This window comes from Lathyrus oleraceus, chromosome 6 (genome assembly GCF_024323335.1).
Source record: "Lathyrus oleraceus cultivar Zhongwan6 chromosome 6, CAAS_Psat_ZW6_1.0, whole genome shotgun sequence".
Taxonomy (NCBI): domain Eukaryota; kingdom Viridiplantae; phylum Streptophyta; class Magnoliopsida; order Fabales; family Fabaceae; genus Lathyrus; species Lathyrus oleraceus.
The window spans coordinates 310,987,231-311,059,319 of NC_066584.1; the positions used below are offsets into that span (position 1 = coordinate 310,987,231).

At 35.2% G+C, this 72,089-nt stretch overlaps 3 protein-coding genes and 1 long non-coding RNA gene across 8 annotated transcripts; 2 read left to right on the forward strand and 2 right to left on the reverse strand.

The window, feature by feature from the left end:
• The first annotated feature begins 1,286 nt into the window (after positions 1-1,286).
• Positions 1,287-5,430, forward strand: LOC127092851 (AT-hook motif nuclear-localized protein 14). The gene is made up of 6 exons (XM_051031743.1): positions 1,287-1,708; positions 1,846-1,898; positions 2,952-3,086; positions 3,569-3,721; positions 4,622-4,910; positions 5,029-5,430. Exons 1-6 carry the CDS (start codon positions 1,378-1,380, stop codon positions 5,079-5,081), a joined length of 1,014 nt encoding a protein of 337 aa, XP_050887700.1. The 5' UTR covers positions 1,287-1,377; the 3' UTR covers positions 5,082-5,430.
• A 5,471-nt stretch (positions 5,431-10,901) lies between these two features.
• On the reverse strand, positions 10,902-13,713 carry LOC127093387 (uncharacterized). Of its 3 annotated transcripts, none has more exons than XR_007792531.1 (5): positions 13,395-13,713; positions 12,797-12,889; positions 11,794-11,907; positions 11,636-11,703; positions 10,902-11,186 (listed from the first exon to the last, which is right to left on the reverse strand). It is a non-coding gene; the product is annotated as an uncharacterized LOC127093387 (long non-coding RNA). The 3 variants fall into 3 exon arrangements; XR_007792532.1 differs by having other exon boundaries at positions 13,136-13,713; XR_007792530.1 differs by lacking the exon at positions 13,395-13,713 and having other exon boundaries at positions 12,797-13,124.
• A 400-nt stretch (positions 13,714-14,113) lies between these two features.
• Positions 14,114-26,228, forward strand: LOC127092239 (uncharacterized). Of its 3 annotated transcripts, XM_051031086.1 has the most exons (19): positions 14,467-14,536; positions 14,708-14,787; positions 14,967-15,607; positions 15,708-16,577; positions 16,691-16,795; positions 16,884-17,061; positions 17,327-17,421; positions 18,587-18,747; positions 18,926-19,077; positions 19,869-19,987; positions 21,043-21,206; positions 21,459-21,533; positions 21,884-21,955; positions 22,871-23,008; positions 25,086-25,241; positions 25,405-25,457; positions 25,544-25,722; positions 25,831-25,915; positions 26,004-26,228. In XM_051031086.1, the coding sequence occupies exons 7-18, from the start codon at positions 17,327-17,329 to the stop codon at positions 25,889-25,891; spliced, it is 1,425 nt and encodes a 474-aa protein (XP_050887043.1). In that variant the 5' UTR covers positions 14,467-14,536; positions 14,708-14,787; positions 14,967-15,607; positions 15,708-16,577; positions 16,691-16,795; positions 16,884-17,061; the 3' UTR covers positions 25,892-25,915; positions 26,004-26,228. The 3 variants fall into 3 exon arrangements, with proteins under 3 accessions (XP_050887042.1, XP_050887043.1, XP_050887044.1); XM_051031087.1 differs by lacking the exon at positions 16,884-17,061 and having other exon boundaries at positions 14,967-16,577; XM_051031085.1 differs by lacking the exons at positions 14,967-15,607; positions 15,708-16,577; positions 16,691-16,795; positions 16,884-17,061 and adding an exon at positions 14,114-14,367 and having other exon boundaries at positions 14,457-14,536.
• Positions 26,229-46,847: 20,619 nt separating this feature from the next.
• LOC127095382 (uncharacterized) lies at positions 46,848-48,512 on the reverse strand. The gene is made up of 2 exons (XM_051034083.1): positions 48,503-48,512; positions 46,848-47,455 (listed from the first exon to the last, which is right to left on the reverse strand). Exons 1-2 carry the CDS (start codon positions 48,510-48,512, stop codon positions 46,848-46,850), a joined length of 618 nt encoding a protein of 205 aa, XP_050890040.1.
• Between the last annotated feature and the right edge of the window lie 23,577 nt (positions 48,513-72,089).

The following is a 72,089-nucleotide window of genomic DNA, read 5'->3' on the forward strand; positions in this document are numbered from 1 at the left end:
TTTATCGTGAAAACAATTCAAACCCCCATTTCTTGTTTTTCTCCTCCTTCAAGAAGAACTTATAATGCTCATTGGTTAAATTTTGGTGGAGCAAGATCTTGTTGTGAAGGATTGGAAGGAGATGATATTAGGAGTGAATCATTATTTATTTGAGGAGAACGAGGAGGTGAAACATTAGCAACTGCAACAACAGCTTACCGTTGAACGTCAAATCAAGTTGCTTTGGATGACAACACTGTGGTTGATGAATTGAAGAATTTGATGTTTGGAGAAGATCGCGAAGCTTTAAGAAAGAAGACCAAGAAATGAAGATCTAAACCATCTAAGTGTAGAGATTTGGATCTTTGGATCAGAGAAAATCTGAATCATGGAAATATTCGAGAATCAAATTTTGATTATCACATACAGAGTCACTATTTCGTTGAGGGAACCAAAGTTATTTGGCGAGCATTACAATAATGGTTAATTGTATTGGACTTGAATTTTCGATATGGTGGAGTGAGGGCCGATTTGCAAGATTTTTCACTATGATGCCAAAGTTAAAGAGAAAATAAAAAATGATGTGTGAGTCAAGATATATTGGATACCTGATAATATCATGCTTTTCACATTATATATTAAGGATCGACTACAAGAATGTGATATGTATATAAGGATCAACTACGAAAATCTGATATATTACACATACAACAACCGTGTGATTGATCTGGATGGTAAATGATATATTTAAGAATAAATTTATCTACTTTGAATGAAAAGAAGAGTACACCTTTTTTTTCTCCCTATTTGTTTCTCTCATTCCTTCCTCCGAATTATGAATAATATCTTTAAAATGACAAAATATAAAGTTAACTCATGTCATCATTGAGAGAGACCTCATTCATGTGTTGACATGATTCAAAATAAAAATATTTTCGTCGATGATTTAACCTTTTCTCAAAAAAGTTTCTCTCTCTTATTCACCTCTCAAGGAGCATATTTGCTAAATTTTTCTTTACAAATTTTGAACAATAGTACACTTTATAATATCAAATTGACGTAAATATGTTTTAGTTTGTTTTGTATTTCCTTCTTATATAAAAATAAATAAATCACTTTTTACAACACGAAAACTTATAAATAAAAATCTAATAGAAGCAGTTTTCAATTTCTTCTAATGGAATTTATCGAATAAAAAAAAGGTTAGTTGCCGTAAACCTAATTCGGACAACATCCAATTAAAAACACTGTCAATTACTAACACAGCACAACACTTAAATATATATATTATATAAAATAAAATAGCCATCCTATATTTTCCGACCTAAAAAATTATTACTATTTCCTCTTAAAGAATCATTAACCCTTGAGCTTCTTCTCCTTTACCCTCCGTACTAAATGGAACCCAACAACGTCAACAGCTCCAACCTACTCACCTCACTCTTCGAGCACCAAACCGTTAGCCCCGTCACCGTCAACGCTTCTCCAGTTAACGGTGCGTTAGTAACTACCACCGATGGGTCCCACAGTAACCTTCATTCCGTTACGGATAATAAGAAGAAGCGAGGTAGGCCCAGGAAGTACGAGTCTCCACAAGAAGGACTCGCCGCTAGGAAAGCTGCAGCTGCAGCAGCGGCTGCCTCCGCCGCCGCTGCTTCTCCTGCTGCTGCGACGTCGTTTTCCTCTTTGAATCTCAACAAGCAGAAAAAGTTTCACTCCCCTTCTCTAGGTTTCTATCTTAACCTATTTTTTTATTTTTTATTTTCGAACGCTTTATTTAGTGATTATTAACTTAAACTAATTGCATGCATGATGATGATGATGATGAAACCTTGGATGTGAATTTGCTGATTTTTGTGGATGCAGGTAATTTGAGAGAGAACTTCAATCTTCACATTGTTACTGTTCGTGCTGGTGAGGTAAGCATTGTTCTTGATCTGTTGATTTAGTTTATTGATTTTGATGTTAGGATTTGCTTGCTCAATCTTATTAATTTTTTTTTTGAAATAATTACTGCCAATTAGTTTTATAATAACATTCAATAGGGAATCTATATTATATTTTTTCATTTCATACCATTAATTTTATAATGCGCTCCTTCTAGGTTTAAATATAAGAAAAAGAATATACAGGTAGTTGGAGGGCCAAGTACATGTACTTTTTTTCTTTCTTTTATTTAAAGTCGAGGGAGTAGTTTCACTTTTAGAAGTGGTTTGATGGGGTGAAATAGTGGAGTTTCATTGGATTTTAGTCTAAAACTAATTTAGACTGACGGTACAATCTAAAATGTGACCCATGTCTTAGAGATTCCACAAAGTTTTATGTTGGCTGTTGACTGCCTAACACTACCCTCTCTTTTTATCTGGACTTGGGACCGACTATATATAGTAAGGCTGACATAGGCAGGAATGTTATGTATGTATAGAAAAAGAGTGCTAATGAATGAGGTTGCATTAGAATCTTAATTAAGTTTAATGTGTTTCCATACTAATTATGATAAAGGTTCAGGTGAAACACAACACAAGGGTGAGCCTCATAGCTTTAACTAGCACCTATTTTAGGAGATATGAACATATCTTCATGTTGTTTTAATGGAAATTGGATTATCTCCTAGGGTTTGTTTCTTACCTCAAATTGTTGCAACTTATTTTTCTGAAAGTTTTCATTAATCAATCATATCAAACCATAATCATAATTTAAGTTTTTATTTTTGCTGTTCCCTGTTTAACTTCAACTTCAACGACCTGAATGAGTAATGTGATATGAACTCACTGAGTCACTGAATAATATGTCTTGATTTATCTTTGGCATCTCACCGTTTTGATTTCCACTTTTTTAGATAGCTTAAATTTTCTTTTTGTCTGGTATTTGTATATGTTTAGTCTTCCATTTGCTTAATGTTTAATTTTTTCAGCTTCCTTCCCTTTTACCTACCTGTTACTTCCCTAATTGTTTGCGCACATTTTCCATAGGATATTGGCCAAAATATTATGTCGCTCATGCAAAAACATAGTAGGTGTGAGATGTGCATTTTGTCTGCATCTGGTTCCATCTCTAGTGCTACTCTTCGTCAGCCGGCAACCGCTGGAGGCAATATTACATATGAGGTAAACAAATACTTTTTTTCTCCATGGTTGTTATCTTTAATTTTGATCTTTAAACTTCTAGCAACCTTGTAAAGGAAATTAGACTCAGCTGCAGTCTTGTGTAGAAATATGATCTAAGAGTATCAGAATAAACTAGACTCACTATCTTATCGTCTGTCTTTTTAAAAATAAAATAAAATATTGTTTATTTAAGATTTTTCTCATAAAGATCACATGATTAAAGCTGAAAATTTGAAGTCACCTCCACTATTAGTGAAGGAACAAAGGTTCTGTAATCACTCCTCCCCCCAACTTCTAAATCAATCCATCCCTTATTTACTTGTTTCTCAAACAAAGTTGTAAGGAAACAATAGATTAAACATACAAGTTATAATGATTTTTTTTAAAGAAATGCTAGCAATACAAGTTATTATCTACATAACTCTTTTTTTATGCTTGTATTATTCTTGTCAATGTTTAACTATTTTTGGTTTTGTCATTAGGGTCGCTTTGATATTATTTCCCTTACTGGATCATATGTCCGTAATGAAAATGATGGTCGTTCTGGTGGTCTCAGTGTATGCTTAGCTCATTCTGATGGGCAACTTGTAGGTGGAAGCATTGCCGGACCCCTCAAAGCCGCTAGTCAAGTTCAGGTAATTTCTAACAACAACGACCAAGCCTTCTTCCGCTTAGTGGGGTCTGCTACATGGATCATGATTTCTAACAATTTATAAATTCTGGTTGAGCGTTAACTTGTGGGAAATATGACACGTGTCTCGTGATCAATTTCTTTATATATATAGTTGAAACTTATTTTTGATGTGATAACTTTCATGTATAAAAAACTGATTTAGTATACAGAATTTCACTATATTAAAATTAGAGAAAACTATAGTCTACAATTCAATTTCAAAATTAAATGTGGCTAAACCTAATAAGAGACAAAGGCAATATCAGTTAATATTTAGAGTATTTTGATTTCAGTAGAATCAATCCTATTAATGTTGTTGGTGTTTACATTAAAATTCATGCATGGGGTGGAAAATCCTGATGTACTTAAATTTCTCACCTGAATCATACTAGGCAGTAGACATTGAGGAGTGCAGATGCATTGTTATGACTTACTGACATTCCAACTATGTTGGCACACACCGGTCATGATAAGAATATTTTTATTATATTGAATCTCTAAATTTCTATCTTCAATATACCTCCAAATTTAATCTTTATACCTAGAAAATTTAACTTAGACACAAAAATGTGTTGAGTGCAAGAGATTTAAATCTCCTACACATGTCTCTTTTTCAATCTTAGGATAGAAATATTAATTTATTCAAAATCTAAGTGAGATTAAGTCCCAATAAATAAAACCCAAAAATATCTATTATTTGCCATGCATCAATTTATTTAAATAAATTGTCAAGTTTCACTATTCTTTTTTTGATATATTTATTTTTCACTATTCTTTTTTTGATATATTTATTTTTCACTTATATAAAACACAGCGCGGTACAACTTACAATATGAAATCACTCTGGATTTAATTCACACAGGTCATCGCCGGCACATTTTCTATTGAACCTAAGGACACTGGTGCTGGTATAAAAGGCAATACTTCTACCAGCAAGTTACCATCACCAGTTGGTGAATCCACACCGAGTTTAGGTTTCCGCCCAGCACTTAACCCTTCAAATGGGAATACAAACCCAGGAAACAAAGAGCATCAAGCTATTGGGGGAGGTCATTTCATGTCTCAGCAATATGGAGTAAACGTGGTTCCTTTCCATCCCTTGGATTGGGGAAGCCGTCCAGATTCTAGGAATACTGGTTTTGAACTGATAGGTATGAACTTCAGTGGTTTTTTAACCCTCAAACCAAATATTTCTTTTTTTATGGTCGGTTCAAAAGAGAGGTCAACAAAGGTCAACAAGATACTAAGAATGATGTTTTCTGTATGCAGGAAGAACAAGTCACGAAGCTCACCAGTCTCCAGAGAATGGGGCCTATTCCTGATTAAGATAGCTTTTGGGCTGTGAGAAGATTAATCCTTGGTAGATAGGTTTATGATATCTCTTTGTAATACTAGTAGTTTTTGTCTCAATATGCCCCTAATAGTAGAAATACTTGATCATCCTAAAAAATCAGCTTTAAGAGTCCTCTGTCCTATGACTTTTTTTTGAGGCAATATGTCCTATTACTTTTTTGCGCCAAGCATGTGTGAAATTGGGAATGCTTTTCTTTTCACTAAAAATTGGCATCTTTTATTATGTAGTTGTTCACCTCCAAGCTGCAAAATTGAGAAAGCATCCATTAACTGTGAGAATGAAAGTATCCATATCTATTTTGTTTCTTGTTGTACTAACTGATAGGGGACAAAACTGTGCCCTCGTGTTTTTGTTTTGTTTTAATTAATTCTAATACAGTTTTAGCCTATAGTTAATTTAGTAATGTATGACTTTTCAGCTTCTTGAATTTCGTTGAGAAAGATGGAAGTAACGAATTGTTATATTCATATATTGTATATTGGTCGATTCAAATAAATTATAGCTGAAAGGGTGAATCTGAATTAACCCTGTCCAAAAATAGTTGTTATATTCGTATAATGGGATTTGAGAAATTCCTCTAATTTGAGTTTATATTCTGACACAATATGATTTAAAAGTTCATTTACAAACTCTAAGGTGGAAGAAAAATACATCTCTGAATTGTTCTCATATATACATGCAAGTATAGTAGCAAAATCAAGATGTCTTAATAATATCATCCATATGCTATGGTTGGGTTTTTAAATTGGTAGAGCCAGGAAAATTCATGAACATCTTACTCTTTTATATGATAGTGCTTGCATTAAAAATATTTCATACATGGTTGGCCCAAAATAGTAATAGGAGGACAGGATAGTTGAACCAAAGACAATTAAATAAAAATTAGACGAATTTTATTCAAATCCATTAAACAATTAAATAAAAATTAGACGAAAATTTTATTCAAATCCATTAAACCAGGTTAATTGAAGCAAAGTCAGATAAATAAAAGTTAGAGGAGTCTTTCTCAAATCCATTAAACCATGTTAGTCTAACTAAAGATGGTAGATATAGTCAATTCGTTAGCAAATGTATAAAGGTTAATCGAACAAAAGCCAGATAAATAAAAGTTAGAGGAGTCTTTCTCAAATCCATTAAACCATGTTAGTTTAACTAAAGATAGCAATATAAAAATTAGTCTAACTAAAGATAGCCATATAAAAATGGACGATGAACAATCGAATTGGATATAGTCAATTCGTTAGCAAATGTATAAAGGTTAGTCGAACCAAAGCCAGATAAATAAAAGTTAGAGGAGTCTTTCTCAAATCCATTAAACCATGTTAGTTTAACTAAAGATAGCCATATAAAAACTAGTCTAACTAAAGATAACCATATAAAAATGGAAACCATATAAAAATGGACGACAAACAATCAAATTGGATATAATCAATTCGTTAGCAAATGTATAAAGGTTAGTCGAACCAAAGCTAGATAAATAAAAGTTAGAGGAGTCTTTCTCAAATCCTTCCGGACAGGTTAGTTGAACCAAAGACAATTAAATAAAAATTAGACGAATTTTATTCAAATCCATTAAACCAGGTTAGTCTAACTAAAAGTAGCTAAATAAAAATTAGACAAGTCTTTCTAAAGTGCATCAAAATAGATTAGTCTAACTAAAGATAGTCAAATAAAAGTTAGACGAGTTTTTTTCAAATCCATCAAAACTTACGAAGGTCACATGAATGTCATAATTACAAAAATACTTAATTAAAAAAACTCAACAATATGACCTTCGAATCCACGCTTTTAGCTCTACTAACTTAAGTTTACTGAATTTCATGTTTTGGGGCTGAGGTCGTCCTCCAGCTTTAGCTTTTAGGTGTTGTGTTAATCTTTCATGTACTCTAGAAAATCATTCCCAGTTGAAAAAGAGATTGCTAATTCTAATAGGTGACACTTGCTTAAACAAGTCACATTCTTTCATTCATTATGGTACCACTCGTGAGTTTGAAGACATATTCCTTGATGTGAACCATTTCATGTTGTTTGTCAATTAGTTCATACTGTAGTTGAGACCTGTCTCATTTTCTCAATTTAGTTATAGAAGATTATCATAAATATTCAGGTTATAAGTTTATGGACCCTGAAAAAAGAAGAAAAGTTGCAACAACCTAGAGATGGGGATGAAGGGAAATACAACGTAAGGTTATACTTTTTTCGTCAAAGTTCTCATGCCGTAATTGTATCTATTTCCATAAAAAATATAGTATCGGAATCTTATACCATCTTAAATGTTGCCTCTTTTATATTTGAGTGAATTGTGACAAGACCATAGTATATATAACTCTCTCGGTGATGACATATTTAAACAATAGTTTGAAGAACATAGGTCATCTAGATTATGAGTATCATTAAAATTCTTGCATCAACTTTGATAATTGAACATACCATCTTTTGAATGAGATAGTGATTTTGTCATGTGAATCATATTAATATAAATTAATATGAGTAACTTTGTTTTAAAGCAAAAATACATTTTTTTAAATTTGGATCCTCTCCTTCATTTCTCTTTTATTCCTTATCCTAACTCTATATCTCTCTCTTAATTTCACTCACACTCATTATTAAAAAAGAAAAATATAATCAAGAGAGAAAATAAGATTAAGAGAGGGGAGAAGAGAAAAATAAAAGAGAAGATCTAAAATTATCAAATGTATTAATACAAATATCATTTTTTAAAGATACTAGTAACAAACTCGTGCGTTCGTACGGGTTCCCGTCAGAATTCATAATACGCTTTGTCAACTTTGAATTTATATTTTCAAATCATTAATATTTAGAGAATTACAAATAGAAGCTAATATAATCCAAAAATTGTCGAACGCCTCATTGCAAAATTAAAGGCCATTGTCGATTCTCAACCTATTGACCTTCCTACCGGTCTGATTTTCGACCAGAGTCTTCCAACTTTTGAACTTCACCCTGTAAGATTTTCCAAGTACACATGGTTCACAAAACTTCAGCTTTTCGACCTTGTCTCCACCAAGAAGATTTTGTTTCCCCAATTCGACAGGACCCCTTTCACTGACATGGCCCAATCTCATGTTACAAATTTTTGTCTTCGACAAAGGTTTCATGGATGCAACATTTGCAGAACCACTAACAACTTCAACCTCAAGGGTATATAAGTCTTGTTTCTTCACGCCTCTTAAGACTTCCTTCGAACCCTTCACGACTTTTAGAATACTTTTCTCTCATTGTAAAACATATTCTTTCTTGTCGAATTCACCAAGAGAAATCAAATTTTTCTTCAAATCGAGTACATACCCGACTTCAGTCAACAACCTTATTAACTCACCATGGAGCTTGAATCTCACATAACTAACACCTGCAATCTTGCAAGCTTTATTATTTCCAAGCAATACATATCCACCATCTTGATCACATAGTTTCTCGAACAAGTCTTTGTTTGTAGTCATGTGCCAATTGCAACCTAAATCCATAATCCACTCTTTACTTGAGTCGCCGCTTGAAACCACAAGAACATCAGATGAGTCAAAATCATCTTGAACAATGGTTGCATTGCCATTATCCTTACCTCCATAATCTTTCAGACGTTCATGGTATACTTTCCTTGTATGACTCTCCTTCTTATAGTGATAACATCTAATACCAGATGCATCACCATTATAAGACTTCTATTGACTTTTACCATTCTTCTTGTCGATCTTGCCATCTTTCTTTGTGAATTTCTCCTTAACCGACAAAACTTCACCAATCAAAGATGGCATGTGCTTCTTTTGTTTGTTCAATTCCTTAGAGTACAATGATGATTGAACTTCTTCAAAGGTCAGAGACTCTCTTCCATACAAGAGATTTTCTTTGAAGTGAGCATGTGTTATGGGAAAAGCACACAACAGTAATATCACTTGATCTTCATCCTCGATTTTTACATCAATATTTTCAAGATTAAAAATCAGCTTGTTGAACATATCTAACTTCTCAGCCATAACTTTGTCTTCACTCATCTTGAATGAATACATATCTTGATTCAAGTAGAGGCGATTGACCAATGATTAGGTCATGTACAAACTTTTGAGTTTCTCCCAAAGACCCAACGTCGTCATCTCCTTCGAAACCTGTCGAAGAACCTTATCACCAAGGCTTAATAAGATGGCGTTGTGGTCTTTCTCTACCATAATCATTTTTTCTTTATCCTTTAACGTAACATCCATGGTTGTGCCTCCCTTCAACGCTTTTAAACAAACATGCTGAACTAGTATGGCTTTTATCTTCAAAAGCCACCGACCGAAATCGTTCACTCTAGTGAACTTTTCAATCTCATACTTTATTTATGGCATCTACTCCATACTCACCGCACCAATTTGTTATGAAAAACGATGTCAGAATTACAAAGTATAATTGGTGTTTTGATCGGTAAGAATCCCGAAAGGATAGAAAAGAAGAAAACAGTAAGAATACAATGAAATTAGTTATAAACTGTTATTCTTTACTTTCTCTTTGAAACAATATTACAAGTATTACAGAATAACAAATAACCTCTCTCACCCTAATTAGGATTTGTATTATACAATGATGAGAGACTAGTATGCTATTTATAAGAAAACTAACACACTAAACTAATGGACTTTTTACACACATGCTCATCACACAAGCTAACTTAGAGAATAAGCTAACTTAAACAATTGAGCATAACAAACTGACCCAATTCGACATGCTAACAATCCTAGCATATTTTGACTACAACATGTGAACAGACTTTGACGACATGCTAAGGTCCTATCAAATTGTCGAACTTAGAAGCTATCCTTCGACTATACTGAAATTCGATCCAATATCTCACAAAATGAATAGAGGAACACACATTACTTGTTAATGTAATGTTTGAGAGATTTTGTAAATTTAATTTTTATGATACTGGCATAATAAATAAAGAAATGAACAACTTATTGAATAAAATGATTGTATAATTCATTTGTAATGGTTTATTCACCTGATAAAGTTCCTTACTTGACTTCTTATTGGATTCACTTGCTTTGTCATCATCAGGTTCAATCAGCGTTCCTTTGTTTTTTACCTGCACAGGCAATTCATTATATTAACAAATTACTAAAATAACAAAAATGATATTTTTGAAAATCAAAATATTGTTTTTGTCAATTTAGATGGAAGACAATTTTGTCAAGAAAAAATAAGTGCTCACGACTTCTGTAGAGTTTTTGGAATTCTTCTTGCTACTACTTGCAGCACTTGACTTGGTTTGTATTTTTGAAACTTTCACACAAGATGAACCTGAAGTTTGTTAGTAGAAAAGAAGTGATTGCGGCCTTTAGAAGACTTTGAGGTATTATGATGTCGACCTTTTTCAGAACCGCTCTCTTCCAAATTAGAATTTGTCTCTAGTTCAACTCTGAATCTAATTATGTGATTAAAGACAATGAATTTGAAAACATGGTAAAATAATAAAGTTAAAACTCTCCTATAACATACTGTTGAACACACATATAACAACCCTAATAAATAGACTAACACGTGTCAATTAATCATATGTTTAACCAATCTAGGTCATCAAAAGGATGCATAAATCACTAAAAAATGAATTACAACAGAAGTTGTATAAAGCAAATGCTGAAATCATTCCAAAATGAATTACAAGATAGAATTGTTAAGCTTGTAAACAAAAACAAAAAAAACTTTCCCAAATTCATTCATCTTTTGAACTAATATTTAGGAAAAGAAATTAATTGAATTTCACCATAAAGGTACATTTATAAGTAGCCATATTAATATTTTAAGAAATTTTTTTAATAATACTTTAGATATAATTTATGTACCAAATTCTATGCGGCTAGTCATAATTTGTTTAACAACTTTATTATCCACATCCATATGAACTCATTGAAAGTTTCACACTTGCTTAATGACATCAAACAAAAAGTCATCCTCGAATTGATACTTTGTCAATTGATGCTGAAATTAATCTAGTAATATGGCTAAATGCTTATTTCTCATCAATTGGAATTTCCATAAGCTCCCATAACTCTACCAATAACTTAGTAAGCTCTTGTACCTACAAGAAAATAAAACTATATTCATTATCTATGAACCATTCATCCACCATCTTGTTATATCTACTTTGATTTTCCTTTTATGTAACAATGAAATCAACCAATTCAACAACAATAAATATGCAATCGAGCATAGATAAAATCAATCTTACTTAAATAAAAAAGTTTTACAAAAGAAAATTTTGTTCAAAGAAGTGGTTACCCAGAAATCGGTATTTAAAAACAGTAAGAGTAAGGATAATAGTGAACTCAAGATCATATATAACCAGACTTAAAAATTAAAATGGAGAGATAAAAACCATTGACATGTAAATAACTTTTGCAAGAGAGCTTAATCAACTTAAAGATAAAAATCAAACATATTCAGAAGCTTTTAATAAATAAACTCACATTCCTAGGAAAACCCAGGATTAACTTAAACAAATGCAAACAAATAAGTAGAGTTTTGAACCTGATAGAGGTATATAATTGATTCAACATGTCTTCCTTAGCTTTTTCAACTTGGCCAAGAATAATTTCCTGTCAACCAAACAACTAATAAAGGCATTAAAATCAACATTGTCAAAAAGAAAATTTTTAAACATAGAATATGTCAAAACCGAAGCTTACCTTTGGTACATTAGCAACTAAACTATTTAATACTTCTTCAACATACCCACATACTTCTTGGGACATCCATCAGAGTTCTTCCCCATGATGAACAGGTATTCGAGACATCGTATCCTGAGATAGTACATGAAAATAAAATAACCACAAGTCAATAATCACAAATTCAAGTTTACCTCTCAGTTAGAGCCCAAAGTTAAGAACCCCTAATTGATCCAAGTGCCTTCTCATTTTCTTAAACAAACCTTTTATCTTAAGAAGCTTTCAGCAACAGCCGTAACAACGGTTGAAATTCAATCAAAATAACATAACTCAACACTCTTAAAACATCACCACACCAAAACAACAATAGAACAATAAAAGAAATTTGAATGCACAACACATACTAAGTCATCAACATTGTTTCATAGGGTGATATCAATGCTAACTTTGACAACATATGATTTCCCCATCTTAACAACATACCTGACATTATTTCTTAAGGTGATATTAATGCCAACTTAGAATTGATTGAGATCATACGATGCCGGCACATTAGAATTAAATTGAAATGCACAAAAATAAAAACACTATATCAAAATATTTGTGTGCATTTTCTTCTGAATTAGTGAATGACAAAAAACAATTGTACCTCAACAATGGAACTATGCTCATCTGTAAAATTGCATTCATAGTGAAAGAGAGAGTTTAACGAATCAAATTCTAGCTACTAATATAGCTTAAGCATGGAAGAATAAGTTTACTTACGTCAAAGTCCTCTTATGCATAAACCACACATGCAACATAATCAATTAACTTATAATGAATATGCTAAACTCTTGCTAACTGTAGTTGAATGAAATGAACCAATTAAATGATGACTTAGGGTATCTTAATTCAATCTTTTGCCGAAAATAATGAAGTATTGTCCAATAAAAAATGTTTTATCTCTTTGTAAGGTACAACCTTTGTAATCTCAATCATTTCTATCAAATGAAAAGGAGATTTACCAGTTGAATTAACTTACACGAAGCGATGAACTGCAGAGAAAGTACTGTTGCTTCAGCCGTAGGAGTATCCCACCTTTTGTGGCATCACCAGGATACAAAATCGAGCAAATCTATAAAACAATTTTTTTATTATGAAACAACTTCACTGAACTTTATGTTTAACTCTTCTCTATAGTGAGAGATGATAATCAATGTTGAGGAGGAAACAAAGTTCAATATGATTTAATCTAAATTCATATAAAGACAAATACATGCTTATCTCTTAAAGTATTTCATTCTATAATTATAATAATAGCATGATCTTTGACAATATCGGGGTTATTCTTGAAAAATATTCAATATTCTCTAATACCAACCTGTTTTGCTCGTGAGTGAAGAATCGAAGCAGATTCAAGTTGCCCAGCTTTCATAAAAAAATCATGTATCAAAGCATCGTAAAACTAATTTTCACAAAATAATCTAGTAGATTTACACTTACATTACATCAGGGTTAACCTTGACGTGACAAAATAATCTGATCAGGTACAAATAATGGTGGATTTGTATTATGAAATCGAGTGTGGAATGATGAAATGTTAACGACAGCAGAACAAATCTGCAAGGAGTATAAATCACCTTTTTGGGACGGCAATGTGGAACTTCTTTCCGTGCTGAACAGAACCGGACAGAAGATGCAACAACGGTGGAGTTGGGGACGAAGGTGGCGAAATGAATAACATAATGAAATAGGAGCTCCAACGGAGATGGAGTTGGGGACGAAAGTGGTGAAATGAAGAACATAACGAAACAGAATCTGCAACAGCGATGGCGTTGGCTCCGCCGGTGGCAATGAGGCCGGATGTGGGGTAATAAAGAGGGAAAGTTTTTAACATTTGAAGTATATTTTAAGATCTCAGCAGAATATCTTTTGAGTACTCTATGCATGAAGCAATGAACAATGAATTTCACATTGAAAGTTGGAAATAAACTTTTTAAGTTTTGCATGAAAATTGAAAAAATTACTTTAGTATGTTTAGACAAAAATCATGTGATTAAAAAAAACAAACTTGAATTAAGAAGGGTTTAGTGATAATCTTTTATTAGATACTAATAGATTTAAAATATTATTTTAATTAATAATATATATAATATTTATTTATGGGTCATGCTAGACACCAATTAAAAATTCTAAAGTTAATTAAATACAAATAATATTCTTTTAAAAAATTAAATATTTATATTTTTAGTGCATTGAATACACAACTATTTAAAAAAAACGTATTTTTTTAATCTTTTAAATAATGCTTAAGTTATTATTTTATTTCTCCCTTTATTTAATTCAAAAATAAAATAATTAGTTGGTATCATCCTTGAGGCTATATCAAAAACTCTTATTCGGCGTCAGAAGGGAAGGACCGGAGCTTGTATTTACTCAACAGCACTTCAATGGGTTTGGATCCTGCCCAGCCCTCCCCTTTTTCTAATCCCACCTCTGTAAAAAACTGAATCACCGTGAACTCGCCGGAATCTCTACTGAATCACCGTTCATCGACTTCTCAATTAATAGCCTGACAATACTGTTTCACAGCAATCAAAACATCTACATTAGGTTTTTACTCTGTTACCATTATTCATTTCAATCTTTCTCAGTTTCCCTATATCCTATCAATTCAAATACCTGACATCAACCGTTTTCAGTTTTGCAGTTTCTCATTCACTTCCAATGTCGATGGATAAAGACCCAACCAATTTGTCTCGCACATTCAAGTACCTTTTAGGTTCGCTTTTTATTTTCAACACACCATTGCACATTATCATCATTTTTAATTTCTTTACATGTTAGACACAGAAACATACAATTTCTGAAATTATCTAATTTCACTAATTTCTTAGCAAATCAGTTATTCTAATTTCACAATTTGTTTTTTTTGGGGATAACATGAATCCAGCTACTCAATTCTTGTCGAGAGGAATTCCATTTATATTCAACACATGGATTGTGAGGCATCTCACTGAAGAGGACTACGCGGTAATATTTTGTTCTTCCAATTTTGATTTTCGTTACCATCTTTTGACTGTATGATTGTAAACTTACTCCTTAAAATGTAATTTAGTTCATGTTAAGAGTCCCAAACGTTCCCTTTCTTTGTCTATATATATGGAAAACTCCTTTTGAACCTTTTGTCCACTTGACCCTGTGCGAGAAAGAATTGAGAGTGCTGCTGATTGCACGCTTGCCTAGTTGATGATCCTCGGGGGTCTTTGGAAAGCCAGAACCGGCCCACTTTATCGTTGCAAATTCATCATTGGTTTTAGCGCTCAGCCAGGTTATCTTCACTTGGAATGGATTCTTTGAGATCACACTGTGGATAAAGGCATAGTAGCGTGGCATGCTATCTTCATCATCATATGCAGCCCACACTTGGTTCTCACCAAAAGTGTCCTCAATTCAGTCCCCATCAAAGTCATGGAAATCTGGGTCTGGAACTCGCTGAGATAGAGAGAGGGACCTCTGAGTCAGCAGAGATAGAGTTGTTGTTGGTTTCAGAATCAACAATTTCGTTTGGACCAGGCTTTTCTTTTTTCTTCACTTTGACTTCTGCACCAGTATTCTTTAATATAGAAGACGCATACCGTTCATCAAGCTTTTTACGAATCTCCTTCCACTCATCAAGCCTTCTACAACTCTCCTTTCACTTATCAAGTTTCTTACAAATCTCCTTCCGAGCCTTTTCCATCAAGATGTTCCTCATTTTCTGCTGAGACATGTCCCTAGTACCATTTCGTCTGGAGTTTCCGGCAGCACTAACCTTTCCTGCATCAAAACTATTCTTCAGAGACCCAGACACGTCAGTAGAGTTTATTCCTTTTTGATGCCATTTCAGCTTCCATGCCTCTTTTATCACTATCAACTTTATGTTCACCTGTGCACTTTTTTTTTCCAAGAAGGCTGAAAATCTGAACCTGCAACAGTTCTTTCAAACAACATGAGTTTTCCCAAAATGTGTCTCCTCACTCATCAGAGGTGTCGAATCTTCATGCCTTCTCTTCAAATTCACAGATGGCCTGTTAAAAAGACCAAGAGCTCCAGAAGCAGTAGAAACTGATGTCGTTTCACTGGAAATGCCACTCGGCATAGAGAAAGGACCTGACCCAAGCAATGAGTTGACGGCAGACATCAGTGTCCTACTTGAAACATGGTCGTTTCTTACCAATCCGGTTGAGTTGAAGTTATGCTATTTCAACAAAGAAGCTCTTGAAGTGGGTGAAGCATTTGCGATTAAAGGCGGGGTTGGTGTCTCAGAAGCAAAAAATGTCTTGTTGCAGCCGGCGCGAACAATATTGCAGTTTCTATAAACAGCAAAGTACTCGTAATGTGTCCAGCAGAAACTGCACACAGTCCATAATGAATGTGGTTTATCAAGAGGGGCTTTTGGAGTAGGATTGGTGTGAGCAGCACTCATTTGATCTATGTCTTTCCCGGTAGCAGAATTAAACAAACCATTATAACGAGCAGGTACAGGAGGTGTTGGAGTAGGATTGGCATGAGTGCCACTTGTGAGATCTCTGCTCTTTCGGTTAGCAGCATTAAACAAACCACCCCGAGTAGCAGGTTCAGAAGGTTTCCCACCAAAGTTAGTAGTATCAAACAAACTATTCTGAGGTATACCACCAGTAATCCTTTTGAAGGACTCCCACAAGCGGCACTTTTGATCAAAGGCGGCTCTCTTAGCTTTATCAGATAATACAGTCCAAGCCTGAGAAACCAGCTTAAATGCGCCATCTGCACCCACTGCCTTGTTTTTCTCCAGATGCAGAGTAAGAGCCATCTGCCTGTAACATTTCTGAATTGTTTCATCATCATCATCTAAGGGCTTTGCACCAAGGACCTTGTACCAATTAACTTCTGCACCAATTCTTTTTTTCATCAGCTATATAAACATCATGGTTGCCAGCAGTTCACGGATGCCGTCAATATCGAGATTCAGGGCCCAAGGCCTTCATTGCAAGTAGTTTTGCAACACCAAAATTATCCTGTAAGAACCTCTTCTCTGCCATCCTTTTAGCCCTTAAGGAAGAATCTTTGGAACATTCCATTACTAACTACTTTGTTTCTCTGGCTAGTCACTCTTTTTGATTCCCTTCTTTAGAAGCATGACACCGAAGCAACATTAACTGGGAGTGAATAAATATTCACACCAAGAATCCAACAACTCAGTGTATGCAGAAAGATGCTTCCCTTAATCGCACCAAGCCTAAGAAACCCTTAACATGGAGGAATAAAAGATAATGAGAAATTGAAGTGAGCTTCTCACTTTAGACGAGTCATATTCCTTAAAATAAATTGTTTTCCACTTACTTTTCCAGTTGTGATGATTATTTCCATTTACTTGGATTTGATATAGCATCAGCAATCTGTATACGTTTTTGTCGTCTGCTTTAATTATATACTTCTTTATTTGGATGTCATTTTTGGTGTGTGTATGTGCTTTGTTATCGTTCTGTGCTGCATTGTAAACTTAATTGATTAAAAATGATTTACCATGATGTTACCTTTTGTCATGCAGATGTATGCAGTGCAGTTTCATCTATTTGTCACATGTGTTTTATTTCTTAGCCGGGAGGGTTTCCGACGAGCATGCATGCGGATGGATATAAAACGGTGATCCCTTATATTTTACTAATTCTATCATATAGGAGTAACTGTGTTTAGAAAACTGTGTTGTTTTACACTGTTTTGTCAAGTTAGTTTGGCTATTAGGAATATATGGTGGTGTGCTCTCATCGTTCATTGTGCCATGGGCCTTCTATCTTGCATGTAGTTTACTCTATTGTACTGGGCCTTGGTTTCTGTTGAGCTTGCACATTTCAACAGAATAACTAATGGGCCTTAGTTTCTGTCGAGCTTGAATATCTCAACAGAATAACTAATTCTGTTAGAGTTAGTCATGCATTTATAACTGCACTGTAGTATGGAAGAAGCTCTTAGTATTCTAAAATTGATTTTCTTGCTGGAGGCATCACTCGTGACTTGGCTTCTTTCATGCTTGATAATGAGGGGTGTGTTAGTTCTTTTAGTACTCTTTGTTATCCTTATCTAATCTATGTTTTTGAACTACTCATTTATGACACGCTTCAGCATAAAATGAGTTTAGTGTTTGGTTTAGATCTATAGCATCATAGGTAAGTAATTATTATTTTATGATGCTTTAGATAAACTATGTTATTGTTCAATCCGAAGAATTATTAAAATTCTGGTCCGAGTCTCTCAATTATTGGTTATACTTATATCTATATATTGAATGTCTTAGAATTTTGAGTTTGGTGTAACTCAACTATCAAAACCAGTTCGTAAGAGGTGAGGATTTCCTCCACTTATAAACATATTTTCTGGCCGTATCTCATTTGATTTAAGACTCTTATTACACCCGTAAAGCCTAATAGTGTTGGGCTTGGCGCGTGTATAATACATGGTGGATGACCCGATAGCGGATTTTGGATAGACTCCAATACCATCTTAGAATTTGAATTGGGCTTTACTCACCCTTACTAAACGACTTGTAAGGTAGGGATTGCCCCTACTTATAAACATATTTTTCCAGCTACATCTCATCTGATGTGAGACTCTTAACATAATGAACTAGTAAAAAATGAATATTAAATCCCTCAAATGTTGTTTACATCTACAACTCTCTGATGGATTAGAATATTCCTAAAATTTTCAGATGATTGGAATTAAAGGTTATTAACTTGTATTATTTTTTAAAATTGAATTTTCCTATGCTCTTGCCCGAGCTCCATTAAAATATATATTTTTCATATTATAGTGATGGTACTTCAATGGAAGAAGATGTCGTGAAGCTAATGAAAGTAGCATGGATGAGTGTCCCACTTGGCATATTTGTTACCATTGTAGCATCCCTTTTTGTCTTCTGGTGGCAACAAATAAGTTATTTTAGTCCTTATGGGCAAGCTGTCTTGGTCAATGGTAATCCACCGAAGCTTATTGTCATATGTTTTCCTTTTCTTATACTTTTATATGGGTAATTAGAGGTATTTTCTATAATATCGTCCCTGTTAAAAATATTGATGTACCACATCCTGGAATAACTGTTCAAAGTATCACAATTTGATCTTTTATCAATGAAGTTCTCTTGTTATGCCAGGTTGTGCGTGCATTTTGGAGCTGTTGGCCGAGCCTTTGTATATTCTTTCCCAGAACTTGGTCTTGCTTGAATTACGGTTGATGGTTGAGACAGTAGCTACATTCTCACGGTGCTTGACGATGTACTTTTTAATTGTCAAGCTAACTGGAATGGTAAGAGCTTTGCTATACTGAGCATATATTTTAGTCTTTACTTTCCTTATCATTAAGCAGACAGTCAATGCGTTTTCTACTATTCTTTGACATACCAATGACAGGTTAGTTATTGGACAAGTTTCTTTTTTGTCAGCTACTATTGCCTTTGCAAACTAGTTGCCGTTGTTTTTCTGTCTACGGACATTTTTTTTCTAATTTATTAAAAGTGAGACCATTAGACTGAATATTCTCTTAATTTTTGCTTCTATAAATAATTCATTTGTTACATTCTTGATGAACCAAAAGCTGTTCAGATAAATCAGAAATGCAATTCAATAAGCAGGAGCAATTATAGAAACTGGAAATTAGAGAAGTTAAACTACAATAAAAAATAGATTATTTGCTGATGATTTAATCTGTGATAAAAAAAAGTCTTATTGAAAAACTTCTACAGAAGAGTTCTTTACATAAATGTCAAATCCCACAAATTCTAGCTAGCCCTTTGACTCTTTAATTGTCAAATTTTGGCAGAGCAAAAGGAGCTTCTAGTGCTTCACTCTTGCATTATGGACAGTAGGCAACAGTGTTGCTTCTTTCAAGTAATTTATTTCATTAATTTTTGGAAACATGTCCCATTAAAAAAAAAACATTTGTTTGTTTCATTTCCCTATTCTGCATTTTATAAGAACTAGTTTATCAAGGTGCATTGGATTTTTATGTACTTGTAATCCATAGTTTACACAATAGTGTGGTGGACTTTGGTAATCTTCATGTAACAACTGATTTCTGAGGTGAATGATAATTTCCAGGAAAAATCAATCATATTTGCGCTGTCACAGTCTGCTTATGGAGCCAGCTTATTTCTTGGTTATTGGGGCTATCTGCTTTTTTTTCGGAAACTTAGACATTCTTACCTTTTCCCATTCAGGTACAGTTTTTTGTTTTTGACATAAATTTCTACACATGGTTGATACCTGTTACTTCTATTACTTTCTCATCCAGAAGATAAAGGAAATTTAAAAAGTAGGACTTCATAAATTTAGAACTAGGCAAGGATAGCTCAAGGAAAGGGTTGTGTGCTTCTGCTCCAAGCAATGGTCTGACAGGCTTATATAGGAATATAATAGGCTAGATCTTCTCAAGTCCTTTCAGAGGAGTCATATTTGCCAGAAGCTACTCCTTGTAATCTTTATTGATCTTATTTTTCTATTTTATATGTGGATGTAAGCCTTTGCTGTCAGTTGAACAATGTTAAATTCCATGTCTATTATCTTCTCTTTTTTCTTGTCGGTTGCATGATAGGCCCATTAAGCATATGAAAATGGGTCCATGAATCACGCTTCCAACCATATGAAAATGGGAAAAACTTGGTACAAATGTAGGAATGGAGAGAAAAGAGTGATGACAAAGAAGGGACATGCGGAAGGAAGGGATTGAAGGGGAGAATCTGGGGAATCTGAGCAATCATGAGAAGGGTATTAGGGAGGGGAGGAGTAACCGTAGTGGGCAGTTTTTGAGATATTGGGTACGGTTTTGGTATATAGAGTAAGGATCCAATCCTTCTCTCTGGGTATATTTCCTTTTCCTTTTTCCTTTTTGTTAAATCCATCTCAAACGAAGTAGTAGTCTACTCCATTTCATTTTTCCTTTCATTGCCGATTTCATTCGTTTCAGAACCATTGTAACCGGATATCTCTTTTGTTTCAGTTCAATATAGCAACAGATAACTTCTTGTTTTTTTTAGTTCAATCGTAACTGTACACTTACCTGTATTAGTCTATTGTGTTGTATCAAAATGATGCCAGTCTTAACCCATCTCGTCTTCTGGTTACACACGATTTTCTCTTGATTTAAGATCTGATATATTGGATATGCTTTGCAAGGAAATAGTGGAAACTTGTTAATGTTTATGAGCTTTATTTTGTTTGATGTTTGCTTATTTATGTTATCAGTGTGCAGTTTATAAGTAACAAATTATTGCAGAAAAGGAAATTTTTTTGGATTTGACCAGCAGCTTTCGAAGATGTGCACTCTGTTTACCTTTCAATCGTTTCGAAAGCTGATCCTTCAGGAAGGAGAGAAGATAGTGCTTGTGTGGTTTGATACACCATATAATCAAGCTGTATACGGCCTCGTGGATAAATTAGGTCAGTATATGCTTTAGATAATTTGTGCTGGAAAGCTTAACTATTGTGTTTCTAAATCTTCTAATTGCATTAAGTGTACTTACTTTTATTTATTGAGAAGCACTATAATGTTTCTAGATCTTCTAATTGCATCAAGAATACTTATTTTTTTAATTGAGAAGCACTATTGTGTTTCTAAATCTTCTAATTGCATTAAGCTTAACTATTGTTGTCTAAGCATGATTGTCTTTTTCAAAAAATACCACCTTTCAGGTAGCTTAGTGGTGAGACTTGTCTTTTTACCATTTGAAGAAAGTTCATATACAACATTTGCAAGGTCTGCTTCAGGTTCTATTTCCTTGCTTTTTTGATATTTGAACTTTAAAACTGTCTTGCTTTCTTTTCAGTTATTATTTACTTCTAAGTCACTCTCGCTCATTATGATTTTCCGCCTCTTTAGAAATCATAATACATATAGCTTTTGGTATTCACATACCTCTTGTTTATCATCTCTTCCTCATTCACCGCGGTGTGTTAGGTTTAATTAACTACCAGTTAATTATTATTGTTGTTGTTGTTGTTGTTGTTGTTGTTGTTGTTGTTTAATCATAAAGCTTACTGTTTTAGCCGGGCATACAGCTTCAGTGAAATTGTTTTCAATTTCACAAACTGAATAATGTTTTTGTTATGCTTGACAGGAGAATACCCAGGAAAACACAAGAAATTAGGAAATTGTTTGACAGAATCCCTCAAGTTGGTTTTGTTGATTGGTATGTCTTTTCATTTCATTTCATATTTTGTGCTGGATACATATTTATTAGTTTTCCGATTTCTCAGTACCAACAAGTTAACTGGTTCTTTAAAAATCGTAAAGTCGCATAAACAGATGCAGTCAATGTAAATTACTGTATAACCATTTGGGATGCTGCCTGATATGATATAGGACGTGTACTCCTATTCTCTTATCTTTTGTAGTAAGAAAACTTAAGTAAGGTATTTTTCCCCTCCACATGGAAAATAAAATAATGGACATTTTTGTGATATAGAATGTCTTTTATTGAAAAAAATAAAAGAAAGGAAACTTGAATCTTACAATTTATGAGGCTGTGACTCTTCCTGTAGGGGAAAGAAATAGGATAGGAAAATATGGATGTAATCCCGAGTGAGGTTTTCTAACAGATTGACCTCAGTTACCTAGGGCCGGTATTAAGTGCCACAAGAAAGAACATATTTATGAAAAACCATATGTTGTCAGCTTGGTAAGTATGTCGACATACAATTTTAATAGACAATAACAATTATGTTAAATGATCTCTCAAAGAGGATGTGTCTAAGGCATTGGTAAACCTTCTGAGACCATAAAATTATTGGTTTGAAATTCTCACTGTTTCATAGTTTGATTTTTGAAAATCTAGTTTTTGAATTTTTGCTGGAGAATCAGTAATTTATTTATATTAAAGATAATTAAACAGTCTTTCTTGTCACAAGTCACAATTACTGTGTTGTGGCCTGCCTAAAACTTTCACTCTTAATCACAAATTTAGTCACTTGTACTGCCGTGATTAAGAATTGTGTGTATAGCCTTATTCATTTTTCACACAGGAGGAAATTTAGACATGCTTTGCATTAAATTGTATATTCTACTGGTTCTTCTGCGGTATAATATCCAGCTTTGTGCTTTGCAGGTGTTGTTTTCATGGCATTTGGTCCAAGTTATTCTTATTCCCTCATTAGATTGTTGTATGGAAAAAAATGGAGTGATGGAGAAGCATCAATTGTTCTCCGCTATTATTGCTTTTATGTCATTGTTTTGGCTATGAATGGTAATTCACCTTGTCTCTCGTTGCTAAATTTCTTAATTGTTAAATATAATAATAATTTTTATTACATTGGTTCTTGGGGCTTTATGCCGTAGGTGAAGTAGGAATTAGTAAATTGACTGTTAGTTTTATTGTCATGACTCTTCATAGTTAAGTACAGCAGAAGACTAGCCAACAGAATATGATAATTTCTAAACATATTACATCTATTATTAGCAACTATCAAATAGGGTAATCGAGGGGATTTCCCCACTCAACATGCTACATATTATGAAGAGTAGGAAATAATTCCCAGAACAAAACAGTATTGAGTAATGAGAAGAATGAAGATTGCAAAAGAAAGACTATAATTCTTAATTTACCAGCAAAAGGGAAAGAAAAGTATACAATTCAATTGTTGAGATACTATTAACAAGCCGAACAACCTCATAATAATCTATAACCAATAAACTAGCTGTTGAGATATTGATTATTACCGCTGTTCCGAAATATAGGGCCCTGTTGATTAAATCACATGAATTAAGAAAGTTGGTAGTAGTAATAAATTTGTTAATAGTGGATGTTTTTACAAATTTCTTCTTCAAGAGAGAGTTTATTTACATTCCCATCATAGTATGTATTATAAGTCGTAGAAAGAGGTAAAATAATTAAGGATATGTTGGTAAAGAAATGGTTAATGTAGTTTAAAATTAAAAAATGGGTCTTATAAAAAGAGATATTTTTTAAGAGAGTCCTATATTTAAGGACAGAGGTAGTTTATTTAGATTTGTTAGTATCTGATGGAAATTCCGTGCGATCCGCTCTTAGCCGTCTACTTGTTACATTTGGCTTGCCTTTATTGCAACCTCTAACACCTTCATTGTGTTGGGTTGGAAGGGGTGGATGTAGTCTCACCTTGCTTAGAGATATCCTGCGTAACGTAGTGTTTATAAAGCTTGGGCAGTCCTCACCTTACACGCCGGTTTTTTAGGGTTGAGTTATGGCCAACCCAAATTCTAGTATGGTATCAGAGCTACCCTAGATCCGTTGTTGTGCTTCCTCCATCGTCCACGCTTTGGTCTCATTGAGACCTGAATGTGAGGGGGAGTGTTGGGAATTCTGCCTTTGTTGCATTCCGCCCCTAGTCATCTAATTGCGGCATTTGACTTGCCGTCATTGCAGCCTCCAACACCTTCATTGTGTTAGGTTTGAAGAGGTGGATTTAGTCTCATATTGCTTAGGGATATGGGCTGCCAAACTTTGGCAGTTGTTAAAGCCCCTACCACCTCCACCTACAGTGACGCATGCGGCTCTATTGGAATAAGAGGCTACCAATCTGTCGATCATTGAAGCGCTGCCGCCATACGATGCAGCCACAAAGCTTTGCGCATTCCAGCATGTGAGCCACACGCGCCACCTTCTTGCCGCCGTTTTTGTGTGCGACTGCACTAAATCGATGAACAGGTTGGTCGATTAAAGGCTTGGCTAGTGTAAAAGGATATACTCCAGTCTATCGTTAGGATTACAGTGGTACCCTCTCTTCAGCTGTGAATATGACATTTGTCCGCATCTTTACAGCTATGGCTTCCATGAAACTTCGACCCTTGTTTAAGTTAGATATCAAAAATGCTTTTTTGCATGACGATTTGGTAGTGGAGATTTATATGGAGCATCCTCCTGGATTTGTTGCTTAAAGAGGGCGTAGTTTGGTTTGCAAATTGAGGAGTCGTTTATATGGCTTGAAACATTCACGTTAGGCATGATTTGGTCTGGTCGATTCAGCAAAGTTCTACTACAGCAGTTTGGGATGACTCGTTGCTAATCAAATCACTCGATGCTAATCAATTTACATTTTTGTGAGATTGGTGTTATAGAACTTGTAGGTTTTGATTCATTCGAATGCCCAATGCATAATGATGCATTAACATAGTTAAGTATTGTTATGAATCCTCAATGGATGAGATATAGTTTAGGTAGACCTAACCCAAATTCATAGAGGTATGAACCATTATGCACTTGCTTATTTCCCTTGTTTATAGCTACCCTGGTGGATTACATTCTTCACCTGTTTATGATGCTTATGTTTCTCTCCTCGTTTCAGGAACGTCTGAAGCCTTTATGCATGCAGTTGCAACAGAGAGCCAACTCAAGCGTTCAAATGATTCGCTACTTGTATTCTCTTTGATCTCCGTAGTTCTGAATGTTCTACTAATAAGGCTATATGGGTCAGTGGGCTTGATCATGGCAAATTCTCTTAGTATCCTTTCTACCTGTGTACCAATCTTGACAGTTGCTTATTTTATGCTATTCACTGTTTTCTTTCCTTATGGAAACCACAAGGACGCACAAACACATCAGTTATTGTTTATAGCCCAATGTTGAAATGAAAGTTTTTGTTTTAATCCTTCACTCAACTAAAGATATGACTCTGAGGATTTTATATTCCGCGATGTTCATAAAGGATTACTTCAAGGTACGATAATTGGCTTTGATTTGCCTGACCATAATTGATGCAAATATTAACACTGACTTTCTTATTTTATTTTAATTTCTCCACAGGGATCTTCCTCCTTTTCTTTTCGTGGCTGCTTTCCTTCAGGATGGGTTATTCTGTTACTTTCAAGCGTAATCACTCTTGTTTCTGAAAATGTAGTTTTGGACCAAGATAATTTCTGGCCAACATTTATGATCCATTTCTCTGTTGGGCTGGCTTGCTTCTGCGTGTCATCATACATGATGTATATTCATCTTTCCTTTTATTTCGACTTCTAAGATCTTCTTATGAATATTATTGGTCTATCTTTCGCTTTTTTCTTTGTTAACATACTTTTGTTTTTATCTTTTAGCTATTGTCGGGAAAAACCTTTCATCAAGAAAATTATTCGCTTTCGCGACCATTCGGACTGATGAACTCTGTAAGTTAACTGCGAGGTGAGTTTTTTTTCTTTCTTTCTTTTGAAACCGCTAATTTGTTAAGATTTATCCTTGGATATAATAAATTAGCAATTTTTTTTTGCAGATAATCGAAGATGATGAATTACTAATTAGTTTTCTATGGATGATAGTTTGTCCTGAGCTGACAAACATAAATTTTGATACATGCATAATACTACTTGATTCAGATTTTTGTAAATTAGACATAATTCATAGATAATGACAGTGCATTATAAGTTTTTAATTATGTTATAATGATAATTGAAAATCTTGAAAACAGTATAAGATTTATGAATCACTTATTCTGCTAGTGATTCTGTTTAGTGTGTGAAGCAGAAATGTTAAAAGTCAAAACCAATCCACAAAAAGCAAAAAGCTATTGGGTTGGCCTCCAATATCGCTAGAAATGAGCAACAATGGTAATAATAATCTTTGAAAAGCTTAAAAAAAGTAGAAAAAAAGAGAAAAGAAGAAAAAACAGGAAGCTTATGATTAAAATGTAGACTATGATTTAAAACCAGTATCCAATTAAGAGCGTGCAAAAAGTGTATTCCATTTTCTAAAACAAAATGATGCCATTTGTTGAGTTTTGCTTGAATTCCTTGATAGATGGATTTCATACAACTTTTTGGATTTTTGCTTTAAATTGCAGCATTGCATGGCTACCTCTTGTACATGTTCAATGAAGAAGATACAATTTACAAACATGAAGATTCAAATCAACATAGAATGGACTTGTTACTAGTTTTTGTTTTAACATAAGACAAAATAAGACTGACATTTAGAATGAAATTGTTACTAGTTTTTGTTTTAACATAACGCAAATTAAGACTTACATTTTTAATGAAATTGTTCAAACAAAAGTCACTTCAAACTAAATTATAATATAACTTGACCAGTTATATAAAACTAATGTCACCGTGCAAGCTACCAAATCGAATTTGTTACTTGTGAAACATGATTTTAGTGGAAATATAAATGCTTGTTTGCAATTATAAAATTATTTTCAAAGAAAAACTTTATTTTAGTGTCGAGAAAGATTGATTTAGTCACTAAGAAGTTGACTTATACATTGAGACGTCATTAGTTAATAATTAACCAGTAGATATTTTGATTAATTTTGGTTAACTTTCTTTGTATTTTGAGACATCAGTGAGTTTGAAGTCCAATTCATTTAATTTTTCTTTTCAATTTTTTTTTGGGATATATCATATGTATTACTAAAAGCATTACGTGAAAATATAAAAATATTCACAGAATCCGAAAATGCATATCCAAACGCATTCTAAGTTAAGAAAAGTTTGATTTAATGTGAAAAAATTACGGAGATGCATCTTCCGGCGCTACTTGTATATAACGCGCCAGAACCCTTCTTCTTTTTCACTTGATAAAAAAATAATTTTTCTCTAAAACACTCTCAAAATCAATCAAATAACATCAAAGTTTCTTCTATCAACATCAGTTACATCAAAAAGCTCATTCAACTACATCAACTTCAAATATTCCTCACTTCTTGTAAGTTTTTGATTATTATAATTTTTTTTGAGGGTTTGTATAAATTTGTAGAAATTGATGATTAGGTATTGAAGTACATAGTTTATGCATGCTTGATAGTTGATACTGTTAGATTAATATATATATTGATCATATGTTCCTGATAACAAAAGAACAACAAAATCAATAAAACAAAATACGGAAATAGAATTAGAGGTTTTACCTCCAACCATTGTTGCAGTGTTGTGAGTGCACTGCCTTTGATTCTTCCAAGCTCTTGCTCTCTCAATATAGATGGAGTATTTATTTTCTTGATGAGAGAAAGCTTTGGGGATCAAAGACTATTTATAGGCTTGATTCTACCATCAAGAATTTAAAGCCATTAAAATTCATTACCATCCAATTAAATGGTCATATCAATTTACATTAAAACCAAAATAAATCATACCCCTTTCAGAACAAAAATCTCAAACTATGGACCACGTTAAAATTGGTTTATTATTAATAATAATTATAATAAAAATAAGAAACTGTTACATTCTCCCACTTGGCCCATAGAACTGATTATTGACATAAATGAGTCATGGAAAACTTACTCAAGAAATAAATATGTGAATCATAGAGATAGTCCCTCTTAAAGCGAGTAGTCTCATATATGTATTACAACATGTCTATTTTCAAATATATATCTGTAATGTGGTAACTAACTTGATGAATAAACCAATGTTTACTCTTGGTCCAGATGTAACATATTTTCTCAAACTGATGTGCGCATGAAAATGAGAAAACATCACAATATAAGAGTTTTATTAATAAACTGTATGTATACAATCATAAGGAGGACCCAAGTCCCATGTTCTCTACATGATCCTTAAATTTTATTGGTGGCATGCCCTTAGTCAAAGGATCAATGATCATTAAATCAGTACTAATGTGATTAATAACTACTATTTCATCTTTAACTCTTTCTCTAATGGCTAAATACTTTATGTCGATGTGCTTGCTTCGACTTCCACTTTTATTGTTCTTAGATATAAAGAGAGCTGCTGAATTATCGCAAAAAATCTTCAGAGGTTTAGAAATAGAATCCATGATTCTAAGCCCAGAAATAAAACTCTTAAGCCATACACCATGAGAAGTAGCCTCAAAACAGGAGACAAACTCGGCTTCCATAGTAGAAGTAACAACCAAGGTTTGCTTAGTACTTCTCCATGAAATAGCTCCATCAACCATCATAAAAATATATCCTGATGTTGATTTGCGAGAATCAACACAATCAGCAAAGTCGGAGTCTGAATAGCCGATCACATCAAGATTTTCCGTCTGCCTATACATTAGCATGTAATCTTTTGTTCCTTTAAGATATCTTAACACCTTCTTTGCAGCTTTCCAGTGATCCATACCTGGATTACTCTGATGTCTTCCTAAGATTCCAACAACAAATGCAATGTCGGGCCTTGTGCATACTTGAGCATACATAAGACTTCCAACAACAGAAGCATATGGAATGTTCTTCATTTGTTTCCACTCAAAATCATTCTTAGGGCATTGATTCAAATTAAATCTATCACCCTTGACAATGGGTGCAACACTTGATGAACAATCTTTCATTCTAAATCTCTCTAAAACTTTATTAATGTAGGTTTCTTGTGATGTACCCAAAACTCCCCGAAGTCTATCTCTGTGGATCTTAATGCCAATGACATAAGATGCCTCACCATATCCTTCATATCAAAGTTTTTAGAGAGGAATTGTTTCACCTCATGTAGAAAACCTTTATCACTGGTTGCAAGTAATATGTCATCCACATACAAAATGAGAAAACAAATTTTACTCCCACTGACCTTCTGGTATATACATTGATCCATGGGGTTTTCAATAAACCCAAATGAGGATACCGTTTCATGGAATTTAAGATACCATTGACGAGAGACTTGTTTTAACCCATATATGAATCTCTTAAGCTTGCAAACCAAATGCTCACCACTATTAGAAGAGAAACCTTCAGGTTGTTTCATATAAACCTCCTCCTCCTCTAAATCACCATTAAGAAAGGTTGTTTTTACATCCATTTGATGAAACTCAAGGTCAAAATGTACAACTAATGCCAAGATTACACGAAGAGAATCTTTCTTTGATACAGGAGAAAAAGTATTAGTGTAATTGATTCCCTCCTTTTGAGTAAATCCCTTAGCAACGAGTCTGGCCTTGTATCTCTCAATGTTTCCTAATGAATCTTTCTTGGTTTTAAAGACCCATTTACAACCAATGGCCTTTGCCCCATTAGGTAACTCTACAAGATCCCATACTTTGTTGTTTTTCATGGAATTCATTTCATCATTCATGGCATCATACCACAAATTTGACTCTTTGCAACTCATGGCTTGTCTAAAGCTCTCAGGATCATTCACAGCTCCAACATTATAGTCAGATTCTTGTAGACACACAATGTAATAATTAGGAATAGTTGCCAAGCCTCTTTATAATAGACAACGGTATAAGATTAATGCTCGACCCCAAGTCAATTAGTCCCTTCCCGACATAGATATCTCCAATTTTAACTGGCAAAGTAACTCTTCCCGGATCAACCTCATTTTTTGGAAGCGTCCTTTGAATAATGGCACTACAGCTCGCATCAAGGACGATGGTCTCCGGTTCCGTATACCTCCGCTTTTTTGTAAGTATGTCCTTCATGAACTTGGCATACTTGGGCATTTGCTCCAAGGCTTCGGCAAACGGAATGTTTATTTGTAATTGTTTAAAAATATCCATGAACCGGGCGTAATGCCGTTCATTCTCTCTTTTGGACGGGGCATGAGGATAAGGTAGGTTTTGGATTGGAGTAGTGCTCACTACCTCCTTTCCCTTTGCAACTCTAGCACTTCTCCATCTAGGCTTTTTCACTTCCTCCCCCCTTACTTCATCAATCGTATTTTTCTCAATCTCCACACTTTTTTTCTTTTCAACTTCACCATTCTTTTCATTATTTTCAACTTCTTCCTCCTTACTCCACTCCCCCACTTCACCATCAACATTTTCCTCCAATATTTCCTCCTCATTTTCTTTCTTTTTCTCTCTTTGTTCACTCTCAACTCTTTTGTTATTCTCACTCATCAACTCCTTCCCACTTCTCGTTGTGACCGCCTTACAATGCTCCTTAGGATTTATTTGCGTATTTGCCGAAAAGGAAGGACCGGTTTGTTGTTCCGCGAGTTGCTTAGCAAGTTGCCCAACTTGAGTCTCGAGATTTTTTATGGCCGCGTCGTTGCTTTTTTGATTTGCCATTGACATTTGCATGAATTGCGTCAATGTGTCTTCCAACTTAGAAGTTACGACCGGCGGTTGTTGAGGTATATAAGGATTTTGGGGAGGGTTTTGACGGCTAGAAGAACCACCTCCATAACCTTGGTTATGGTAATAATTACTCCTAGGTTGGAACCCTTGGTTCCCTTGGTAATGTTGTTGTTGATTTTGAGGGTGCGGTTGATAAGGTTGTTGTTGTTGTTGTCTCGGTTGGTAGTCCCTTTGGTTTGCCATGTAGTTTACATCTTCGAATCCCGGAGGTGGACAGAATCCGGTGTCATGCTCACCTTTACAAAGCTCACAACAAGCTATTTGTTTAGCTTTAGACGGTTCTCTCAACTCTTTAATTTGTTGCGTTAAGAGTTCTACTTGTTGTGAGATGAGCTTGTTTTGGGCAAGGATGGCATCGTTCGTCCCTAACTCAAGCACTCCCGGCTTCTTCAAAGAGTTGCCTCGACTTTGACTCTGAAGATCATTTAGAGCCATTCGATTTATAATGTTTGTAGCTTCTTCGGCACTTTTTGACAATAAAGAGCCACCCGAGGTAGCATCCAACAACGTCTTGCAATTTGGTTGAAGTCCATTTTTGAAGATATGGATTTGAGTCAATTCATCAAATCCATGCTCTTTACATTTCCTAAGCATGGACTTGAATCTTTCCCACGCTTCATTTAAGGATTCATTGATTCCTTGTGCAAACACCGAGATGGCCGTCTTTGATTCCATGAACCGGTTATGGGAGAAGAATCTTTCGATAAACTTTTCTTCTAACACGTTCCAGTCTGTCATTACGGCTGGTGTTTGGTCTAAGTACCAATCTTTTGCTTTGCCGAGCAAAGCGTGGGGAATAATCTTCGGAACAACGGGAGCTCCTGAGCCTGATCCACTCCGGCCGCCAATGCTATCTCATAAAATTTTGTGAGAAAAGCAAAGGGATCTTCATGGTCCATTCCGGTGAATGGACTTCCATATAATAAATTGAGAGTTCCCGTTTTCATCTTAGCTTGCCTTCCCGTGTGGTTGGCAAACTGAGCGGTGTTTCTTGGACTGTTTATGCATGGAGTAGAAATAGGTGGTGGTGGTGGCTCCATGTTAGGTATGAATGGTGGTGGATTTGTGGTAGAAGAACTTTCTCCTTGCTCTTGACGTTGTCTAGCCTGTTGCCTCCTACGTCTCGTTTTGCTATTGTTCCTCCTTGCGGTTCTTTCGATCTCGGGATCAAAAAGAAGTTCGTCCACAGGGATTTGCCCTCGCATAAAACGTAAGCTGCACACTAAACCAAACAGATTACAAGCACAAGTCAAAAATTCGAAAGCTAAAACTTAAGCAACCATTGCGATGCTCGCAATATCAATTTACAATCCCCGGCAACGGCGCCATTTTGTTAGTTGTAATTTTAAGTGTCAGGTTTTTGTTATCGTATCCACAGGGATTGTAAGATATCACCGCCGTTCGATGGTTGTATTAATCTTAGCTTAAGTAACACAGGGGGTTTTGGTTTTAATCACGTTATCTTGCATAAAAAGGTAATACAATGCGGTAAAAGTTTGATTTGAATATTTGAGAAATATTGCCAAAGTTAGGGTTCAACGATCACTTTGCATGTATTTGTTCGGTCAACAATCTTATAAACTCCTTTAGATGATAAATTATTTCACAAAGTCCTCCCAATGTGTTTCTCTCGAACACACATTGTGAGTTTTCCCATTTTGATCGATTGTTTATCTCTAACACAACCTATCAAAATGACAACTTTTTGGTTCAACCTTATGGCGAACAAAATCATTCATTACTATCTCTAGCTAACAAACAAGATTGGATGAAAACCTAGGTTAAGAGTTGGTAAACATCTCTCGATCATAAACCAACACAAAGAGTTTTGAATAAGAACAAAGTTTTCATCATATATTCACCATTAAAGAGTTTACACATGAAGATCCTTACATTTACACACAAAGCTAATGATCATCTACATCTAACCTTGACAAATGGAGGACTTAGCTACTCATTTTCATGGTAGCTTGGTCGGCAAGTTTCGGAAGAAGGTTGATCAACATCCGAGTCGAATAATCGAGATTGGATGGGAATCCACCTTCTTTTTGTAAAAGATGGTTAAGAGATGAAGAGAAATGAAATTTAGGGCACAAAAGCTTCTAAGAACAATGCTGTAAAAATATCTAGAAAAAGTGCAAAAGTATGGAAAACTAGGTATGGCTCTCAAAAGTGGCACTTGCTACTTATAGAGCTGTACTGGGCTGTCATGCTCGCTAGGCGAGCAGAATGGCTCGCCTAGCGAGGGTCTATTTGAGGCACATGAGGCACCTGCTCCCAGAGAAACAGCCTATCTCAGACTGTCATGTTCGCCTAGCGAACAAAACCTTCGCCTAGCGAAGGACACGCTTCAACCTTCGCCCCAGCGAGGTTGAGAGGTTTTGCTACTGGAATGCTCGCTGGGAACTCGCTAGAGCCTCGCCTAGCGAGTGAGTGCTGGCTGCGCTTTTCACCAAGTCTGGAAACGTTCGCTGCAACGTTCGCTGGAAGCTCGCCTAGCGAGTTTGGTCATGTTTGCCACTGTAAAATCCTGGAGCATTTCGCTGGACCCTCGCTAGACGCTCGCCTAGCGAGTGCTTCGCCACAGACCTCGCCTAGCGAGCAAGCTGATGAATGCTTGTTTTATTTGGTTCCTTTGCCAACTTTCTTGTGTCTTCATTTTCAATTATTTCATGCCTTCTTCCTGCACAATAACACACAAATCAAAGGTACCAAGATCGTTTATCAATGTATTGCATTTCATCTAAAACAAAGGTGGTTTTGACAATTTAGCAAGGAAATGGAGTGAAAGATGCCCATATTTGATAGCTCAAATAAGCACTTTTGGGTATCTAACAACTCTCCCCAACTAGATTCTTGCTTGTCCTCAAGCAAAGTATGCCTCTTGAAGGACAAGAGGATTTGCTTTAAGAAAATGGTTTCTCCGAAGTTGGATAAAACGGCTCAAACACAAGCGAATAAGCATATACAAGTTTCCAACGGTTCGAATAAAATAATACATAAGAACTAAAACTTAATAGCTATGCGAAATATTTATCTATCTACAATAATATTATTTTGAATGAATCACCCTATCTCTCCTCTTCGAATAAGGAATGAAGAATTTACGCGTTTGCAACCGCGGGAATAATCTCACTCTCTAACAAATAATGAAGAAATCAATTCGATTCATACAATGTCTAACAATTATAAATGGTAATGTGGAAGCACGAAGATCACTAAGGGCTTTTCGGTTGAAGCTTGGTCAGGTTAACAAACAAGGGTCATTTCTAAGGCCATTGAAAACGAAATTGCCGATGCAAAAGAGACATTCACTGTACATTATTCACACATCTCGACTTCGTTCCATTTGTTTCTCATTTGAAACCTTCACAACTCTTATTTCACAACTCAATTTTATTTTTCACTATTTTTCTTCCAAGCAAGCATTCATTTTCATTCTTTCTATTTTGTGTTCTTTTCTTTCACATCATATTTACAAAACAGATGTTTCTTTTCTATATTTTTATTTTCAATGCTTGCTTGTTTTTCATTTTTTTTTCAAGAGTTGTGGTACTTACCGATTCTCCCCAACTTATTTCTTACTCACCCTAAGTGAATGCTCTTAACTTTTTACGGCAAAAGAACAATAATCAAGATTTTCCGGGTTGTAAAAAAAGATTTTTGAAATCTCGCTTTATTTCAAGCAGAGATTCAACTGTTTAAGCTCAAAGGGGTTCACGAATACTCTCTCTGCTCACAGGTAAGTTGTTTTTGGATGTAGTTGTGCTCGATAGAAAACAAGTGCCTTGATCATTTCTAATTGCTTCCACATATTCACAATAATAAAAGACAAAGCATGAATCAAATGAATCAACAAAACTTATTAGAATCCAGCATTTAAGTGTACAATGGAGGTTTCCTCACAATTTGTGGTTTTAAGTTCTAGATGAAACATTCATTCAATTATGTTGCAAAAAGACAATATTCAATTTACCAAAAAGAGTAAAGTTCTTAATGCATTCTAAAATTCTAGCCGGAGGTAACCATGTACCTTAGCCTTATTCACTTGTTTATTCTTATCATTGCCATCCAAGCTCGGATGCACCTTCATTGGGTACTTCTTTGAGGAGCAACCAATCTAGAGGGTTTGCCACTCAATCAACCAAAATTTATTAAAACAACAAAATTTAAAACAGAAATAATAATATAAACTTCAAAATTTAAATTTGTTCGTGGGGGACAAAACACCCCAAAAGTACAAAACCAAAGTCAAAATACAGAATCCGAAAATACAATAGAAATAAACATAAAAACTGAAAAATACAATAACTTAACCCTCCAAGGGCTCAGAATCCTCCTCGCTACCGGCCTCAGAACCGGAGTCATCATCATCATCATCATCATCAGCTGCACCACCAGAAGACGCACCAGCGCCCGCCCCCTCACCATACACAGGCCTGTCCACAGGCCAGTTGGAGTTAAGCAGAAACTGCTCACGCGTCATCAAGGCATGAGCACCACTTCCCTGCAGCTGTAACCGCTGCATAGAGTCGTGCATATTTATCATGGCACGATGGGTTGCCGCCATCCATTCAAAACTGTAATCGCACACAGCTTGCAGGTAGGGATCTGGTCCAGGAGTAGAAGTACCAGGACCATCAGAAGCCCGGGTACTCTCTGCAGCTGCACTGCCTCTGGCATTCTTGGCCCTGCAATATTTGGCCACGTACCGGTCATCGATAGGCGACGAGATCCTTACCTGACCCCGAGACGGTAGTTTCACCTTTGCCTGAATGCACAAACTCATGATCAAGCACGGGAAAGCTAGGGGACAATTCACACGAGCCCCCGACTTTAGCCTGCTCTCAATCACGGACTTAAGCTCATTAGCGATGATCCTCGCCACATCGATCTGGACGTTGGAGAGGATACTGTGAACCAAATGTGCCACTGGGATCGACACTGTAGAGGTGTGGGACTTTGGCTGGATGTTTGTCAAAACCAAAAGCAGTATCAGTTGAGCCATGGGAGTCATGTCCTCCCTATGATACCTCATTGGAACCCCAGATGGGTTCAGCTCAACAGATTTCCCTCTTAATAGCAGGGCGGCAGAAATGGCTTCAACATCTCGGTGAAGCCGTAAATCAGTGTGGTATGTGTCTCTTTCCTCAGCTCCCAGCTGGAGCGGCTCACCAAGGACTCGGTTAATGGTATCCCTATCAAATGCAACTGGACGGCCTGCCACTCTAGATATCCAAGTAAAGGGCTCGTCGTCATCAGGCAGTGCGTTTGCATAAAACTCACGCACCGTTGCTATGTCATAATGCTCAAGTGGGGAAATTAACCGATCCCACTTCATAATGTCTATCAACCCGGCAAATGCTCTGTTTGTGCCTTGGGGGTTGATGAGGAATCGCTTCTCTGGAAGAATTTTCCGTTTCTCCAAAGCAATGTACCTGGCGGCCTGCTTCGGGCCGACAAACTTGTCGTTATCAAATTGGATCGTTACTGGACGGGAAGTGCTCGTTCCCTTCCTCTTCTTTGAATTTCCAGACCTTGATTCCATCTGCAAAATATAAAAGGAAACAACACACACCAAACAAATTAGACAGAAAAACCAAAATTTAAAGAACTGTCATGCTCGCTGCTGCTTCGCCTAGCGAAGTGGCAGCGAACGCTTGCCCCTGGTTCGCCTAGCGAGTGCTAGCGAACCTTACGGGTTTTTGGGTTCTGCAGCATTATCAGAGAATCTTTCCCAAAACCCACATTCTAATGGTTTCAATTTCAGAACCTAATGATTTATCAATTAAACGAACGTTCTATGCTATTGGGGATTACACATTTACATGCAAAACCTAAAATCCCCAATTGCAAAACCTAAAATCCCACATGCAAACCTAAAGTTTCCCATACCACAACTCATCCTAATTGACATCCAAATCGGAAATAACAGAGTTCAAACATACAGAAAATGTAGTAGGGCAAACCTTAGTTACACGGATTGATTGAAATGTGAAGTGGAGTAGGGTTTGCAATCTTCCAAATAGGGATAAAGTGTTAGTGAGAGAGATGAAAATGAGAGAGTGTGGAGAGTGCTCGGTTAAAATTTTCCTCAGCAGAGTTGAAAAACAGAAAAGTTGTGTTTGGGCCAAAATGAGTGCCCTGCTGAGGATTTTAATAAGTGCTGTCATGCAGCGCTCGCTGCTGCTTCGCCTAGCGAGCAGCTAGCGAATCAGCTCGCTACTGCCTCGCCTAGCGAGCATGACAGCAATTGCCTTTTCAAAGGCAGCAGTTCAGGTTCATTCAGCAAGGTGTTAGCACTTCGAATCCCATCACAATACACAGAAAAAGCAGTAAATACTTACAATGTTGGGGTGCCTCCCAACAAGCGCTTGTTTAACGTCGGCTAAGCTCGACGGTGTGATGCTCACAGAGGAGCATCCAACAGAATTGCACAGCTCTCGCGATCCACATGACCGCCGAGATAAACTTTCAATCGTTGGCCATTCACGGTCCAACTATCTTTCTTGTCCATGTCTTCAATGACAATAGCCCCGTACTCCTTCACCTCTTTCACCCGAAATGGCCCAGACCATTTTGATTTCAACTTCCCGGGAAACAATTTCAACCTGGAGTTGAACAATAGGACCAACTGTCCGGGCACAAATTCTTTGTTTCGGAGCTTCTTATCGTGGTACTTTTTTGCCTTTTCTTTGTACAACCAACTTGAGTGATATGCGGCATTGCGCATCTCTTCCAACTCAAGTAGTTGCACCTTCCTTTTGTCACCGGCCAACTCATTTTCAAAATTTAAATATTTCAGGGCCCACAAGACTTTGTGCTCCAATTCAACCGGCAAATGGCAAGTTTTACCAAACACCAATTGAAAGGGAGTTAGGCCAATTGGAGCTTTAAAGGCGGTACGGTATGCCCATAACGCCTCATCCAATTTTTGGGACCACTCCTTTTTTGAATTAGACACAGTTTTTTCGAGAATTCTCTTAATCTCTCGATTAGAGACCTCGGCTTGCCCATTCGCCTGTGGGTGATACGGAGTTGTCACCCTATGTGATACACCGTAATGTTTTAAAATGCTTTCCAACGGTGCATTACAAAAGTGTGACCCTCCGTCACTTATCAACACTCGGGGGGTTCCGAAACGGGAAAATATGTTTTTCTTCAAAAATTTTATCACCGTTTTCGCGTCCGCCCGAGGTGAGGCAATCGCCTCAACCCACTTAGAAACGTAGTCGACTGCGACAGAGGGCGGGAATGGTCCTACAAAATCGATGCCCCAACAATCAAATACTTCGACTTCTTGTATATTCTGGAGAGGCATCTCATCTCTCTTACCTATCCCACCGCTTCTCTGGAAACTATCACAACTTTGCGCATGGGTGTGTGCGTCTTTGAAAATGGTGGGCCAATAAAATCCCGATTGGAGGATTTTAGTGGCCGTTCTCACCCCATTATAGTGTCCGCCGTAAGGCGAGTTGTGACAATGCCAAAGGATGCTCTGCGCTTCATCGCCAGTGACACATCTCCTTAATAGGTTATCACTACCCAACTTAAACAAGTACGGGTCATCCCAAACATAATACTTTGCATCCGAAAGAAACTTCCTTTTTTGGTTCGAAGTTAGGTCGGGAGGCACAAAACCACTAGCCTTGTGGTTCGCAAAGTCTGCAAACCACGGCCTAACTTGAACTTTAAACAGTTTTTCATCAGGAAATTCTTCCCGGATTTCCTTCTCAGACGCTGTAACCTCCACATTCACTAAGCGGGATAAATGATCCGCCACCAAATTTTCCGACCCCTTCTTGTCTTTGATTTCCACATCAAATTCTTGTAACAAGAGGATCCAACGGATGAGCCTTTGCTTCGAATCCGGTTTGGTTAGCAGATATTTAATCGTCGCATGGTCGGTATACACTACGACTTTAGACCCTATAAGATAAGACCTAAACTTTTCTAGCGCATACACTATTGCAAGTAGTTCTTTTTCCGTAGTGGCATAGTTTATTTGAGCCTCGTTAAGAACCTTACTTGCATAATGTATCGCATGAAATTTTTTATCTTTTCTTTGGCCAAGTACCGCTCCAACTGCGTAGTCGCTCGCATCACACATTAGTTCAAAATTTTCATTCCAATTGGGAGCGACTATTATTGGAGCGGTAACCAATTTTTCTTTTAAAGTTTCAAAAGCTTGCAAACAATCATCGGTTAAGAGAAATACCTGGTCCTTAGCGAGCAAATTGCTCAAAGGCTTAGCCACCTTTGAATGGTGGTGGATTTGTGGTAGAAGAACTTTCTCCTTGCTCTTGACGTTGTCTAGCCTGTTTCCTCCTACGTCTCGTTTTGCTATTGTTCCTCCTTGCGGTTCTTTCGATCTCGGGATCAAAAAGAAGTTCGTCCACAGGGATTTGCCCTCGCATAAAACGTAAGCTGCACACTAAACCAAACAGATTACAAGCACAAGTCAAAAATTCGAAAGCTAAAACTTAAGCAACCATTGCGATGCTCGCAATATCAATTTACAATCCCCGGCAACGGCGCCATTTTGTTAGTTGTAATTTTAAGTGTCAGGTTTTTGTTATCGTATCCACAGGGATTGTAAGATATCACCGCCGTTCGATGGTTGTATTAATCTTAGCTTAAGTAACACAGGGGTTTTGGTTTTAATCACGTTATCTTGCATAAAAAGGTAATACAATGCGGTAAAAGTTTGATTTGAATATTTGAGAAATATTGCCAAAGTTAGGGTTCAACGATCACTTTGCATGTATTTGTTCGGTCAACAATCTTATAAACTCCTTTAGATGATAAATTATTTCACAAAGTCCTCCCAATGTGTTTCTCTCGAACACACATTGTGAGTTTTCCCATTTTGATCGATTGTTTATCTCTAACACAACCTATCAAAATGACAACTTTTTGGTTCAACCTTATGGCGAACAAAATCATTCATTACTATCTCTAGCTAACAAACAAGATTGGATGAAAACCTAGGTTAAGAGTTGGTAAACATCTCTCGATCATAAACCAACACAAAGAGTTTTGAATAAGAACAAAGTTTTCATCATATATTCACCATTAAAGAGTTTACACATGAAGATCCTTACATTTACACACAAAGCTAATGATCATCTACATCTAACCTTGACAAATGGAGGACTTAGCTACTCATTTTCATGGTAGCTTGGTCGGCAAGTTTCGGAAGAAGGTTGATCAACATCCGAGTCGAATAATCGAGATTGGATGGGAATCCACCTTCTTTTTGTAAAAGATGGTTAAGAGATGAAGAGAAATGAAATTTAGGGCACAAAAGCTTCTAAGAACAATGCTGTAAAAATATCTAGAAAAAGTGCAAAAGTATGGAAAACTAGGTATGGCTCTCAAAAGTGGCACTTGCTACTTATAGAGCTGTACTGGGCTGTCATGCTCGCTAGGCGAGCAGAATGGCTCGCCTAGCGAGGGTCTATTTGAGGCACATGAGGCACCTGCGCCCAGAGAAACAGCCTATCTCAGACTGTCATGTTCGCCTAGCGAACAAAACCTTCGCCTAGCGAAGGACACGCTTCAACCTTCGCCCCAGCGAGGTTGAGAGGTTTTGCTACTGGAATGCTCGCTGGGAACTCGCTAGAGCCTCGCCTAGCGAGTGAGTGCTGGCTGCGCTTTTCACCAAGTCTGGAAACGTTCGCTGCAACGTTCGCTGGAAGCTCGCCTAGCGAGTTTGGTCATGTTTGCCACTGTAAAATCCTGGAGCATTTCGCTGGACCCTCGCTAGACGCTCGCCTAGCGAGTGCTTCGCCACAGACCTCGCCTAGCGAGCAAGCTGATGAATGCTTGTTTTATTTGGTTCCTTTGCCAACTTTCTTGTGTCTTCATTTTCAATTATTTCATGCCTTCTTCCTGCACAATAACACACAAATCAAAGGTACCAAGATCGTTTATCAATGTATTTCATTTCATCTAAAACAAAGGTGGTTTTGACAATTTAGCAAGGAAATGGAGTGAAAGATGCCCATATTTGATAGCTCAAATAAGCACTTTTGGGTATCTAACAACAACCCGCTCACTTCCCACTAGCTTCCTTAGGTTTTGCATACCCTGTAAGGAATTTGTTATATGGATTGTTGATCCTAAATCAATCCACCAGGTGTTAATATTAACATCGGTCATATTATATTCATAACAAACAAATGAGAATAAATTACATTTCTTCTCAAGCCATTCTTTGAATCCAGGGCATTCCTTCTTCATGTGTCCTCCCTTTTTACAGAAGTAACACTTTGCTTCTTTCTTGATATCACCTTGTGGTGGTATTTTGAATTTCCCTTTCTGATTGGCTTGTGACTTGTTAGTTTTGAAAGCTCTATTCTTCCCGCGAGTGCTTGTCAGCAATGCACTCTCACTCTGTTCCATTACAAGCCTTTCTTCTTCCTGAACACACATGGTCATTAATTCATTGATTGGCCATTTGTCTTTATGTGTATTATAGGAGATCTTGAAAGGCCCATACTCAGACGGAAGAGAGTTCAGAATATATTGCACCAGGAAGGAGTCAGACATATCAACCTCAAGTTTCTTAAGTTGAGCTGAAATGTCACGCATTTCCATTATGTGCTCACACACACCTTTCACACTGGTGAGTCGGTAGGAGGAAAATTTCATAATTAATGTGCTTGCCAAAGCCTTTTCAGAAGTGACGAACTGATCGTCAATGGCTTTCAGCAAATCACAGATATTCTCATGCTGATCGACAGAACCACGTATTCCACCTGTGACCTTAGTCTTAATGAACATCACACTGAGCCAATTGGATCTCTCCCACCGCTCATATAGTGCGATTGCAGCTGGAGTACTTTCATCTGTAATTGCAGGTGGTTCGTCTTTCCTAATAGCATAATCTATGTCCATCCATCCTAGATGGAAGAGAATTCTTTCCTTCCACACCTTATAGTTATCTCCTTTGAGCTCGGGAATATCACATCGGATATCAAAAAAATTAGCAGGTTGAGAAGCTAAAAAGATAAACAAAATTGATGTCAAAATTTGAGGCATAAATATTATCCAAAGTGTATGTATTATCAATATAAACATACCATAAAATAAATCTTGCAACATAAAAATTACCTGTGGGCAAATTTTTAATGTAATAAGATTTAAAAAAAATTGCGATAGATTTTTCAAACCTCACACTTTACGTGCATGATATAATTTTGTTTTTCTATCCAAAATTAATATTTTATGATAAAACTATCAAATTATGTACCAATTCATAATTCCTGTGGACAAGTTATGAAAATATTTTGACATTTTATCCCAATTAATCATACAAATATAATAAAAATTCCCGTAGGATAAAATTCATTATACCATGTATAATTAATTACAATTTTATGTCTAATAATTTATGTGATCTCAAAACTTTAAAAAAATAATCTCAATTAATTTAAGAATGTTATGGCTAATCCAAATTAATCAAAATTATAACGATCACTAGACATATTAACTCAATTATATGAGAATAAAATTAAATAAATAAGATCTCTTATACAATTGCTTAACAAAATAATAACATTATAAATCAATTTTAATTATGCACATATTTAATTCAAAGATTAAATAATAAGGCATAAGATCAGTAAAAATGAAATCATATGGATATGAACAGAATCAAAATACATGTTTAACAAAGCAGCCCAGCGATAACATTCATGAATGCCATGGATCAGGAAAATAATTTTATTACTGTTCATGCCGTAAGTTTCTAGAAAAAAAAAATTAGAAACTAAATTATTTAATCTTTTGATATGTGTTGAAACATAATATTCTAAAATTCAAAACTCAAAATTAAATCACAAAAAAATACCGAATATGGAAGAACCATTCGAAAATAAGGCAGAGGGAGTAGAGGCTCTGATACCAAATGTTAGATTAATATATATATTGATCCTATGTTCCTGATAACAAAACAACAACAAGATCAATAAAACAAAATGCGGAAATAGAATTAGAGGTTTTACCTCCAGCCATTGTTGCAGTATTGTGAGTGCACTGCCTTTGATTCTTCTAAGTTCTTGCTCTCTCAATATAGATGGTGTATGTTTTTCTGATGAGAGAAAGCTTTGGGGACCAAATACTATTTATAGGCTTGATTCTACCATCAAGAATTTAAAGCCATTAAAATTCATTACCACTCAATTAAATGGTCATATCAATTTACATTAAAACCAAAATAAATCATACCCCTTTCAGAACAAAAATCTCAAACTATGGACCACGTTAAAATTGGTTTATTATTAATAATAATTATAATAAAAATAAGAAACCGTTACATTCTCCCACTTGGTCCATAAAACTGATTATTGGCATAAATGAGTCATGGAAAACTTACTCAAGAAATAAATATGTGAATCATAGAGATAGTCCCTCTTAAAGCGAGTAGTCTCATATATGTATTACAACATGTCTATTTTCAAGTATATATCTGTAATGTGGTAACTAACTTGATGAATAAACCAATGTTTACTCTTGGTCCAGATGTAACATATTTTCTCAAACTGATGTGCGCATGAAAATGAGAAAACATCACAATATAAGAGTTTTATTAATAAACTGTATGTATACAATCATAAGGAGGACCCAAGTCCCATGTTCTCTACATGATCCTTAAATTTTATTGGTGGCATGCCCTTAGTCAAAGGATCAATGATCATTAAATCAGTACTAATGTGATTAATAACTACTATTTCATCTTTAACTCTTTCTCTAATGGCTAAATACTTTATGTCGATGTGCTTGCTTCGACTTCCACTTTTATTGTTCTTAGATATAAAGAGAGCTGCTGAATTATCGCAAAAAATCTTCAGAGGTTTAGAAATAGAATCCATGATTCTAAGCCCAGAAATAAAACTCTTAAGCCATACACCATGAGAAGTAGCCTCAAAACAGGAGACAAACTCGGCTTCCATAGTAGAAGTAACAACCAAGGTTTGCTTAGTACTTCTCCATGAAATAGCTCCATCAGCCATCCTAAAAATATATCCTGATGTTGATTTGCGAGAATCAACACAATCAGCAAAGTCGGAGTCTGAATAGCCGATCACATCAAGATTTTCCGTCTGCCTATACATTAGCATGTAATCTTTTGTTCCTTTAAGATATCTTAACACCTTCTTTGCAACTTTCCAGTGATCCATACCTGGATTACTCTGATGTCTTCCTAAGATTCCAACAGCAAATGCAATGTCGGGCCTTGTGCATACTTGAGCATACATAAGACTTCCAACAACAGAAGCATATGGAATGTTCTTCATTTGTTTCCACTCAAAATCATTCTTAGGCATTGATTCAAATTAAATCTATCACCCTTGACAATGGGTGCAACACTTGATGAACAATCTTTCATTCTAAATCTCTCTAAAACTTTATTGATGTAGGTTTCTTGTGATGTACCCAAAACTCCCCGAAGTCTATCTTTGTGGATCTTAATGCCAATGACATAAGATGCCTCACCATATCCTTCATATCAAAGTTTTTAGAGAGGAATTGTTTCACCTCATGTAGAAAACCTTTATCATTGGTTGCAAGTAATATGTCATCCACATACAAAATGAGAAAACAAATTTTACTCCCACTGACCTTCTGGTATATACATTGATCCATGGGGTTTTCAATAAACCCAAATGAGGATACCGTTTCATGGAATTTAAGATACCATTGACGAGAGACTTGTTTAAACCCATATATGGATCTCTTAAGCTTGCAAACCAAATGCTCACCACTATTAGAAGAGAAACCTTCAGGTTGTTTCATATAAACCTCCTCCTCCTCTAAATCACCACTAAGAAAGGTTGTTTTTACATCCATTTGATGAAACTCAAGGTCAAAATGTACAACTAATGCCAAGATGACACGAAGAGAATCTTTCTTTGATACAGGAGAAAAAGTATTAGTGTAATTGATTCCCTCCTTTTGAGTAAATCCCTTAACAACGAGTCTGACCTTGTATCTCTCAATGTTTCCTAATGAATCTTTCTTGGTTTTAAAGACCCATTTACAACCAATGGCCTTTGCCCTATTAGGTAACTCTACAAGATCCCATACTTTGTTGTTTTTCATGGAATTCATTTCATCATTCATGGCATCATACCACAAATTTGACTCTTTGCAACTCATGGCTTGTCTAAAGCTCTCAGGATCATTCTCAGCTCCAACATTATAGTCAGATTCTTGTAGACACACAATGTAATAATTAGGAATAGCTGATTTTTTTGTCCTAGTAGATCTTCTTAATGTTTGATCAACATTTTCTTGTGGATCTTGTTGTTCAACTAATTGTTCATCATCTTGATGACCAACTTGATTTACTGGATCATCAGTAGCTTATGGAGTCTCGATGATTGGTTGATCAACATCCATTTGAACTTGAGGGATATTGTAAATAGTAACCAATCTATTACTTGAAGTGAAAGGTTCATACTCTATATGATCATGCACAAAAGATGAATTTTTGATTTGATCGCTCCCACTAGTCAAATGATTTTCAAAAAACTTTGCATTTCTTGACTCCACAATCTTAGTTGTATGAGATGGACAATAAAATCTATAACCTTTAGACCTTTCAGCATATCCAATGAAATACCCACTAATGGTCCTATGATCTAGTTTCTTTTCTTGTGGGTTATAAATCCTCACCTCAGACGGACATCCCCAAACGCGCATATGTCGTAAACTCGACTTCCATCCTTTAAATAACTCAAATGGTGTCTTTGGGACAGCCTTGGATGGAACCCAATTTAGAATATACACAGCCGTCTTTAGTGCTTCATTCCACAATGATTTAGGAAGATTAGAGTTGCTAAGCATACTCCACACCATGTTCAATAATGTTCGGTTTCTTCTTTCTGCAACACCATTTTGGTTCAGAGAACCGGGCATGGTGTATTGGGGCAACAATCCCATGTTCTTGAAGAAACTTAGCAAATGGACCAGGTGCTTGTCCACTCTCAATGTATCTACCATAGTATTCACCACCCCGATCTGATCTCACTATCTTTATTTGTTTTCCACACTGGTTCTCAACTTCAGCCTTAAAGACTTTGAAGGCATCCAATGCTTCATATTTATTGTTAAGCAAATAAATATTCATATATCGTGAATAATCATATATGAAAGTGATGAAATATTTCTGACCATGTGCATCCATATCAGGACAACATATGTCTGTATGAATTATTTCTAATATACTTGAACTTCTATTGGCACCTTTCTTAGACATGTTTGTCTGCTTTCCCTTAATGTAGTCAACACAAGTTTCAAAGTCAGCAAAATCTAGAGTATTAAGTACCCCATCTTTTACTAACCTTTTAATTCTCTCTATGGAGATATGTCCTAATCTCCGATGCCATAACATAGAAGAATTCTCATTAATATTACACCGCTTAGTGCCAGTTTGAACATGCATTGAACTATAAATGGATTCAATTTGTAAATTAATACGATAAAGACCATCAGACAATATACCATTCCCAACACATTCCGAATTATAAAATAATTCAAACAAGGTGTCTTTAAAATTAAAGGAATATCCAAAAGGTACAAGTCTAGAAACTGAAATTAAGTTTCGTGAGAAACTTGGTACATAAAAGGTCATTTCTAATTTCAAAACAAAACCATTATTCAAAATTAAATTGCAAGTTCCAATAGCTTCCACATGTGAGCCCATCCTGCTTCCTGATAGGACAATCCGCTCACTTCCCACTGGCTTCCTTAGGTTTTGCATACCTTGTAAGGAATTTGTTATATGGATTGTTGATCCTAAATCAATCCACCAGGTGTTAATATTAACATCGGTCATATTAGATTCATAACAAACAAATGAGAATAAATTACATTTCTTCTCAAGCCATTCTTTGAATCCAAGGCATTCCTTCTTCATGTGTCCTCCCTTTTTACAGAAGTAACACTTTGCTTCTTTCTTGATATCACCTTGTGGTGGTATTTTGAATTTCCCTTTCTGATTGGCTTGTGACTTGTTAGTTTTGAAAGCTCTATTCTTCCCGCGAGTGCTTGTTAGCAATTCACTCTCACTCTATTCCATTACAAGCCTTTCTTCTTCTTGAACACACATGGTCATTAATTCATTGATTGACCATTTGTCTTTATGTGTATTATAGGAGATCTTGAAAGGCTCATACTCAGACGGAAGAGAGTTCAGAATATAGTGCACCAGGAAGGAGTCAAACATATCAACCTCAAGTTTCTTAAGTTGAGCTGAAATGTCACGCATTTCCATTATGTGCTCACACACACCTTTCACACTAGTGAGTCGGTAGGAGGAAAATTTCATAATTAATGTGCTTGCCAAAGCCTTTTCAGAAGTGACGAACTGATCGTCAATGGCTTTCAGCAAATCACAGATATTCTCATGCTGATCGACAGAACCACGTATTCCACCTGTGACCTTAGTCTTAATGAACATCACACTGAGCCGGTTGGATCTCTCCCACCGCTCATATAGTGCGATTGCAGCTAGAGTACTTTCATCTGTAATTGCAGGTGGTTCGTCTTTCCTAATAGCATAATGTATGTTCATCCATCCTAGATGGAGGAGAATTCTTTCCTTCCACACCTTATAGTTATCTCCTTTGAGCTCGGGAATATCACATCGGATATCAAAAAAATTAGCAGGTTGAGAAGCTAAAAAGATAAACAAAATTGATGTCAAAATTTGAGGCATAAATATTATCCAAAGTGTATGTATTATCAATATAAACATACCATAAAATAAATCTTGCAACATAAAAATTACCTGTGGGCTAAATTTTAATGTAATAAGATTTTAAAAAAATTGCGATAGATTTTTCAAACCTCACACTTTACGTGCATGATATAAATTTGTTTTTCTATCCAAAATTAATATTTTATGATAAAACTATCAAATTATGTACCAATTCATAATTCATGTGGACAAGTTATGAAAATATTTTGACATTTTATCCCAATTAATCATACAAATATAATAAAAATTCCCGTAGGATAAAATTCATTATACCATGTATAATTAATTACAATTTTATGTCTAATAATTTATGTGATCTCAAAACTTTAAAAAAATAATCTCAATTAATTTAAGGATGTTGTGGCTAATCCAAATTAATCAAAATTATAACGATCACTAGACGTAGTAACTCAATTATATGAGAGAATAAAATTAAATAAATAAGATCTCTTATACAATTGCTTAACAAAATAATAACATTATAAATCAATTTTAATTTATGCAAAAATTTAATTCAAAGATTAAATAATAAGGCATAAGATCAGTAAAAATGAAATCATATGGATATGAACAGAATCAAAATACATGTTTAACAAAGCAGCCCAGCGGTAACATTCATGAATGCCATGGATCAGGAAAATAATTTTATTACTGTTCACGCGATTACTGTTCATGCCGTAAGTTTCTAGAAAAAAAAATTTAGAAAGTAAATTATTTAATCTTTTGATATGTTTTGAAACATAATATTCTAAAATTCAAAACTCAAAATTAAATCACAAAAAAATACCGAATATGGAAGAACCATTCGAAAATAAGGCAGAGGGAGTAGAGGCTCTGATACCAAATGTTAGATTAATATATATATATATATATATATATATATATATATTGATCCTATTTTCCTGATAACAAAAGAACAACAAGATCAATAAAACAAAATGCGGAAATAGAATTAGAGGTTTTACCTCCAGCCATTGTTGCAGTATTGTGAGTGCACTGCCTTTGATTCTTCTAAGTTCTTGCTCTCTCAATATAGATGGTGTATTTCTTTTCTGATGAGAGAAAGCTTTGGGGACCAAATACTTTTTATAGGCTTGATTCTACCATCAAGAATTTAAAGCCATTAAAACTCATTACCACCCAATTAAATGGTCATATCAATTTACATTAAAACCAAAATAAATCATACCCTTTTCAGAACCGAAATCCCAAAACTATGGACCACATTAAAATTGATTTTTTATTAATAATAACTATAATAAAAATAAGAAACCGTTACAGATACATTATGAGAAATGTGTTTAATAGTTAAAAGTAATCATCAATGCATTGTTTTTGGGGTCTTAGTGGCCGACATTAGCGTCATTGACGAAAATGAAAGTTGAAGGAAAATTTGAAGATGCATCTCCTTAGTTTTTCAACGTTTAGATTCCCAAGAACCAGAGATGCATCTTCGTATTTTATCATTATGCATTTTATTTCCTTTTCTTATTTGTAGGGTTGCTTGTAATAATTATGTGCCACTTGTCTGGTTTACTTACAAACGTTATGGATGATAGAGACGAGAAATTGAGGCGCAGCAGGATTGCACAACATGCATCTGTCTGGAGGAAAAAAAGTCAGATTTCGTAGACTCTTGTTCCCTCTAACCCGGTTGAAGTAGAGACGTCTACTTCTGGGGCTCATCTATCTCCAAGAACCGGAGGGACCTTAGTCACTAGAGGCACCCGTGCCACCCCAGGCACCGAAGGGACCTTAGGTTGATGAGGCAACTAAGGTATTTGGAAGAGACCCATTAGAGTTTTCATTGCTGCCTCTTTACCCGAACCATACTGCCAGACATATTTGGGATGGAAAGGTAAAATTAGTTGAATTCACTTTTTAAATTACGTTTTATTATTATATTATAAGTTTCTTAGAATGGTTTATTTTTCTACAGGACCAAGATCCGCTGAAATTCATTAACCATGGGGAAAAATTACTGGCTTGCATCAGCCTATTGACAAGTGGTTTCAGGCTGCTTTACAGCTATCTGGGATGAATGACTTATGCAAGATCAATTATGTTATCATGAACCACAAGATGCTTAATGCATTTGTAGAGAGATGACATACTAAGACCTTATCATTTCATCTACCATTTGGTGAGATGTCTGCCACACACGACGGCGTGTCGCGTCTGCTGCATCTTCTGATTAGGGGGAAGTTTTTAGATCATGGGAGGATTAGTAGAGATGCGGAACTTGAGTTGATGGTAGACTATATGAGAGTTGACCTAGACGCTGCCTTGAGGGAGTTTGAAGCCACCAGAGGGGCTCATGCTAGGTTTCGATTCCTGAAGAAGGTATATACATATGAGCTGGTTAGAGTATAACAAACTGCTAGTGATGAGTAGCAGGTGGGGCAGCATAGAGCATATGCTACGAGGGCATATTTGTTATATTTGGTTGGCACTGCCATTTTTGTGGACAAGAGTGCCACTTATCTAGATGTCCTCTACCTACAATACTTCGAGGACATTGAGCGGATCCATGAGTATAACTGGGGTCCCGCTTGTTTGGTGTACTTGAATTCTAAGTTATCCGACGAGCTCGAGTTTGGCATACGCAATAGTTGATAGTATTTGTAGTTTGGATTTATGTTCGGCTGTATTTTATTTTTATTTATTTCGACTTTATTGTGTATGTCATGATGACTTATTTTGACTCCGGATTTATATATGTCATTTTTTGCACATCGGTTGTATGGTTTAATGTTCATTACATAACAAGGGCCTTAACATTTATAAATCGTCATTTTCATTTGAGTAATATAAGAAACACGATTGATTTCACGTATCTTTGGTAAAGTATTCTTTTGCAACAAACACCATAATAATATAAGAAAACATGGCTTGTAATGATGATTATTCATGGGACCCTATAATCTTAAATTCCCTTGATTAACTTGCTTTTAATTAAATTCGCTTAAGATCTCATGAAGGATCACCAACAACCAAAGCTTAAAGTTTTTGAATTTCTCATCACTAAGACTATTTAATCACATATGGATCTATCTATAAGTACCTATCTCTCAATTATCTTTTCTTTAAACATAAATGTAAATACTTTGTCAAAATTAAAACAACTTTATAATGACATTTATCAAGACCACTATTTTTATGTCATTTTGTTTTGTTTTGTTTTATAAATGATATAGTTATTAATTAATTATTAGTATTATATTTAAACATATGTGAGATTGAATTCTAGATCTCCACTTCTTTTAATCTTTAGCTTAGTTAATTTAACCCTGTTGAGCTACCTCATGTTATATCATGTTAATCAATGAAAAAATAATGCTAACAAACTCCATTTAACATACATATTTTCACACTTTTTCTAATATTTAAAATTTACATAAAATCGATTAAATTATATAAGACTTGTATAATTTTGATGGACTTGACTTTTATTAATTTTTTCAATCCTTTTTAGATTATTATTTCAAGATGAGTTGGTGGAGGTTAAACAAGTTTATCTATAAGCTAATTTTAAATTATTTCTCTTTAAAATAGTAATTATAACTTCTCATTTGTTTTATTTATGACAAATGATAGTAACATACCACCTTTGCCTTTAATATAAGTCTTTTTTGAAGAAAAAATAATTCATAAAATATAAGTCATGTCTTAAATTGTTTGTTCTATTAATTAGTTTCACATAAAACACCCCTTAGTAATTTACTATATATTTGCATTATTTTTTTAAACTAAAATATTAAGTAATCTATGAACAATTTTAGAACATCATTAAGCAATGGAAAATGTTAATATTTTTAATATATGTAATAAAATTATTGAATGATGCTTATAATAAGGAATAAAGATAGGGTTTATTGAATCGAAGTGGAACAATTTTACTACTCTTCAATTTACTACCATAATTCACTAATTAGTCATGATAGGCTATTATGTCAATCAAATGGAACAGTTTTAGTACTCTTCAATTTACTACCATAATTAACTAATTAATCATAACAGACTATTATGTCAATCAGTTCTTAATATTTAAAAATAAAAAGAAGGAAAGAGAAAAATGTCATAGACTTTATATATATTTCTGATAGAAAACTTTAACTTTGGGCCATCCACAGCTAAAATCAATGTTTTAAAGACATACAACAAAATACTTTTGATTTAAAATTAAATTGATTCAACCGATGAAATATACGGTCAGATCATTTATTAAATAAATTAATAATATAAAATTAAATTTCATAGATATATTACATACATAATTACATGTAATAACACGACATAGATGTACACTGCATTTCAACCTTTATTTAAGAATAATTTAAACAAATAAAAAAATTATAATAAAATAAAATAAGTTAATTTAAATAAAAATAAAAATAATAGAAATAATAACTAAAATAAAGTTCAAATTATTGAAAAAAATTACAAGTGTGAGTAGTGTGGGAAAGTTCCACATTGGTTATGAATGTGGACTTGATCATTTATAAATAGGAGAATCCACGCACATATCACCTTAAGGTTTTGGGTGAGTATGTGACGTGTATCTCACAAAGTTGTGTTGCTCTTAAAGAAAAGGCAAAAAATGTAAAATGCTCTCTAATATAGACCCCCTGAATTGATCATAACATTTGATATAATGAGTCTTGGTTTGAGTGAAGGGACCGACTTACCTGTTTGAAATTTCCTAATGGGTATGGGGTGACCCGCTAAAAAGTGTCAATGGTGGTACAAGTGTATGCGGATAACAGAGTTTCCGCTTGAGGGGGAGCATTGAGTGAGAGAACCTACATATCTATCACTTTAAGATTTTGGATGAATATGTGGCGTGTCTCTCACAAATATGTGTCGTGTCTCTCACAAATATGTGTTGCTCATTAAGAAAAGCCATAAAGTGTAAAATACTTCTTCGTATTGACCATCTGAGTTGATCCTAACACAAATACCAAAAATAAACAGGATAATATACTTAATTAAACAACAAATATAAATTCAAGTTGAACTACGACAAACAAGTCATAATTGACAACAATAAATAATATTGACTTGACCAACAATCAATATTAAACAGAACATTGTGAGTATGTTTGAAAGAGAAGACGTGATGATAATGAAGTGTAGTTGAAAAAAAAACTATAATAAAGTGACAAAACTTGGAAGTTTGTATGGTTGTAAATAAACACATTTTTTTTTGTGAATGGGGAATGTAGGTTAGGTTTTGATATTGATATATTAATTTTTTTTTAAAATAATTAAAAATGATTAATTTGATTCAGTTTTGTGAATCCGGCGGTTTTACAAAACCGACTCCGATTCATTAGTTCGAATGATTTTGAACGGTTTAATCCAGTTTTTCCAATTTTACTCTGGTTTTGATCCACTAGCGATTTTGAAAAGTTGATCCAACCAAATTTATATCTAATTCTCGATCCAACCGATTGAACCGGTCGATTCGGTTCAATTTTTAAAACATTGATTAAAATTCATTAAACTTTTTTTTGAAATTTTTGTAATTAAAAATGTAATCATAGTTATGCATGATTGAATTTGAAGACACTTTCCCAAAGGGTGTATAAATAGCAATTATAAACTTGAGTTAAATCAAGTAATTTGGTAAAATCTTGACTTATTGGAAAAGTGTCACATGCTCTCACTTCAATCTTCTTCACAAACCCTCATAATTCTGTCTCCATTATCATTACTAAAAAAAACTATAATTAAAAAACTATAATGCAAATTTAAATCAAAAGAGACAAAATATGAGAAAGTGAAGAGCTAAAACAAGTATTTTAAGTAAAAAAATAATAAATATTAATAATATTTATTCTCTGCAAAAAGAATGTGGATGGACCCCAATACCATCAAATCTTTACTTTTACCACCCACCTCATATTCCTTTCAAGTATACTTTTTCATCATTCCTTTGTGGGCCTCTCTCTATTTTCTTTCTTTTATGCAACTATTTCCAAAACACACTCCATTCTGTTTTTATCTCTCCTTTTGCATATCTTGTTTTTTCTTTTTACAGCTTTAACCTTCTTTTCTTGCCTCTCATAGCTAGCCTTAGCCCTCAGCTTTCACTTCCTCTCTCCCTATTAGGCATAGATTTCTGAAATAGGATTGGTTGCATACAAAAATTTGATTCGTGGACATTCAACTGGACATACGCAATTTTGAACACGTAATATCTCATTTATTTATTTTTAAAAGATACAATTTGAACTATATCAATCAATTTAAATTTTAAGATTATTTAATTTTAAAATTCTCTATGCATTCAATACATTTATTGATGAAAATCACATTTTGAATTGTACCTGTGAGAGGGAAAAAAAAGAATGTATGGTTAATTATAGGTTGTATTTATGTCAATAGGGTTCTATGGTACTATATTACTTAGCCATATAATAAATTATTGGAGACATATTAGTCCCAAATATAATGACATTTTTTTGCTTTGTTAATTACTATAAATGATTATGGCACTGTAGATTTAGCTTTTAATCTATAATAATTCAATGCATTTCTTGAGTGATATAGTAAAATTTATTAAAGTTCCCTTTCTTGTTGCCTCTCTCCTAATGGCATCTAAAAGTGAGGATATTCAAAGATGTAGTATAGGACACTTGTCTGCTGATTATATGTTACAGTATTTTGAAGTAGATTTTCATGACAAAAATGTTTTTTTTTTTTGTTTAAACATCAGTCACACTGGTATAAAATATTGTATTTAAGTTTCAAAATAATTCTAATAAAAGGAAGTTTCTAATTGTGTTACTAATATCTATTTACTATGGAAAAGAGTTAAGAGACATTAGGACATGTTTTCTTTAACATTGCTATCTTAAGATTCTGTTAGAGAAGATATTTAACTTCTATTCATTTAATATTATATTTTTTATTTTGTTATTTTAAAATAAAGTTAAATTTTAAATTAGCATTAAAAATATATATCTAACCAGAATTTAAGAATGTGTTTGATTGAGAGAATGTAATATTTCATATCTTTTTAAATATTGTTAATTAATCTCACAAATCAATGAGTCTTTGCGTTTTGTCCTCACTCTAATAGAAGACTGTCAATCCAATGAATATTTCAAATCAAACAAGCTTAATTATAAAATTTTAATGATGTGAACTAATGAAAGAAGATGCATCTTATTGTTATAAGTAGTGTAAATCAATTCTTATAAGTATTCATTCAACCCTACAGTCTCATTCTTACACATCCTCTAGATACCTCTTATTATTGTGTGAATTTAATCTATTCATGAATTCCTTTTTCCTAAAAAAGCTTCTAGCAAACACTCATTGTATATGTCTTTTCTATGGTAGTTCATACTATAAGTATTTTACAGGTAAACGTATTTGGATTAAACACTCTTTGAATATGTAATCTTTTAAGATTTTTTTTATAAAAATATTTAAGTGAGGACAAATCATGCTAAATAGATGAGACATGGAAGCACTTTGATCGAGTGTGTCCTCATTCTCCATCAAATCCATGCAATGTTTGGTTTGGATTATGCTCAGGATATCTTCTACTCTTTATTCTAGTTAGTCTATTATTATAACCTCATATAATCTTTCTCCTGGTTGTTGTAATAATAAACTGACATAGTCCATCAACTAATGCTGGTATTTATTTAAAATATTTGATTGAAGATTTGAAGAGGTTGTTTAGTGAAGTATTGACATATGATATCACACCAAAAGAAAACTTTATGATGAAATCATCTTTAATTCAAACAATTTATGATTTCCCCGCTTATATGATGTTCTGAGGATGAGGGACTCATGGTAAATTGATATGTTCTATTATCATGAAAAACACAAATTGAAATATATTATTTGTATGAAATATGTGATGGTTATACTAGAATCGTAGGTATCTATTATATGGTCTCTTATTTAGAAGGAATAAACATGAATTTGTTAAGGGTTGGTGAAGAAACTCTTGGACCACCCTTCAAACAAACATCATAATAATCATTTTTAAACAAGTTAAAGATATTCAAAAGGTATAACTTATAGGTGGTGGTGCTTCTAAATCACAAGGTTGGGGGGAGATGGCACATTTGCACAAAGATATGTTTTATTTTATTTTAAATATTGCATATTGGAAACATAAGTTTTTGGGTCGCAATATTGATGTTATCACGTCACAAGTGTACGGCTGTGCGAAGTAGGAAAAAGTTATAGAACTATAGAGATTAATGGTTTAAGTATCGAATTCCGTCTTATCGATGTATATTTAGAGGAATCAATAATATGAGTTTTAGTGAAAACAACTTAAATGAAAAAGCAATTAAATAAAAATAGTTTGTTTGCAAAATCACTTAAATTCTAATTAAGGCAAACATGACCTAGGGTTATGGTTCTTACTCTAACACATTCGTACAATCCAAGTCACTTCTATTACGAAAATTTTGACATAATTTATAGAAAATAGATAAATGTAGGAAATATCCGCTTTCGCCAGCGCATTGCCATATCGATGACAAATAATTCTTCTACTCTCGCACAATCAGATTATTCGCCAAATATTCGTTACTTTTGCTCAGCTATAAAACTTTCTCAAATTCGTCCTAACGCTTTCGTTGTATTGGATTTGACAGTTTAAAAATTTGTGCTCCGGTATCGACACATATCCTTTCAGACTATGGTCAATAACTAAAAACACTTTACTTTCGTACAACAGTTGCAATGCATGGACTCAGGTGATAAATTAAACTTAGACAAATGCTCTCGTAATTGACATGTGACAAATCATACAAAAGGTTATAAAGATGATTCCCATAACCCCCAGTCCTTAATGGACTACTCACTCATGGTGAGTGCATACACAATCAATTCAATGATCACAGATGAATTCATAATATGCAATTGAAATATATAAGAAATTAAATATGAAAACAAATATAAAAACCTGAATTAAAAGCTTTGATCCAAATTGCTCCAAAGGAGACTTGAGTACAGAGGAAACAAAAAATGCGTAAAACCTTTGTAGAATAAAATCTGGGCTCCTAAACTCATAACCAACTATGAGTTTTATAGAAAAACCTAAAACTAGAATAAAATCTCTTGTTCAATGCTCATTACACTAGAATTAGATAAAATCAAATCATACCTAAAAGCCAAAAACACGAGAATCAGTCTAAAAAAAGGAAATAACCAAAATCTGCATCACCTTCATGCTACGGCCCGTAACAGCTGCTACGGGTTGCCGTAGAAGACCTCTGGTCTAAGTACTAGAGAACTACAAAGTGGAAACCCTAGGAACCTTACTGCTACGACCCATATCAGCTGTTACAGTTGACCGTAGCAGCCCTTTGGTTTTTGTACGGGTACTTTCTGACATTTACCTTTTTTTCCATGTTTCGCTCGTGTTCGATCCCTTTTCATTTCGAATACCCATTAGGCCCTAAAATAGTAAAAACACATAACTAAAGCATAAAATACGATAAACGAAAATAAAATGATTAAAATGCGATGAAATGCTAGGTAAAACGACTAGAAATAACGGAACAAAAACTAATCAGTCACCATTTGCGTTAGATTTATCATCATTTGAATATCAAAAGCATGTAAAGTATTTTTGGTTTTATAATAATGTAGGTCAATTTTTAGTAGTTTTCTATCGTGTCTTGATATGCAATGATTTTATTATCTCTGAGCTATTTTACGCGCTTGGGATAGTATTTCATATGTTTTCAGGTGTGAAGAGTCAAAAGGAAATTAACTAGAGAAAAGTTCAGACAAAAATACATGAGCAAAAGAAGAAAAAAGAAAAATGACCATCTCCCGCCCATACACATATGAGGGATCTCATACGTGTGTGGCCACTCATTACCACCAAGTTCCATACTCGTAACAACATGGAGCATGAAAAAAGAAAGCTTCTGCACATACACATATGAGAAGGTCCATACGTGTATGGAGCCAACCACCTCAGACTCCCTATGCAGGTCATGCCCTTACGCGTATGGGTCAAGGAAGACCATACGCCTTACCTTGAGCCATACGCGTATGAGGTAGTTCAAAAATGTGTCATGCGTGTATCAGGGAGGGACATACGTGTATGACACAATCCAGATCTGAAAAATCCCGAATTTCCCTTATTCAGTTGAGAAACATGAATTTCCAAGTGTTGGACAATTTTTTACGGCAAAGACATGTTTAGAGGATTGGAAAACTCAGATTTTCAAGGTGGATCAATATTTTCATGAGCTTTACGTGATTGAAGATTTATTTCATCTATTGATCTGTAATGTTTACAACTTTTATAATGGTTTTCTTTTTTTTATTATGAGTAGCTAAACCTCCAAATGTTAGGGGGTGACCTTGATTCGAATTTGTTAAATGATTCTGATTTGAACCTCGTGATAAAAACAATTTTATGATATTTGATTTACTTTCAATTTGTTCCTAATGCTTTCTCTTTCAGAAAAAGTTAGTTTGTTTATGGTTAATCTTTAGGCTGGACTGCCATTGTTAATGCTCAATTTGAGAGTATTTCATAGTAGATATCACCTAGAACTAAGGATACCTTGTGGAAACTGGAATATTATTGATAAAGTAATGCTTAACTTTATCTATAATTCACTATGGACATATGAGTTAATTTGAATGTTGAAAGATTTTCTCACTAAGGACTTAGCAGTAAACACCCTTAAGAACCAATAGTTAATATTGTGAAATAAGTTGTTGCAAGGTCAGGTTAAAACTATTGAAGGATCAAATCATACACCTTCCCTAGCATGTTCACTCATATGATTTTAAACCGTTCAACTGCTCTGTTTAATTTTTAATTATTATTTTATTTTATATTTCTAAAGCAACAATTTCAAAATCGCAAGTCTTTTTGTCGTACCCAAATTTTTGATCACTATTTCTTTCTTGTTATTGATATAGAATTTAGGTTATTGACATGCTCAAGGCCCTTTATAAGACATCTGATCAACCCCAATGACCTAAAAAGTCAAAGGGGGACCATTTTGACTTTTTAGTCCCTCTTAGGGATTTGTTTTAATTTAGTGATGTTGTTTGAAACATAATAATTTAGGGAGTTATGCTAGAGGGATATTATCATTAGTAACTAGGACATTTTGTCTTATTAAAATACATTAGTAAAAAATAATAATTAGGGGGATTATTTATTTTAATAGCAGGGGAAGAATAGATTATAATAACGTTATTAGTTAAATGTGGATAGATTAATATTAATATTGTTTTTATTAATATTAAGTTACTTTTATCTAGGAATAGATTAATATTATGATTAATTAGGGTTAAATTAATTTTTTAGGCTTAAGTGCAATTTTTGTCCTTCTAATTTGAGCGTTTTAAACCGTTGATCCCCCTATTACAAAACCAGCGATTCTGGTCTCTTAGTTTTGATGGTCTTTGGATTTTTATACTCCTCATCCACTTTTACATATGTGACATTGATGATTGGGATACAAAAATAATTTTTAATGATATGTCATTGATGAGTAGGATAATTTAATAATTAATATTTTTTATAGAATAAATTAATAATTAATATTTTAATTAATATTTTTAGAAATTAATTATTTAAAATTTTGAAAAGAATTACTGGGCCATGACCCAATTCATTATTGCATCTATTTCAAGGTTGAGCTCAAGAAGACATTGGTTATTGCATTGTTGACCTTTATAAACACTAAAATTATTTATGAAAAAAACAATGTGGGACTCTAGTGCAATTGCAATGCCAAGACATCCTGATACAAAAAACCAAGAAAAAGACAAATACAAACAAAATTAAAAAAGATCAAAGAAACACCAATACTGGATAAAATAAAACACTCCTAATCTAAGATAACAACAATAATATCCCCAAAACCAAAATACTCCACTCCACTAATACCGGCTAAATATGCAAGGAAAAAGCAAAAACAGACATAAGCCAAACTGGAACAACAATGCCTCACTGCACTGCTATGAACAACAACTCCAACAGTAAAAACCGGAGCCAACATCAAACCAAACACACCACAACAATTAAGAGTAGAAGATTCTCCAACAAAGCAAAAACAAACCAGCATGCCTAAGATACATGCCAAAGAAACAAAATTAACCATCGTCGGGACTGCAACCTGAAACGAATGAACAACGTCGAACCAAATACCCGAGAAAATACAGCACTGGCAGGACCCCTGGACTAGCTTTCCCAAGTCTAATTCCTTGTTACCAAACAAATTTTCATTCATGGATTTCCAAATACTCCACACACGCGAACCATCCCTTCAAATTGAGACATGTGAGTAAATTATTTGGGATTTTTTTTACAATGTTACCCTCTAAAGTGTGTTATAACCAAAACATATTTAATTATCGAGTTCTTATGGTATGTAAGGGCTATTGAAAAAAAGACACATCTAATTGGTATATATATATATATATATATATATATATATATATATATATATATATATATATATATATATATATATATATATATATATATATATAATATATATATATATATATATATATATATATGTTACAAATCAATTTTAAAAGCATTCTTTCAATTATATAGTCCCATAATTTCAAATTCTCAATCCTCTCATTCTATTGTGAATTTTTTTCATTCATGTATTCCTTTTCCTAAAAGTTGTTAGGAGTTGTTCATTATCCATGCCCCGCACACTGGCGGACACTCCCCACTCTCGTCAACCTTAGGCATCACATGTCCACCAGCTTCTGCTTGTTTGATTTCTGATACCATTTGTGTTGATGCACAAGGTTGAAGATGAAGATGAAGATGAAAAGAGAGGAAGACAGAGAAAAGTGTAACTAACTTTTGAATGAAAGACGATGCTATGAATTTCTGTTACATAACTTGTTTAAATACAAAACAAAAAATGCCACGTAGGCAAAATGATAACCTACATTAGCTGAACAATGCACCTTTTGAAAACTTAAAACAACTACAGCTCATAAGTTAACACTAAGGTTCTGAACCCCAACTTCTCAGCTACGCTGAGTAAGGTTCTGAAGCCTATAACTTCTGAACAACGAAACTTCTAAACTATGAATTATATCTAACACCATCCCTTAATTCATATTCAGCTAACTAAAATCTACAACACCGATTCCATCTCTCAAATGGATAAAGTATTTAGTCTTGACAACTTTAGTTAGTATATCTCCAAGTTGCTTCTGAGTACTACAATGTACAACTTCTATCACTCTATTATAAACCTGATTCCTCATACAATGAAACTTCGTGTCAATATGCTTGCTTCTTCCATGCAACACTGAATTATTGCAAAGACTTATGGATGATTTATTGTCAATCATCAACTTCACATGCTTGTTCACTTTGATTTTAAGATCATGCAACAAATTCATAATCCAAATAACTTGACACGCAGGCAAATCACTTGTAATGTACTAAACTTCACAGGTTGACAATGCAACCACTGGTTGCTTCTTGGAGCACCAAGAGATATGAGCTCCCAAATATCTAAAGAAATATCCAAAAGTACTTCTTATGTTAACTCTGTCCCCGCACCAATCAGAATCTGAATAGCACATCAGTTCTGATTTAGACTTAACACTAGAAGGGAATAACACTCCATACTTCAGAGTCCCATTAATATACCTCAGAATCCTGACAACAGCTTGGTAATGTGACCACTTTGGTTTGTTCATAAACCTACTTACCATTCCAGTTGCATAACAAATGTCAAATCTAGTGTTATAGAGATATCTCAATGAGCTAACCAACTATTTAAAAGTTATAACATCTACATCATGACCCTCAATATCAAAATCAAACTTGTGATTCGTTTCAGCAGGTGTGATTGCAGTCTTGCAATTTATCAGCTCGAATCTCTTTAAAAGTTGAAGTTCATACTTCAGATGATGCAAAATGATATCCTTCTCAGAGTACATAATCTCAATCCCTAGAAAATATATCATATTTCCCAGACCAGGCATCTCAAACTCATTCATCAGTACCTTCTTGAACTTCATTATCTCATTTGAACATCTTCCTATGAGCAATATATCATCAACATAGAGACACACTAGAATCATATTTCCTTCAGAAGTATACTGACCATAAACACCATACTCCATTTCACACTTTATGAATCCTTGGAGCTTGAAAAATGAATCAATTTTCAGATTCCAAGCTCTAGGAGCTTGTTTTAGTCCATACAATGCTTTATGCAATATGTACACCATCCCTTCTTGATTCTTTTTTATAAATCCAGAAGGTTGTGACACATATACCTCTTCTTGTAATAGACCATTTAGAAAGGCAGATTTCACATCCAGATGTATCAGAGACCAATTCATACTTGCAACTATAGCAATCACCAATCTGATTGTTTCATGTCTAGCTACAGACACAAACACTTCAAAGTAATCTAACCCAAATTTCTGTAGAAATCCTCTTGCTACTAACCTTGCTTTGCATTTGCCAATTGATCCATCTGGCTTCAGTTTCACCTTGAAAACCCATATGACGCTATTGGCTTTCTTGTTCTTTGGAAGCTCAGTCAACTCCCAAGTCTTGTTTCTTTCTATAGCCTAAAGTTCTTATTTCATGGCCTTCAGGCACACTTTCTTCTTGAGAGCTTCTTCAACACAAACTGGTTCAGAGTCTACTAACATGACACACTGGATAACTTCCCATTCAGAGTCTATCTCAGTATCTTACAACATATTAAACTTTGCAAATCTTCGTGGTATTTGACGAATTCTCTGTGGTCTAGTTTTAGAGGTTAGACCACCTACAATAGCTCAATCTTCATAAGGTCCGCCTTCAGAGGCATGACCACTATCAGAGGTTGGATTACCACCAGAATAAGAATCATCATCTAATTCACCTTTTGAGTCTTCTTCAACTTCAGAGTTACTATCAAACTCTGATTCATCTTTGGACTCAGAATCACCATCAGACTCTGACTCATCTTCAGAGCCAGAATCCATTTCAAAGGAAGATTCTCCTTCAGAGTAAAAAACGTCTTCAGAAGTTAACTCAGGTGTTAACACTGCTCCAAAGTTGGATTGAGAGTCGTTCCAATCCCATGCTTATGATTCATTCACATTAACATATCTGATGAATTCCACCTTATTAGTGAATGGACAATAAAGCTTATACACATCTGTATTGTGGTACCTAATCAGTAAAATTACTTTACTTCTATCATCCAACTTCTTTCTAGTAGCACCTGGAACATGTTTGTAACAAACATAACCAAATACCTTAAAATGACTCACACTTTGCTTATCACCACTCCACTTCTTAAAAGGAACAGTTTCCTTCAGCTTCTTTGTTGGACACCTGTTGAGCACATATGTTGTAGTGACAACAACTTCTCTCCACAAGGTGTGAGACAACTTCTTCTCCTTCAGCATGCTCCTTTTCATATCAAGAAAATTTTGTTTTCTTCTTTCAGCAAGACCATTATGTTGAGGAGTGTATGGAGCAATTGCCTCATGCTTAACTCTATTCTCCTCAACGAACTTTCTGAACTCTATTGAGTTATACTCACCTCCACCATCAGTTCTGAGTACTTTCAACTTTTGTCCACTCTGTTTTTCAACCTTCACCTTGAACTTCTAAAACTTAGCAAAAACCTCATGCTTAAACTTGTTGAGTTCTACCCATTGTAGAGATAAATTCATGACCATTGAGCTATTGGTTACCTCAACGTCAATAAAACCAGAGTCGCCACCGCGTTTTTATTATTTCCAAAGGAAAAGGGAAAAAGTACGAACAAAACCCAAGGATAAGAAGTTTTCAAATCAAAACTAATAAAATGTCAGAGATTACAAGTAAGGGGGTTGGTTACACAGAGGGAAGGTATTAGCACCCAAGGGTCCTAGTTACTCATAGGAAGCCCTTTTTATGTGTAAGTGTTTTGGTTGAAAAATATGTTTGTTTTAAAAATAGAATGAGGGGGTGAGAGAAGAATTCATTGTTTACATTTTGTTTTTGATAAGACTTTTGGTCTTATGCCTACATACCAACATAAATGAGGGATCAAAACCTCGTAGTTCGTGGTAAAAATTTCAAACATGGGTGGATTAAAAGGTTAAATATCTTTTGTTATCAAAGGGAGAATACTCAACCAAACATCCACCGATAATGAGGGCTTTCCAACAAGTATGCCACTAACCCCTAGTAAATGGAAATTCTTACACCAACATATCATGGAATGTGAGAGTTACATCTCAACCAATGAGAACTCAAATCTAAATGCTTTCTTTTTGAAAAGTTTAAAAGAAGAAAAGGCACAAAGTGGCCAAAATGATTAGATGAGGTTGTTAGTTCTTTTTGGTCTTTTCGAAAATAAAGTCAATATGATTAAGTCTTTTTACAAATTTGATTAAGAAAATAGTTTGAAAATCAATGGCGTAAGACCAAGGTTTCTACCCATTAAAACAAGTCTAAGTTGAAAAACAACAAGCAAAGAAGTTTTGAAAATGAGAGGGAGATTTTGAAATTAAAGAAGGAGGAGGAGATGAATGAGCTATCCTAGATAAGATTTAAAAGTTTTGAGTTGAAAAGATCTAACCCATGGGAAGTATCCACAAGACAATAATGTCAGATAGAAACCCATTTCCTTTGGATTGTCAAGCAAGCAACAAAGCCATAATCATCCAAGCAAATAATAAGAAACCCAATGGTATCAAATAAGGATAACCAAATATTCAAGCTAGCACTCCAGAGCAAGCAACCTTCAACGTCCTTTTATGTATATCAGATGAAAAATCTCTTGAAATATACTCAAAGAGAAAGCATCAAATAGTAACAATAAGGTCAAAATAACAAATTGGACACAGAGAGAGGGAGAGAGAGTGTGTGTATCAGATAAACCCAAAGGGGGTCTCTCTAGCTTGTATAAGAGGAATGACATTGGCCAAGTTTGGTCTCACAATAATGGCATTGGCCAAGTTTCTCTTCCATAGCTCAGGGATGTTACATACTCTAAGTCCATAGATCCAAATCAAGTCACATACTGTCGCATCGCGCGAAAAACCGGCGGGAAAAGAAAGAAACAACAGAGCCGCCACCGTGCGTTATTTATCCCAAAAGAGGGAAAGGAAACGCTCGAAGTAAACCTAGGAAAGAACATGGTCTCGCGACCAAGGAGGATGGGTTCGGGAGTCGGTTATGCGAAGGGAAGGTGTTAGGCACCCTACGCATCCGTAGTACTCTACGGGATCCACGCACAGAAGGAAGGAAAGTTGGTTGCTAAACACTGCTCAAACTCACACACACACTGGCTGAAAGAGACAAAAGAAACTGACTGAAACTGACTCGGCAGGATATCGTATCCTGGGCCTACTTAGTCTATCAGGCATAGACATCAGAGTCGAAGTAGTTCGGACTGGGGAAACGATACATGCTCGCTAGGATATCGTATCCTATGCATACGTATCTTCTCGGACGAGAGAAGAATCAGAGCATTCGTAGCTCGGCTGACACGCACACAAACAAACACACAAAGGCAAACGTGGAGCCCGACTGCCAATTGCTGGACTTACATCAGCATCCGAACCTAAACACACGCACACTGGAACCCAAATGCCACTCGATGGTCTTACATCGGCTTCCAAGCACACAACAACACAACAAGTTAATAGGGAGTCGGGGACTCGAGCCTATAACTGTCAAGCACACACAAAAGAAAAGAAAAGGCGCCCGGAGAGATCGGCTCAATCTCCTGCCTACATACTTCATCTGGTATGAAGATCAGGGCGATGTAGTTCCCCTACGCAGGGATAAAGGATCTAGCCTAACCAGATAACAGAGGGAGACACAACTCTAGGGAGACTACGACTCGAGCCTAGATGTTGTCATGCAAAATCAACCCTAAGTTAAGGTTTCTAGCTAAATGGCACAAGGGCCAACCTATCCTGAACAGACACAGGAAAAAGCAAAGTCTCGATTGCAACAAGGGCAAGAGAAAGGGGATATCTCAATCACAACAGGGGTGAGAGAAAAGAGATCAGTGTTAGTGGTTAGTCAAACTCGGCAAGACATCGCGTCTCGTGCCTACGTATCTCACCTGAACGTGAGAATCAGAGTTGCCGTAGTTCGGCCAAACAACTCTAAGTGTGGCTCACACAAGGGTTAAGCCACACAGACTTGACTTGCACAGGAAGCAAGTCAAGCACAAACCTATTGCACAAGGGCAAGCACAGACTAAAGCCTAAAGAGGCAAACAAAGCAATCACAAACATATATAGCATAAAATAAACACACCAACAAGGGGGCTCAAACATCAAAGGTTAGGCACTAGGGCCAACTGGAATAGGGTAAGTGTGCTCTTAACCTTGCCATTGAGAGGCTAAGGTGAAGCAGATGAAAGGAGATGAGGGGTGTGCCTCATTGCTTCTATCCCTAATCAGGGAGAGCATCACATAATAGAAAGTGGGGGAGTTCAGAAAGATGGAACTCTTTCCCCATTATTGACTCGATAGATCTTGGGTTTTTATCTCGATGCTTCAACCATGTAATGGGAGCAGAGAGAGGACACACTGAATAGTGGGGGATAGATTGCTTATCCCTACCTTCCACCAATTGCCTCAAATGAGGACTTTTCCTGCTTGGGACAATTTTAAACAAACACAGGCATTGCCTCTTAAGGAGGACTTCAGACAGTTTGCCCGGTCAAATAACAGACCGGGTCTCCAGACTACATGAAGAAAGAAAGGTTTATACCTCAAAAGCAAATGCTAAAATAGCAAAGCAAGCAAGTTCAGAGAACTTAAGCAACTAAAGTACCTGAAAAAGTCAAACTTATTAGTAAACAAGTCAAAAGTTTAAATCAAAAGAAATGGCAAACAGTCAACACAGGGGATCAACTGAGCAAAGCATAAGACTCAAGTTATGAGTCCAACCATCTGCAAAACAAAGGTTAGCATAGGATAAACAAATCAAATTCAAACAAGTTTGAGTGATCTTTGAAGCATTGTGCTCAACCTGAAACAGATGAACTCAACATAAGTCCCAAGGACCACTAAGACTAGCCTAGGGTCAAACATGAAAGAAAAAGTCAAGGCAGCAAAGAAAAGTCAACTCAAAGTCAAAGTCAACCAATTAGAAAGCAAACACAATTGGGCCCACATTCAAATCATGCATCATTGTCATTTCATGGATATTTGAAGTCAAAACATGGCAAAGGAAAGCATACAAAAGTCAACAGAATGACTTGTATCAAAAGTCAACTCAAACAATTCCAAAAATCATGAAATAAATCACACTCAATCCTAACATCTAGCATGGTAAGCATGTCAAATTTCATGGCATTTGGATGAGAGGAAGGCAGTCAATGAAATTCATGAAGTCAAATCAAATTCAAGTAGGCATGGTGAAAGTCAACAAACATGGGTCAACTTCAAAAATCCATATCAAATTGAAAACAGAAGAGAAATGAATGAGATTAACACCAATGCAAAGCTCAAAGAGTCTAATTATCACATATGAAATTTCATGGACATACAATATGATTTGAGAATTTCACAAAGGATTTGGCAAGGCATGGCACAAAAAGTCAACCATTGACTAGGCAGGGAAGAAAATTCACAATCAAATGGAAAACAGCAAGATTAATTCCAAGAAAATTCATACATCAATTAGACATACAAGGGATCATTCATGCAAAATTTGGGGCCATTTGGATGCAAGGAAGCATGTGAACAAAATTTGTGAAAATACATGATCAGGGTATGACACCCAATGCAATACACAATTTCAAAAATTCATAACTCTCAATCCACCAATGATAAATGCACAAAGTCTATATGGAAATGAAGGTCAAGGAGTCTATTTTCACCACAAAAAATCTCAAAGGCATTGGATATAACATGAATATTTCACAATTGAAATGGTGAGATGTATCAATTATGCACACATGTTGGAAAAATGATTATCAATTGAAAACCAACCAATGGAAAAATAATTAAAATTCACCATTAAATTCTAGACTCATTTGTGATCATGTGTAAAAAATTTCATAATTTTTTGGTAAAAAATGAAGGAGAAAATAATTGTGGAATTTTGGATGAAAATGGGTGAAATATGAAACAAAATAGCAAGGCAAGTGGGGTCAAACGAGGTCAACGATGGCATTTCAGTAAATAATGGGTTCATTAAACGAAACTGCAGCGTTTTAGGCCAACCCAGGAAATGTCCTGATTGGCTAATTTCCAATGAAACAGTAAACGCATGGGAGAAAAACCAAGACAGCCAATCCAGCTTCAAGATTCTGGGAAATCATGCAGCATTAGGGTTTTAGGAAGCAACCATATGCATTCAACATTCATGCATCAATCAGTAAAAACGAAAACCTATCAACCACAGGTACACAGCAAGGCACGATGAGCAGCACGATCAACACAAAACCAAACATTTGAAATTCCCATCTGGTTTTAGAAACCCTTAGGATTTGGCAACAGGGCAATAAAATCAACTTGTTCTCATGCAATCGATTCAAACTGAAACCAAAAACTCACAAACAGCACCAACAAGCATAATTTGCCCAAGCAATTACAACAGCATAGCATCTAATAAAAACTCTTCATACAACCATAACATAACAACAAAACAAACCATCTGTTCATGCGAAATATTGGCAGGTTCTAAGGTTTGAAACATAGTAGCAGGGTTTAGCAATAGCAGCATTCATCATTCTTCATCAACAGATCAAACAACACAAAACAATAGCATGGCATTTGTAAATAATCAGCATTCATTTGTAAACAGTCAGCATTCATGGACATGAACGAAAACAAATCCAGCATATGGCAATAAGCATTAATAGCAAAACAACATCATCATAACAGCAGTACTTTCATTCATCATTCAATGAAAATTCTGGACAGGACAGGTAGTTTAACAGCAGCAGGGTGTGAAATTCATGTTCATCAAAATCATCATCAATCTATAGCATGGCTGTCAGCATAGCAATAACAACAAGTTCAGGCAAATACAAACAAAACCAACCACACACATTCATGTGGAAATTCTGGCAAACTCTAGGGTTTATAACAGCAAGGTTCATCATTAACATCAACCAACAATTGTGAGCAAACAAAACATAAACAGAATCCTCAATAATCCTGACCTATGAAACATTACTAGCATGTACATTAACTGACAACAATCCAAGCATAATCATGAGCTCATGTACTAGGCAGGGTAGGGTTTCAAGACAGCAACAAGCAACTACCATCATGCATTCAACCAAGAACAAAAATCCCAAAATCAAAAATCAAACGTATGAATAGCATCAACAAACCTTCAGTATCACAATCATGGCATCAATTTTCAACAAATTATCACAACCAAGCTAAACCAATGGAAAATGCATTTGTTCACCAAAATGTAAATCCAGATTTCAGACAGCATACTCGACCATTTTAGTTCATTCAAAGCTTAAACCAACCTACTAAACAAGATGTACACGGAACATGGCATGGCTTTGGATAATAAGGAATTCGAAAAAATACCAATGATGGAGCAAGTTGATGATGCAGTACAAAAGGAGGTGCTCCAGTTGACAAATGATGCTCAAAAGCACTCCCAAACAATACTTGGATGATGGAGGAAGCAAAGGTTGCTCGTGTCTTTTGGTGGTCTTCTCAGAATTTTCCAAATGCCAATTTGCAAGAAGAGAGTGAGAGTGTGTTCTGCTTGGTAGGCTGTGTAAAATTAGGGCTCATTTGTGCAGAAATGAATCTTTATATCCTCTGTTTAAGGTCCTCTAATTAATTGGTAAGCTGGTTTAGTGGTAATGCTCCCATTTGCAAAGTTGCTAATTGTGTACAAGTGAAGTGGAGGTGTGATGGTTGTACGATTTGGGCCTGGACAGGCTGCCAACAGACTGTTCCAATTGCTGTTTTGTGCTGTACCTCAAAGGCTGTACCTTGCTTTGTTTACATGAAGCCAATTTGCAAAGTTTCCAATTTTGTACAAATGAAGTGGGGGGTATGAAGTCTGGTCGAATGGGCCTTCAACAGGCTGTAAATGCTTTGCCAAATGCTATTTTGCTGTTGCTGCAGAATGCTGTACTTTGCTTTGCTTAATGCACTTCCATTTGCAACATTTTGCCAACTTGCATTTTGATTCAACAATGGAGTGTAATGGTGTTATGGACATGCTTTTAAGCTTGAGACAAGTCACAAATATGGTTTAAAACATTTCCCAATTGGCCAAGTCAAGAAAAAGTCAAAGAAGCAAAAAGTCAAAGTTTGGTCAAACTTTGAATTTTAAAGGAATAGGTCCAAAAATGCCATTTTGATTGGCAAGGTTTTAGATCATGAAATTTATATTTTTGGAAAGAGGATGAAAAATGTGGTTTGTAGGAAAAAACCCCATCAAATTTGGCCTTATGGTTTGGGAGATATGGCCCTTTGAAGTTCACAAATTGATGAAAATGATTTGATCATATCTTGACAACCATACATGGGATTTGAGAGTTCTTGGACTTTTTGAAAATGGGAGAACAAGATCTTCAACTTTCATGTTGGGCAAAAATTCATTTGGAGCTTGTATCATGATGCAAGTTGAGGATCAAGAAGTTTCTATTTTTGGCAGTTAAAATTACAGGTCCAGTTTCTATTTTGGGAATTTTTCTGATTTGCTTCAAATTCTTCCATGATGTTGATTGCCATGACATATGAGGTTTATTAGGACATGAATAAACTCCTTCAAACCATTTCTATCCATCCAATCCAAAGAATCAACCACAGTTGACCAACTTTGACTTTCTAGGGTTTTGGACTTGACTGTGCACTTCTGATGAATTCCAAACCCTAGTTCCTTGAGACTTTGACTTCAAATGATGTCCCAAGACATATGAACTCTTGATAATTGATCATGGTGCCCAAATTCCACAAGAATGGCCATCATCCACTGCTTTGATTGACTGTTGACTATCTAGGGTTTTGTGCCTGCCTGTGCATTGACTGATGACCTCTGAGCCTTCAACCCTTGACTTGAACACTTCAAAAAGACCCCCAAGGCATGTGAACTTGTTGGACAAACCCTAGGGCTTTGATTCCTTGAGAAACAACCTTGCTTGATTGGTAGATTGGTCTCCTGATCAGTTTGACCTAATTCTTGCTTGCTTGCTCTTGAGGCAACTGAGGACAATGCAAATGTTATGTAATGTATCATGATATGCTATGACCTAATATGAGATGATATGTACAATGATAGGTGCAAATTTGAGGTGCTACAGCTGCCCCTATTCAATCAGCTGGGAACCCGAACGGATGATAGCAACGGCTGTCAGACTTTCAGGGTAAACAGGGATTGAATACAAAAGAACCGTAGAAATTTGCACCGACTGGATATGATACAAAGGGAACCACGTCATTTACTGATGACAACTGCATGACAGCTTCAGAAAAGCAAAACCATTTACCGATGGTTGAAGAACTGGAACCTTGATATTTACCGATATCAACTTCAGCACGACCATTTACCGATGGCGGCTGGGGAAAACAAACTTCTGAAAAACAAAACCATTTACCGATGGTTAAAACTTGATATTTACCGATATCAACTTCAGCAAAACCATTTACCGATGGTTGCTGGGGAAAACAAACTTCTGAAAAACAAAACCATTTACCGATGGTTGCTTCAAAGCAAACTTGATATTTACCAATATCAAGGCCATTTACCGATGGCTGCTGCAACTGGGAACTCGATATTTACCGATATCGAAGAAAACTGGGCCATTTACCGATGGCATCTCCGCTTGGGGAGGAACAGAATCTTTGTGATGATACCAGACAAAACGTTTACCGACGCCCTCTGGGGATTCTGATTTTATTAACAAGAGAACAAGGAATGACCAGACATTTACCGATGACTGGGTGAGGAATCTACTGGTGAGACACAAACAAATACTTGCAACTGGAAACCAGATAGGACATTTACAGATGACTCTACTGGGGATTTCTGTTGGGGATTTATCAGACATTTACCGATGACTGAAAGAAAGACTCGATGTTTACCGACACCGAAACAATGGCGTTTACCGACACCAAAAATGACCAGACATTTACCGATGACTGGGTGAGACTCGATGTTTACCGACACCGAAGCAATGGCGTTTACCGACACCAAGAAATGACCAGACATTTACCGATGACTGGGTGGAACGACTCGATGTTTACCGACACCGAAGCAATGGCGTTTACCGACACCGAAAAGAATGACACACGCGGGTGTTAACATGACACTTACTGGTATCACAAGAATCAAATCTAATGTGTTGAAAACAAGGCTGATCACTTGCTGGGAATCTCACTGGGGAGAAACAAACTTTCTGTCACCATTGGGTGAGGAAATAAACCTCTGTGGGGATAAGCAAATTCTGAATACTGTCGAAGCAACTGTAGCAGACTTGGTGCTGATGTCGAACAAAAAAGATCCGCCTCTGCCGGGGATACGGTCTGATGGGATTTCGGACACATGAATGCATATGTTTGAATTTTTCTATGGCGTAATGCTCCATATGGAATGGAAAT

Bases quoted from the DNA above. Each gene is read 5' to 3' on its own strand.
- LOC127092851 (XM_051031743.1), top strand. From the start codon at position 1,378: ATGGAACCCAACAACGTCAACAGCTCCAACCTACTCACCTCACTCTTC. The intron at 3,722-4,621 runs GTAATTTCTAAC...TAATTCACACAG, and splicing joins AAGCCGCTAGTCAAGTTCAG to GTCATCGCCGGCACATTTTC. The intron at 4,911-5,028 runs GTATGAACTTCA...TTCTGTATGCAG, and splicing joins TACTGGTTTTGAACTGATAG to GAAGAACAAGTCACGAAGCT.
- LOC127092239 (XM_051031085.1), top strand. From the start codon at position 14,482: ATGTCGATGGATAAAGACCCAACCAATTTGTCTCGCACATTCAAGTAC. The intron at 17,422-18,586 runs GTGATCCCTTAT...TTCATATTATAG, and splicing joins ATGCGGATGGATATAAAACG to TGATGGTACTTCAATGGAAG. The intron at 19,988-21,042 runs GTACAGTTTTTT...AAATTATTGCAG, and splicing joins TCTTACCTTTTCCCATTCAG to AAAAGGAAATTTTTTTGGAT.